Source organism: Alligator mississippiensis, chromosome 11, assembly GCF_030867095.1.
Source record: "Alligator mississippiensis isolate rAllMis1 chromosome 11, rAllMis1, whole genome shotgun sequence".
In the NCBI taxonomy this organism is placed as follows: domain Eukaryota; kingdom Metazoa; phylum Chordata; order Crocodylia; family Alligatoridae; genus Alligator; species Alligator mississippiensis.
The window spans coordinates 55688020-55758030 of record NC_081834.1 but is presented as its reverse complement, the minus strand read 5'-3'; the positions used below and the strand labels follow the sequence as shown (position 1 = coordinate 55758030).

The following is a 70011-nucleotide window of genomic DNA, read 5'->3' as shown; positions in this document are numbered from 1 at the left end:
GATTATTGAAAAAGAAGTTGTTGATCTTCACCAAATTAATCAATGGAATATGAAAGGAATGTGGTCTTGGTTAACCTCCTGGTTCACAAATTTAGGAACCTTGGCAAGAAAATCCTGTATGAAATATTGTTTGTCTTGATAGCTCTGATAATGTTTTATGTCTTAGTGCAACTGATCCTCTGCTACGTAAAAGCCAGCAGGCAAAGCTTTATCAAGGCAAAAAAACACACCGCAGAGTCTAGAATAATGGTGTTACAAAAGGGTGAGCAGATTGAAAGAAAACATGAAAGACTGCAAGATGAAATAGAGGGATTCATAGGAATGGAAGTTTAAGGCTAAAGTGAGACTAAATAGTCTCAAAGCGGGGACTGTGGAATCAGAAAAAATAAATGCCTTAAATTTTGATCATACAAGTTATAAGATGACATAACCGCTTTGTGGGGAGTTGCTGGCTCTGCATATTGGAGCGGATAAGGGAAAGTGTTCTTTGTAACTTCCTTGCAACTGCTTCGCTCACCGCAGCCTAGAAGATAGCAGAAAAAATATGTGCTTGATCTTCCTGAGAAAACAGAGTGCTTGCTAATTATCTTTGACTGTATTCTCTGAGAATTTTTTTTTGGCAATTATGTCCTGTGTAACAGTCTGTTTTTTAAAAGCATATATAAACTTTTGGAGGTGGAGACCTCTCTGTAGTGCAGGTGAATCCATGTACTCTGAGCTCTTTCCCTTGGTACCGTGGATCTGAATAAAGCTTCTCCTAACCTGACCCCAAAGTCTACACGTGTTTTTCCATGACATGCTGCACCGCCATGCTCATCTGTACACGGCCAGCCTGAAAGTCATTCTTTTTTTTTTCTTCACGCTGATCCCCAGGCAGTATAACGTTACATTAAAGTAGCTCTTTCTGCTTTCTGATTTTTTTTTTGGATTTTTTTTTACACAAGAGGCAAAGAAACAAACAAGAAACCCTGAACCTAAGAATTCATCTCTCTGACCCAGCTGCCCTTGAATGGGTCTTTACACTGAGGCGCTGCTCTGTAACTGCTGTGCCACACGTGGATGGAAGCGGACCTGATGGGGAACTGAACCAGCCCGATGCTTGGGAATGGGGCGGGTGCTCAAGCAGCTCTCATTGGCTGTTTGATAAACCAATCGGATTGCATGGACTCCCTCCTGCCCAGTGCACAGGCTAAGACCCGCGCGCCGAAGAACTAGGATGAAAGGACAGACTGGAGCTCCCAGGGGGGCAGGAAGACACTGCCTGGGTTTTATCCTAATTCAGTCAGAGCCCCCGAGCCCCGGGCACCTCCTTCCTCTGGAGCTGGCAGCAGGATCCACCCCCGTGCCTATGACGGCCCCACTTCAACTCCCATTTCCTCAGTCTTTCCCTGACACAACGCCCACCACGGGCATTGCCCTAGCAATAGGATTACATGTCAAATGCAGGGTGCCTGTTCCGCTTTCAGGCCCCAGAGGGTTGGCGATGAGAGCTTACAAAGCAATGACAAGTTATATATGCACAGGAGTGTATTTGATCAACCATATGCCTATGCCACTACTAGACGTGGCTGGGGGTCTTTTTCGGGATTCACCTAAAACCAATTCAGTGCAAGTCGTGACCTCGGCTTGCAAGATTTCAGCTCAAGGCAACCCAATCATTAACTACACAGGATGAAAGCGTGTTTGTCCTGTGTCTTCCTTGCTGTCACGAAGAGTAGGATTACTCTGTCATAGACACTGGCCATGCATAGGGAGCATAGCCCCTGAGCATGGCCATGCACCCCCTGCTAAAAGGTGCTGTCGACATTGCCAGTGGCACCTGTGGGCAACTGGCGCTTGCCACCCCCCACCTCGCTGCCGACACCGCCAGCAGTATCTGTGGGCGGTCCATGATCACTGCTGGCTACCGCTGACACTGCCAGAGCTGTCTGCGGGTGGTTGCCAACCGCTAGCCACCCCCTACCGCCGGCAGTGCCGTGGCCACCTGCGGGAGCTCACTGCTCACCACCGCCATGCTGCCACTGCTGACAGTGCTGTTGCCGCCTGCGGGAGCTCGCCGTGCCCCCCCAGCCTCCAGGGGCACACAGCATTCATGGTCGTAGGAAATGCAGGGGGCTTGTAAGAGTTGCTGGGTGTCCCTAAGGTAGGAAGATCCCGTCTCCTTGAAATACTGTGCTACAAACAACACAGCATCAGGAGGGAAAGGCCTGGTAAGAGGACAGGGTGTTTTAACCAATTGTTTCCTGGCTGGCAACCCGGCTTGGTCAAGATCCCCACAATATTTTCTAGCAGTTTACTCTGTCGCTGGTTGGAGACATTGTTGAGCCCCAGCTCAAGTCTAGGTTCGTGCCCGGTATGCAAAGGCCAATAAAGATACCAGGGGTGAAAGTATAAAGAAGATTTATTGCTAGCAATAAAAGGTGCAAGTGGAATAATTTCACAGAACAAGCACGCTCGATTTCAATTCTAAGCCACTTTTATACAGGGGTTTGGACCTTCATAAGCATCCTTGTTTGCTAATTGGCTATAAAGGAGTGATGCAAGGAGTTCTTTACTGAGCATGTCTCTATACCTGTGTTTTAGCTATGTATCTCATTAACATACATGTTTGTTTCATTAGCATACCTTTTGCCCACCTAGGGGCGTGATTTTTAGTATTTTAATGAGCTCTTTGACCCAGTACTCTGATTCTGCTTTTGTTTTCAAGCCTCCTTTATCTAAGACTGTCTGCTCCTTATCATCGCAGATGGGCATTCGTCACATAACATTCACTTTTGCTTAGGCTTTGCATAGTAGTTTCTAGGTCACTCCTTACATTCCCTCCTCTGGAGCATTTTTAATTATTATTATTAATTATGATTGCTCCATTCAATTTGACTTAACACAAATCTAGTATTCTCAGCTTTCTTTGTTTCCAAAATCATTTGATTTCCCTTAGGCCTGAAGATAGATGTGATGAAAACAGGTGTACATTGGATACAGAAACAAACCATAATCCCTATAAAACAAAACAGAACAACCATACTAAATAACTGTTTCAACCATCCAAAATTGGGAAGCCAGGAAGTTAACCAGGAAAAGTCTAAGCCAGATGATTCTTTCAACGTCTGTGCCAATCGTTGTAAAGCACCAGTTTTGTCTTCAATTAGCACAGAATTATCAGTGAGGTTGAAGCAGCACATTCCTTTTAAAGTTTCACACCCAAGATTGTGTCGTAACAAGAGATAATCAATAGCGGCTGTATTCTCTAAGACAGCGTCCCTTAATTGTTTTTGTTCAGCATTCAGGGCTGAGAGCGCTTAGGATGTAGCATTTAGTCCTTTTGCTAAAACACAGGCCACTGCATTAAGATTTCTGCTATTACTTACAGCAAGACCCGGAACCTCCACCATAGATGCAGCTAATGCTATGTATTCTGCCTTAGATAATAGTCCAGGGGAATCATTCTCGTCACATTTAGCAGTGAGAGTAGTGTATACTCGTTTAAACCTCCCAACAAGAGGGGTTTGTTCAGTGTGCATTAGGTCAGATTTCCTTGGAAGAGCTGCAGTTACCCGGGCAATGGTGCATGGTCCCCCAGTAGCTTTCGCTGGAAGGTATGAATATATCATTCTCCTGCAGGCCAGAAACCATCCTCGAGGAAGGATGGTATGTGTGTATACATAGGATATTTGACTGGTCTTATTACAGAGGATTTTTCTACCTTGGTTCAATTTAAAGCAATTATTAGTACAATTAACTATTAGGAAACATTCAGAAGCATTAGCTGTTGCCTGAACCCGTACAGAAAACATGTCTCTGCTTTTCTCTTTTACAATAGTCCCCCACTTATATATATCCTGATATGTACTTTTCTTCTCTACATCTTTCAGTACAGTATAATTTTGTAAAATTTTCAAAGGGGTAGGTACTGCAATTAAGCATGAGGTAAAAACCAGGTGAGCATTGATCCATCCCGCTAAGCAGAAGTCCGTTTTATTTAAAATTTCCTGGGCCAGATAAATCCAGACATTTTCCTGAGGGTCAAATTTTTGTTGTAAAAGGTTTTCCCCTCCTATGAGGAGTGGACAGATCAGGGCACCCCACAGTAAAACCTTGAACAATTTCATAATAAGGCTTGTAAAACTTGATCAAAGATTGACAAATTATTTAAAGTTCCTTTCTCTTGAATAGGAATTTTAAGTCTCTTATTGGCTCCACCTTCCACTGTTCTCTGCCTCCGGTCCCAGAGTCTGCAGGGGTTTCTTCTTGTTCCGGTCCAGCCACCGGCTTTAGGCGGCTGGAATGTATCCAAGTCTTGATTCCTTCGAGCTTTGCTGCTGTCGGGGTCATTAAAAGTACCCTATATGGGCCCTTCCATCTGGCTCGAAGTGGTTCCTCGTTCCAATCTTTCACAAGGGTGTAACTCCCAGGTAATAAGCAATTTTCCGGGGAAGGAGACTGGTCCTGTGTCTGCAGCACGTCCCGTACCTGCTGATGGATGGAAGACAAAACAGAAACCAAGGACCATACATATACTCTAATCATTCCCTCCCCTAAAACATGTAACTGTTGTTCAGTACCCATGGGCAGACTCAGAGGGTAAGGCTTACCATACATTATCTCAAATGGGCTTAATCCCAATTTAGAATGTGGTGCAACCCTTACTCATAACAGGGGCAAGGGTAGGGCCTCTGGCCATTTGAGTCGAGCTTCTTGGCAAATCTTTGCAAGGTGTCTTTTTAAGGTCTGATTCATACGTTCCACTTTTCCACTGGACTGGGGTCTCCAAGGGGTGTGTAAATGCCAGCTGATTCCCAGGAACTCAGAAACCTTCTGAGTAATTTGTGCAATGAAATGTGGGCCATTGTCTGACCCTATTCCTTTTGGAAGTCCGAAGCGAGGTATGATTTCTCGTAGGAGTGCCTTGACCACCTCTCGGGCTTGGGCAGTCCGACATGGGAAGCATTCAACCCAATTAGAGAAAGTGTCCACAAAGACAAGGAGATATCTCATCCCCTGTTGCTGGGGCAACTCAGTTATATCCACCTGCCATTCTTCTCCTGGCCCATTGCCTATTCTCTGATGTCCTGAAGTTTCTTTTCTCCCTCCTTTTGGGTTATTTCTCTGGCAGACCTCACACGTCTCTGATACCTTCTTGGCAGCCTCTCTTAATCCCACTCCAGTTACATAGTGACTGATCCACCTTATCAGGGCCCTGGGTCCATAGTGGGTGCCATGATGAGCGCTCTTCACTACCACATGAACCCAGGCAGCTGGGATGATAATGCGGCCATCCTTTGCTACTAGCCACCCATGCTCCCCCTTCTTTGCTTGAAACTCTCTTATCAATTGTTTGTCTTTTTCCCCATACTGTGGTGTCACAGGCTGGTATAAGTCTGGGAGGAGAGGTAACAGATTACTTACTTCGGGCAGCAAGTCTGTCTGAGGTCTTTTAGCTGCTTTCTTTGCTGTAGCGTCAGCAAATTGATTACCTTTTGTGGAGGGGTCTTTCCCTCTCTGATGTGCTTTACAATGCATTACCGCTACCTCCTTTGGTTCCCAGACTGCCTTGAGAAGAGGTTTTATTTGCTTGCTATGCTTAATGCCTGCTCCTTTAGCATCAAGTAGACCCCGTTCTTTCCATAGCATTCCGTGAGCATGTAAAACAAGGAAAACATATTTAGAGTCAGTATAAATATTGACAGTTTTGTTGGCCGCCAATTGCAAAGCCCAAGTCATATCAATGAGTTCAGCCTTTTGAGCTGAAACAGATGGGTTCAAAGCAGATATGAATCTATGTCGGAGGAGCCAGATGCAGGGAGGCGCCTGCCCTGAGTGAAACTCTTGCAGCTCGGAGAAGACCCAGACCTGGGGCCCTTTGCTGCACAAAAAAACCCAGCTCAAGCACAGACCAGCCCAGCAGCTTCCCACAGGCAGTGCCAGGCCGGGCTCAGGCTCCAGCCCAGGCAGCCCCCCACCCCCACCTCCAGGCCCAGCCCCAGCAGGGCTCTGGGCAAAGGGCACACAGAGGCACTTGGCCCTGAGCCCCAGCCCTGGGCTGCTGGCACTGCAGGGGGTGGTGGCCATAAAGCCGGCGGCATCCCCAAAGGTCTGTTCTGGTGCCCGCCCTTGACTCCTCCAGGGCCACCGAGTGCCGGGACAGAATGGCTTGGTGCTGCTTGCTGCCAACGGGACGGGCTTGTCGGTGCAGACGGCACCTTGCACCTGGGCAGCTCCCCGGGGCAGAGCGGAGGGGACGGGGGCAGGTTGAGGGGCCTCCTCCAGGGTCCTAGAGGCTAAGGGCCCCCAGCAGCACTTGACCCTAAGCCCCAGCACTGGTGTTAGCAAATAAAAACCTAGGATTGTGGAGAAGCTCAGGGATTGACACGACACCTCATTCGATGAGTGACAGAAAGGCTTTATTTACTACAAGTATTTAAAATCAAGTCAACTGAGTCCAAGCCAAAGTAAAGTCCAGTAATTAGCCATAAGGTGATGATTTCTTACCCAACAGGTGATGAAGCGGCAGTCTGTTTGTCTTTAAATTCTGGAGTAAGTCAGGCGCGTCAGCAACTGGTGTCAGAGAGATTTCTCACTGTTGAAGCGCGCGCTGTTTGCTGTTTTACTGCCTTTTGCTCCCCTTAGTTTAGCATCTTCAAACATTATTTTAGTTGTGTAAATCAAGAGAGTCCCAAACAATAATTGATGGGAAAAACCTGCTCATCACTGGTTATCAGAAGTTTCTAATTTAAATGAGTTACCTTCTTCGGTAACAAGAGGTGATCCGGTTTGAAACATCTCAAGAAACTGATTCACAGCCAGGAAAACCACCCTGAATCAGGAGGAGACATCTATCACATACGGCGAATATCTCTTCCTGCACATAAACACGAGCTAATTGCAAAAGAAATATTTACCATACTAATTAATCAAGAATAGACATTTCATATGGTTACACACCAGGCATTAGGAGTCTGCCTGAAATCATCCTAAATAGAGCAAGATGAGCCGAGGAAATACTTCATTATCCCTTCTCGGATGGCCTCGCCATGACCTCGCGTCCTCTTGCAACATGCAGTTAGCATCCGTATTCTGTATTTTCACTTTTGTGAGCAGGCACAAGCTTAGCACGGGTTTCAGAGTCATCGCTGGGGCGGCGTCCTCAAGGGTCCGTGCTGGTGGCCACGCTCGGCTCCCCCAGGACCACCGAGTGCAGGGACTGATCGGTCGGTGCAACGGGACAGGCTTGTCGGCGCAGACGGCATCTTTCACTTGGGCAGATCCCAGGGCAGAGAGGAGGGGACGGGGCTGGTAGAGGGGACTCCTCGAGGGTCACAGAGAATAGGAAGCCAGAGCAGCCCATTTCCCCGCGTGGGGGGTCCGTTCCCCGGCTGTTCCCCATCACTCAATGGCACAGTCTCAGCTCGGACCCAGGCCTCCTCTCCCAGAGCGAGAACCAGGGCCGGATTCTGTCCCCAGCGAAGGAGGCCGGCGGGAAGGTGAAGATCGGGGCCTCGGTGTCAGCATCGAGAAACGACACCTGCCCCCCCGCACAGTCCAGACAGACCCGCACCCTCCTGGGCGCCCGGTGCAGGGACAGGGGGGTGCGAGCAGGGGCCGTGAGAGCCCGGACGTGATCCCCACAGCGCTCCACTGCCCAGATCCCCTCCTCGGGGCTAAATATGATCCGTTCCTTCCTCCTCACAGACTCTTTGGCGACCCCCACGGCCCAGTCCCTCTGCCCCACCTCCGCCTCCCAGCAGTGTCTCCCGGAGGTGAATCCCTCCCGGCCCAGCACACACTGGTTCACATCAAATCTCTCAGGATTGTCGGGCACAGGCTGCCGTTTGTCTGCCCATCTCACACTTCTCCGATCTGCAGACAGGACGAGCCAGGGATTTGCTGTGTCTGGATCCAGAGTCACCGTCGCTGGCAGAGAGAATGGCAGCGTCAGGGCAGAGCTCAGCCCGGGGCAGACGGGCCGCTCCTCCCCCTCCCCACCAGCCCCGTCCTGCCTCCGACCGTCCTGGGCCCCCGGAGCTACCTCTGCCCTGGGCCCGGGGGCTGAGCACCGACGGCCCCGCAGCCCCTCAGCCTGGCACGGGGGAGAGCCCTGCCCCGGGGGAAAGGGAGCAGGTAGCTGCAAATCCATAGGCAAGAATAGGAAAATCCCAGCCCAGCGCCCCAGGTCCCAGCGCGGGGGGTTTGGTGCTGGGCTGGGAGAGGGTTTGACTCTTGTCCAGGGGTGGCCGTGGGCTCTGCTGGATCATTGTGTTAATGCCGGGACCAGCTCCCCAGCGCTTACCCTTTGTGTATGATCCCTTTGGTACCCTTTTGCCCTTCTCCAAGGTGGACGGCAGAATCTCTGCAGGGGAAAGGGGCACAGATATCAGACTTGTGTTGTCTGGTTCATGCTCCTGACTTAGACCTGCCTTGGTCCTGAGCCCCTGAGACGGAGCAGAGACCCTGGGGCAGCTCCTGCCCTGCTGCTGGGACTGTGGCTGCGGAAGCTGTCTCCACATCTCCCTGCTCCCCTGCAGCGCGGCCTCCTCTCCCAGGACAGGGCAGGAGGGAGCTGCAGGTGCAGGCAGAGGAGTAGGGGGAGAAATGTAACACCGCGGATCCAGGGGAGCTCAGTGCCCAGCCCATCCTGCCCCCTTAGACACTGGCGTGAGGGACTCAGTGACAGAAAGGGACAAGCAGCAGGGGTGGAGGGGGAGCCTGTGGGAAGGGGATGAGCTTCACAGCTCTCTTGTTCACTGGCGGAGGGGACAGGCAAGGGCTGGCGCTAGCTGGGGAAGTCCAGGGGTCCAGACAGAGTGGCCCTCTGCTCCAGCGGCCCCTGTCGGGGTGCAGGATACCAGAGGTGCAGCTTCACCCGGGCTGCCCCCACCTGCCTGCTCTGCTCCCTCCCAGCTCCTCTCCTGGCCCTTGGGAGCACCCTCTCCCCCCACTCTGCCCCTGGAGTTAAGCCAGCAGGATCCAAACCTGACAGCCTGTCTCATGCTTAATTTGGTGGCCTGACATGAGGCACTGGGGGGAGCTCTGAGTGGGGCAGGGCCCCGCAGCTCCCACCACCCCAGCTGCAGGTGCCCTTGCTGAGCAGCGCTGGAGCAGCAGGGGCCCTGCGGCTCTGCACCCGGGACAAAGGGGTGCCCAGAGGAGCCCTGGTTCATCAGCGATTCACACAAAGGCAGAGAGAAGCCCTTGCCTCGTGTCTTCATTCCTGTTACCTGTGATATCAGTCCAGCACATTTAGTTTATCTCCCAATTAAAAAACATGCTGGCTCCAAATTCAAACCAACTGCTTGTCTCTTCTTCCTCAACAAGGACACCTCCCTCTTCCCTTTCGCAGCCCCCTTCTCAGTACCTTGAAACTTTGTCAAAGTCTCCTGTAGAGCTAGCGTTTGTCCAGACAAGATGCTGAGTCTTGTTTCCAGCTCTGAGCAAATCCCCTCTGGCAGCTGGAACTGCTCCTTCCTGCACCTGGGAAAAACGAGTCTGTGTTATTTGATTTTCTTTTTGCAGCGCAGCTACATGGTAGAAACATTGGGTGGATGGAGAGACCTAAAGACTGACTCTGGCCATGTGCCTCAGCCGCAGGGGCAGGGGCAGCACAGACAGTGCCAGTCACAGGCGATGCACAGGAGGAGCACGGTGGGGGGGGAACATGCCCCCCATGACAGGGCCAGCGGTGCTGAGAGAGCCGACGCCACCCACTGAACTCGGGAGGCACCAGTTGCCCACGGTGGCAGTGACAGCTCCCCCAGAAGGGACCGATCCCCAGCAGGGATGTTTTCTCCAGCTCCAAAATGTGCAGGACATTTCCTGGGATCAGAAAGGAGAAGAGACTTCACGGGTAGATGGCTCAAGCTCTGCTGGCCAGGGCTATTCCCCGGGGACAAGACGGGGAACGCCCAGATTACACCTTACAGTCTGCAGGCAGCCGGTGCCCAAAGCCATCACTTCCCTGAGGAGAAGAGGGGGACGTTCATGCTTCCCATCTCAGGGACAGTCCCAGTGCTTGCTGTGCTGTGGTGCCCTGCAGAGATGTGCCCATTGTATTGTCTCCAGGACCCTTCCCTCTCTGGGGAGTCAGGTGGAGCCACGTACCTGCTCAGCGTGCTCCTCATGTCCTAAGGGGAGAGACAAAGATGAAAGAGTGAGCTCACTGCAATGCCCCACACCGGGGACCCCCTGCCCGAGGGGACACACTTTGTCCTCAGGCTCCGAGTGACGCACACAGAGGATCTGGGGAAAGTTCAGCCCCTTTACAAGCCCTGATTTAGTGATCCCCAAGAGGTGTAATAGGGCAGCCATGCACCTTGGGCAGTGGGCATGCACAGGGCAGCAGCAGCTGGGGCTGATATTCTGCATCTCCCATCACTGCCACCACGTGCCTGTCAGGGGACATTGCCCTTGTCGCCCCTCCTCAGTTATGCACCTGGTCCTGGCAGACCCAAGGTTTAGCCCTTTCCCTCCCCTGCACTGGGCCTGGAGACATTTCATGTGCCTCACCTGCAGGAGGTCACTGGCGGCCTGCTGGCACTTCCCCTCCAGCTCCCTGATCAGGTTGGTGAGATGGGAAATCTCCTTGGAGAGTTGGGTGACAGTCTCCCCCTGACTCTTCTCAATCCCGCTCTCCACCTCTCCCAGCTCGGCCAGCACGAGTCGCTCTTGTTCCTCCAGAAACCGGCGCAGTCGCTCAAACGCAGCCACAATCGTCTGCCTCTCGGCTGCTGCCTTTTGCTGCCATGAACAGAGAGAAACCACGTCAGGGAGGGCAGCCGCTTTGGGGAGAGTCAGGGCATGGTTTGTAAGGCCCCGTGGTCCTGACTGTCTCCACGGCTGGGACCCCCGACCTCCCACCGTCTGGAGCAGAGCTGGGGGTAGCTCAGGTCTGGGGCCCTGCCTGGGATCTCTTCATTCTGTTAATTTTGCAAAGGGTTTTTCTGTTTCCTTGAGAGCCAGGACCATAAGGAGGGGAGAAGTCCATGGCTGTCAGCAAGGAAAGCTTTCCTCTTATAATCAGTAATCCTGGTTTTGTCTGTTTAACAATGCAGACTTCTCTGATATAAACCCCAAATGCACATTTTTCAACAATTAAAGTGAAACACTGCTATATATATAGCTATCAGCTGACACAATTTTTTTGTTTGCAAGGCCTGGCTCCATGCACCTGCCACAACACCCTGCAACACGCGGTCACAAAATGCCACAGTCACTGTCCCACCAAACATGCAGAGCAGGACACGTCCCTTCCTTCCTCCCCAACGTCAGCCGGACCCCAGCAGCACTCACCTGGTATTCCTGGTGTTTCTGGCTTTCACTCCCTCGCAGTGCTTCAAGCCTCTCCCTCTCCCCCCTTAGCAGCTGCAGCTGAGTCTGAATTTGTTCCTGCGGGAAGCAAAACTCTTTGGGTCAGTTCTCCTTGGAGGGGAGAAGCTGGAGTCTCTTCCCCGCACCAGAACCGAGAGGGCTGCTCGAGGGTGTGCTGTGAGCGCGACACCAGGAAAGCCCATGTGCTCACGCTGGACCAGCAGCTCCCAGTACAGTGCACCCTTGCCTGGACGTAGCACCGAATAGTGTGCGCTGAACACAGCTGGAGCGGCAAGCAGCCCGTTTCCAGCTGGATTGTGGAGCCAGCTCCTGCCCAGCAGGAAGAGCACATAGAAAAATGGAGCCGGTCCTAGGGAGGTGCCACAAGGCAACACTGCAAGCAGTGGGAAGTGCAGACTGTCAGGGACATGCACTGAACAGAAAATAACAGGGCCTTGAATCCACCGCGGTCGACCGTGCAGAGTGCCAGCCAGTCTCAGGCAGCTGGGCCGGACAAGACACAGATCTGGTCTCTGGGCACTGAAATGTAGAAACTCAGAAGTGAGACACCAGTCCTGAAGTATCACAGCCCAGCAGTACAGCTACAGCTACAGCTACAGCTACAGCTACAGCGAGATGCCTTAGAAAGAGCAGCATTAATCCAGGACCAGCGCGGGATGGCATTTGTTAGCCAGGCCTGGACAGAGACAGGGAAGGAGGTGCTCAGATACAAAAGGAGGTCCTGCCCGTGCTCCCTGGACTGGGGCTGTGGCACCATGTCCCCTCTGGACCCAGCATTAGCCCTGAAGCCCCCGGCACCAATGCAATGCGCATTACTGAGACTTGTGCAACTCGCCGGGAGCATCGGCTGGGGGAAGCGGCTGCTCGTGGCAGATCCCGTGAGCAGGGCCTGCCCGCCAGAGCATGCCACGTGGGCTCTGTCCGAAGGGAACAGAGTCTGTCCACGTGCTACAATCCCCCCATCCCCAAGGAGTCCCCAGGCAGCTCCCAGGGAGGGTTGTAACAACTGAAGGGAAACCGGTGCCGGACACCCCCTGTTTCAAGACACAGCCCCGCACACAACCGTGGGTCGGTGACACTGGAGGAGGTTCACTGCTCTGCGTGTCCAGGGCCAGGGGACCTGCGTTCCTGCTTCGTCTGGTTTCAAAGGCAAGATTTGATGACAAGGGTGTAGTAATTGGGCCATTATAGGGTCAAAGTGCCAGTCTTTATTATTATGGGATGGAGCTGGAGACCAGCCCTCCCCGCTCTGTTGTCCCAGAGTTACTGTCATTTTCCAGGCAGGTGGTGTTTGTCCCCGAATCAAACAGCCGGGGTTTCGGGGTGGAGAAGAGCACGTCTCCGTTGTCTTTGCTGAGTCAGGAACGTAACAAAGGGCATTTGGGTCCTTCTCGCCTCCCCCCAGCAGGATGGCTTGCACAGAGGCTACCACAAACCAGCCTCCGTGTGCAGCCACACCGTTGTGCCGTGGCCGCGGGGCAGAAAGACCCAGCGCCGCAGGGAGGTGTACGTCCCCCCAGCTGCAGAGCCGGACCGGGCCTACGCGCCTGTACCTTGCACTGCTGTGCAGCCTCCTGGATGGGAGCCGCGGGGTGAGCTCGGTGCGCCCGGGACTCCCGGCAGATCACGCACATCAGGACCTGGTCTGTCTCGCAGAAGAGCTTCAGAGCCTCCCCGTGCTGCTCGCACACCATCCTGCCCCCGGCTCCCTCCGCTGACCCCACGCTCAGGCCCTTGACCACTTCGACTACATTCGCCAGCTGCCTGTTTGGGCCCAGGAGCCTCTGGGCAAAGGTCTGTCTGCACTGGGGGCAGGTGACGTCCGTCTCGGCCCCCTCCCAGCACTGGGCGATGCAGGCTCGGCAGAAGTTGTGCCCGCAGCCCACGATCATCACCGGGTCCGTGAACAGCTCCAGGCAGACGGAGCAGGTCGCCTCGTCCCGGAGGCTTTGTACAGCGCTCGCCGCGGCCATGGCTGTGAGACGGGAGGGCACGGGGTACTTTCACTTTCCTGAGCTCAGGGCTGGGCTCACCCTGGGCCGTTTCCTTCCTGTGAAATAACTACAGTGATGCTGAGCTGGGAGGAGCCGGGGTCAAGATCCAGCCCTGGGATCGCAGGGGATCTGGTAACCCTTCGTGGAGCAGCAGCTTGGCACATTTCCAGTGAAAATAGCAGAAAAAGGGGTTGAAGCCACTACACAACAGTTCAACACACCCAGCATTTCTCACTGCACCTGCTGTCAGCCAAGAGCTTTTCAGAGCTGTCAGGCTCCTCCCACCGAGGAGCAGTCGCTGCACTCCGGTTTCCCGGGGCCGGTCCGTGCACATGTCCTTGTGCCCGCCGAGTGCTGCAGATGGAGCGGGGCCGGGGAAGGTCTGGACAGCCCCCGCTTGCCCCTACCCCCACCCTCTACTACAAGAGAGGAGCTGGGATGAGGGCAGGAAGCAGCATCGTCCTCGTGCGGTGCCGGCCCCAGCACAGGGAGCTCCGTGTGCACGGAGCGTGGCTTGGCTGATTTCGGGTGACAAGGAAGGGGTCAGTCATGAACGGCCCAGACGCGGACTTGTTTGCTGGCCAGGCCCACTTCAGACAGTGCGACCCCAGCAGCGACCTGCCCAGGCCCGGGGCTGCCTGCCAGGGCGAGCAGAGCTGTCCCTGGAGTTTATCAGGACCGTGCCCCGGGGGACATGGCGAGAAGGAGACATTCACAGACCCTGTGGGTACGTGGCCTGGTGTGTGGGCTTGTTCACTGCTGCTGCTCTGCACTGCCAAGTCTTGCAAACTGTCCTCTTGCTCCCTCGCTTCTTGGAGTGGTTTTCTAATGAGTGACGTTCCCTGGGTCTGCATGTTCCCGCACCCCGTGTGCCCTTGCTGCCTCTTGCAGTCCAGTTGGCGGGGTCTTTCCTTCCTGCTTTTCTCCTAGTTCTTATCAGTTTCTGCTCCCCCTCCTTCAGCCCGAAGTACCGGAGTTACATCTTCGAGCAATGAGCCCCTGAAACCGTTCTGTAGCCATAACACAATAACCGTTCATGCCTGCAGAGTGCTTTTGAAATGGCTGATCAAGCAAAAATTTAATCCACATCTGCTGTAGTATCAGACAGGAGTGCTTTAGGGCCCAGCAAGGGTTGCTTTCGGTTCCTTGCAAGCATTAATTTTGGGTCATTCTGCCCACATCCCATGCTGCTTCGTGGGGCTGGGCTGGTGCTCCTATGGGGAAGCATCAGCACAGCCCCACCCCAGGGACTCATAGAGAAGGGACAGAAAACCTCTATCTTCTCCTTGCGCGGTTGTGGGAAGCCCCCCACCATGCATGCCCCCCACCCCAAGTGCCCGTGTGGGGTGCTGGGGGCAGGTGGGCTGGGGGACTCCGTCTATTACTGCCCCACTCAAGACTCTTGCCAATGGCAGGGGGACTGGAGCCCCTCTGCTGTGTGGGCCAGGCCCAGCTCCCCAAAACCCTGGTGGGGTGGGTGGGGGCATTGTGAGGGCAGGGCTTCCCTCCCCCTCCGCTGCTGCTGACAGCAGCCCTCTGGATCTGTCCGGAGGAGGATGTTTGCTGAGGCCAGGAGTGTGAGGGCATGGGCCATGTGAGTGGTTGTTGCAGACATGAAACTATTGCCATCAGCTTTCTGATGTCGGCAGCTGATAGCCCCGTCCATCCCTCCCCTGTGCCCTGACCTGTCTGAACGGTCCAAAATCCTTGCAGCAAAGGGCAGAGGAGTCGTTGGGTCCTCAGGAACCCCAAGAGACCAGGCTTAGGACTCTCTGGCTGCAGCATCTTGGCATCTCTGACAATTTTAGTCTGCTGGGAGGCCATGTCCTGTTTCAAATATGGGGAAACTGAGGCAGGGGCTGTGGGAAGGACTGCCCCAAAGCCACCCAGGGAGTGAATGGCAGAGCCAGGGATGGAGCCTGCGAGCTTTCCCCGCAATCCTGTGCTTGGAGCATGCGGCCTTGTATCAGTGCCTCAGAGCTAATGGTGCCCAGCCTCCCCTTGCAGTGACAGGCTGCATTCAGGAGGGCTTGGTGTGATCCCTCCCGGGCAGCACCGGGCACAGTTCGAGTTGTCTGCCTTGTCTCTGGGACTCAGGGGGCTGCTGTGTGGAGGATGGCAGGGGGTCTCCAGCACCTTGGGACCCCAAAGCGGGATGAAGAAGCACCCTCCATCCAACTGCCCCATCCCTGTGCTCAGGACCCTGTGCTGTGCTCCCTTGCAGGATATCACTGTTTTTGCCAAGTGTGGCCGAAAGCCACCTTTGTTTCTCCCCCAAAAACTCTGCTATGTGACAGTGGTGATTAGGATGGGCCCAGCAGAGGATACATACCTTTGGGTAACCTGAGCTGGATACATTCCTGAGGGAGGGGGGAAACCTGCTCCCTCTGCCTACATGACAGGCATCACATACCTGGATGAGGGGCTTCCTAGTGGGCTAGAGTCTGCCCGGCAATAGTGATGTATTGCAAATTGGTTGGCCGACAGCTCTCTCTCTCAAAACTCATGATCAAGCAACCGTCTGCCTCCAGAGGGATTCTCCAACTGCCTCTGGATGATGCTTGTGACTAACCTACCTGAGACCCAACTAGATCTATAGCTTGCAGTAACTCAGATGCGAGATCAAAGGCTACCCCAGCCACAGGAGTTTGCTCTATGGGATGTCTCTGATATTGCTCTCCCCTGGACCCTATTCTAACCCTGCCCTCTGTAACCAATGAAGTTCTCCTTTGTGACTGATGTAGGAGACTTATTGAGGGGTGGGGTTAATTATGCCTACGAGGCCCCTTGGGTCTGCAGACTAAGGGAGACTATCATTGTTTGGCCCCCGACTTGGGGTAGTGCCCCAAGTTCTTGTATTGGGTCGAGTACCCATAGGACTATTAGGCCTGTGTTTCCCCGAGGACACAGGCCCCAGACAGTCCCTTCTTGGGCTGGTGGCAGCACACGTTACCCCCAGACTCTGCGGTGGGGCTCGAAAGGGGGCCTGCCAGGGCTTAGGTGCCCCTGGAGAGACACGTGGAGTCCGGAAGGTGGATGGGTGTAGTGAGGTGGGAGGCTCAACGCAGGACCGCCCCCTACTGGCACGCCACACGAAGTACCAGTGACTCTGCAATGACTGTAAAGTAGTCTTGCAGAAAAGTTGTGCCCTAACAAAACATCTGTAAGAGCAGGGGACCACCCTGTTTGAGCTGGAGCTGTGTCTGAGTCCTGCAACAGCTCCAGAAAGTGATGACGATGGTAGGACCATGGCCTTGCCCAGCCCTCGTTGGGGTGGGTGGGTACGAGGGCCTGCTGAGGGGTGGGAAATGGGATCTTGGCCTGGCAGGGTGTTACTATGTGTGTGAGGCCGTTTGTCTCTTGGGCAAGTTACATTTGTAGAAGTATAAGGTTGGGGGCTTGGCCTGCACTTGTGTGTGTGTGTGCATGTGTGTCCTGAGGACATGGGTAGAGGATGCTTGCTGGAAGTAGTACCATACATAGTATTTGGAATGATTGAGTTTCTGCCTCCTCAATAGATATGGTTTTTGGAATGATTGAGTTCTGCTCAGTCAATATTATTTGGAACTGATTTTTCTAATTTGAACTGAAATACGAAATGTATTTATTTAAAAAAAAAGAGTGTGCAGCTGTTAGCATGTGAGCTAGTAGCATGTCACTAGTAGCATGTGAGCACTAGTGACAAGAGCATGCATGGATATGTGGTGGTGGCGGTGAGTGAATGCGTGATCCTGTGATGGTGGTTGGTGTGTATGTGCACACACACGTACACTGTGGACAGGAATGTGTCTGTTCCTGTATCAGAGACAACATGCATGGTACAGCCTCAGGTTCTGAGTAGGACCCAACTGGATGTGCATGTAAGGCCCAGTAACTTGAACACGTGCTCCCCTGTGTCACAGTTGCTACCAAGTTGATTTTCTCTGTGCCCACACAGGCAGCATTGGAGGAAGTGAGCTGTTGCTTACAGACACTCCTGCATCTCTGAAGTAATTAGTCTATAAGGTGCCTTATGATTCTGATAGGCGGTCACCCCTGCTCCTGCCAATGCAGCAAAGCAAAATCTCAAACTCAGCTCCTGTATTACATGCAAACATGCCACGCTAGGTCTTGTGGGAACTGTTGTTCTACCTGTTGGCCATATAGAAAATGGACCAGAGAGGAAATCCCGGACATTCAATTTGCATTTAAAAAACCCATCCAGATGCAGCAGAGGGATGGGGCTGTTGCACTGTGTCAGGCAGCCTGGCCACAGCCCCCTTCCCCCTCCTTCCACCCAGGCGGTGTCTCCTGGCCGCTCAGCCCCAGAGAGCACTGGCACTGGCCCTGTGCTGCCCAGCTGGCCATGGAGTTCCCCACTGCGCTGAGAGGCAACACTTGCCCCCCTGCCTTGTAGCAGCCCCAACCTCCTCCCCTGCCCCTGCCCCCCTGCCCTGCCCAGATGTCAGGGATCTTGCTTTACTCAGCTGGTGGGAGCAGGGGGAGGGTGATCCAAGCTAGACTGGTATTTGGCTCCCCTGCTGGAATTACACACAGGACTTAATTCGTTCAAAAGCCCCTGCCGTGTAAACACAAATGAGTGTGTTAAGGAACAGCAGGGTGCAGATGGGCCCAGTGCAGGCCCTTCCAATGGTCAGCCTGGCCCCAAGCTCATCTTACCCACAAGGGCTGGGCGTGTGCATGGATGCGAGGAGTGGGGCACACTAGGTATCCCTGCAGAGCCTGCTGTATGTGTCAGCCTCTGGGCCATGCCACAGAGATGACCTGGGTCATCAAAGCCCCTACAAGACCCTCCTATATATAGGCCTGCCTCTCCCATGGAGGCCAGGAATGGACTGGTTGCTGGTTTGCACCATCATGGACAGGGAGCAACAGGGAGCCTGTCTGGAACCTGCCACCTGGGTGCGTGTCTGTTGGTGCCTGGAGGGGCTGGCGCCTGGCTGGTGTCTGCGCTCTCTGGAATATCCCAGGCCTGGCTGGGGCTGCTGCTGCCCTCCCTGCGGCCTCAGGGATGGAGCCATGAAGTCGCTTCCTGGAGGGAGGGAGTTGAAGTGACAGAAGCCATGGCCCAAAGACAAGGTAGTGCACAGGTCTGAGCAAGAGCTGCCACACACAGGCGAAAGAAACAGCTGGGCACAAACTGGGCTGCAGCTGAGGGAGGGGATGCACATCAAAGAGAGACCCCAGAGGTGCCAGGAGAAAGCAACAGGAAGGAAGACACACTGGCTGCGTGGTGGGAGAAGCAGCTCAGGCGCAGCACATCCTGGGGGCTGAGTGTGGCTGGAAACGGGAAGCACAGAACAGCCTCCTGCTGCCTCATCCAGCTGTGCTCAGGACCCCGTGGACAGGACAGAGCCAAGGGAATCCCCGCGGTAGCTCTGGGCTCACTTGCGGATGCTTTATTAGCAATAATGCAGACCTTCCCAACCCACCCCTGCAGCCTGCATGGGACATGGTGGGTGTTGGCTTCACCTTGGTCTAGGCTGGGGTGAAGGTGGTATTTCAGTGCGCTCCCTCATACCTGTCCAGGCCTAACTTTGGTCTGGGGCAGAGGTAGTGTGATGCCTTGGGCCTCAGAGTGGACAGAGGATCATCGGCCATCCCTTGCCTTTCCAGTGTCTCTACATCAGAAGCCCCTCGAGATTGTCTCCTACTCTGTGTCTGCACAGCTGTGAGCACAGGAGGGCCTGATCTCAGCTGGGATCTCCTGGCACTGCTGGAAGAAACAGCTAGACACTGAGAGCCAGATCCTGCCATAGGCACTGATGCTGAGCAGCACTTTGCTCCTCACATTAGGTGGAGTCACGGTGCCAGCACCTGGCAGGATTATGACATGGCAGTGCAGGGACTCTGTGCTGCCGCGATGCCCCGTGCGCTGCAGGCGGTCACAGGGCGTTGTGCTGCCCCTGCACTGTTGCCTTCTCCAGGACAGAGGCACCTGGCAGCTGAGCCTGGGGTGGCAGGGCTCTGGGTCCTGGGGCCTTACAGTTCTGGTGGGTGAGGTTTGCACACCCTGTTCCTCACTCTAGCAACCCGAGGGCATGCAGCTCCCCCGTTTTCCATCCAGTACCTGCCACTGAGTCACACACAGAGGGAGCAGCGAATCCAGCAGACACAGCCAGGGCTGGGGTCAGCATGGACCAGCTCAGCACCACACTAGCAGGAGGCAGTAGAGCTGTCCGGGAGGGCAGCTGCAGCAGACTGATGGTCTCCATGTTTCCCAGAGCAGGGCCCCTGGTCTGAATGGTCTGTCTCCTTGCACTTGTGACCCTGCCAGGCAGCACCCCTGGGAGTCAGGAGGCAGGGTGGGGAGCTAACACACCTGAGGAGAGGGGCCAGGAGGACTTGAGTAAATGTGGCTTCACTCACCTGCATGTCTTTGTGCTCTGGCAGGTCCTGGAAAAGGCAGAAACCAGAGTTCAGACAAACAGGCACAAACCCCATGGGACACAGATCAGTGAGCAAGACATTGCAGAGACCAAAACCAGCACTTACCCAGCTCTGGTGGAGAGTCCTGGGGAAGAACAGAGGGAGAGAAAATGAAAACAGATCAGCCAGTAGCTGTGATTCTTACTGACAAAGCGGCCTCTGCTCTACACACAATCAGTGCTGGCTTCAACAGGAATGCTGCCTGGGAGCAGATGGCAGGACTGGGTCCCCAGTCCACACTTAGGGCCTCTGACCTATAGCACTTGTCCTGTGATGCCCTCCCACTACCAGCCCTACAAGCAAGTGGGGCTGTCCCTGTGGGTGTCACTCACGGGTGCAAGGGAGGCAGAACCGGACAAAGAGCAGACCCTCCTCCTGCTCCAGCCCATTTGTGCAGAGATGGGGCAGACAGGCTGGTCCTTACTGCACATGTGAGCAGTGCTTGGGTGCAAATAGGGCTCAGCCTGCACGGGGCAGTGTAACCAGCACCTGTGCAAGCTGCCACCCGGTATTGTGGTGTGGATGTCAGGACAGGGGCTGTGTTGGGGTAGATCAGGGTACTCTCCCCTCCCCAGGGACCACAGTCAACTGGGGTTGGGCATAGCAGTCTCAGCCGCTGTCTGAGGGCACTGGGACTCAGGGGTACGGCCCGCAGCATCTTGAGAGTGAGGCCCCATTCCTGCTCAACCATTCTGTTACAAGGCCTCTCTGTTGATGGGAAAGGAGCAGTTTGATTTTCAGGGTGCTTGCAATGAAGTCTGTGTCAGTAAAGCCAGAAAAGGGCATTTACCTCCCACTGTCTTGTACCTTGCTGCAAAGTGAGGAAAAAAAAAAAAAGAAAATGAATGTGGATCCCCACAGACTCTCTGTCCCCAACACAGACAAGGGCAGCAGCCCCTGTCAGACACAGCTTCCCCGTATGGAAGCTGGGAGCAAATTGACATCCAGAGGTTAAAGGCAGAAGTAAGCAAGCAGCAAGTATTTTTGGGGGGTAGGGTGATATCTTTTATTGGATGAACTGTACAGCTGGGATAAAGGAGACCTGGAAAAATAATGTCTTGTGTTCAAAAGCTTACCAAACTTCATCCCAGCTATGCAGTTGGCCCAATAAAAGGTATGAAAACCAAAATTTCCCACCTCTCACATAATGCCTGAACCATCACAGGTAGAGCATCACTCCAGCACCTCCCAGGACAGAAGTTGACACAACAGTAGACAATGTGTGTAAGGGTCCTCTGTGCAAGGCCTGTCTGTGTGCACATGTCTTCTTGTGGTCCCATGGCCCTGAAAGAGTACAGGGCTCCGCACAAGACTGACACCTTTGTGGGCCCCAGGGAAAGGCCGTGCTTAAGCCTTGAGGGGCAGAGTCTGAGGGGCCTGTCCTGCTCCCAGGCAGGAGGCAGCACGATGTCAGGTCCAGCACTGAGAAGAGGATGCTACACACAGAACCTGCACCCCATGCAGATACCTAAATCCCCTGAGCTGGAGTCAATGACTGGAGGCCAACAGGGCAGTCAGGTGAGCAGGACGGTTCTGGGGGAAGCGAGGAGGGCATTTCTCTTGTTTCCAGACTATGCGATCCCTGGTCTCTATGAGCAACAATGACCCAACTCTTAGTGGTACAGGGAGGGCCCCAGACCTTGGCCTCTGCCCCAGGCCCCACAGCTCTGACACTGGCTCTGCTGGGGAGGCTCCAGCAGGGGATTTACCAGCCCCAGCACAGCACATGGGTCTGACCCTGCTCCTGCTGTGTGGGGAAGGCAGCAGCAGTCACACTGCCCAGGACTGCCCCCAACAGGCACTGCCAACATGGGTGGGGCCTTGGAGCATCCTCACGATTGAGCCCATTCATATACAACTGTCCTTGTTCGGAGGCCTCTCTGGAGATGGGGAGGGATGTGTGGTTGGTTTTCCAGTTGTATTCAATGAGGGCAGGGGGTCAGTGAAGCCAGTCAAGGGCACTTACCCTCTATTGCCCTGTGACTCCGTGTAAAGGGAAAAATACCATGAATTGATGTGGAGCCCAACTAATTCCCTGGTCCCATCCCACACAAGGGCAGCATTTCCCTGCCTGCACTACAGGACCTGGCAGCAAGTTGCCATCCGGGGCAGAAGTACATATGGGACGGTGAATTTTTGTGGTTGGGTTGATATTTTTTACTGGATGAACTGCACAGCTGAGATAAAGGAGACCTGAGGAAGAAAGTGTTGTGTTCAAAGGTTTGTCTAACTTGATCCCAGCCATGTTGTCCATCCAATAAAAGATATCACCCCACAATTCCCTGCCTCTCACGTCATTCCTGGACCATCGTGGCTACAACATCACTTTGACTCCACCCAGGACAGAAGTCAGCAAGGAAGAAGAAGGGAGCATTCAGGTGTGTATTCAGGTCCTCTGTGCAAGGCCAGTCTGCGAGCACCCATGATCTTCCTGTCCCCTTGGTCTGAAGAAGGACAGGGCTCCTGAGAAGGTTGCCACATTGCCGGGCACCAGGGAAAGGCTCGTATAAAGCCTTGAGGGGCAGAGCCTGAGGGGTCCATCCTGGTCCCAGGCATGAGGCAGTAGTGTGCGGTCCCAGGACGCTGCAGAGGATGCGAAACAGAATCTGCACCCCACGCAGGTGCCTCGAGCCCCTAAGGTGGAGGTAACGACTGGGGACAGCATGGCAGTGAGGTGAGCGGGACCGTTGTAGGGGGAAGTGAGTCTGTTTCCAGACTGTGGAGCCCCTGGTCTACATCGTTAACAGTCACCCAATGTATGGTGGCAGAGGATGGGTCCCACACCTTGGCCTTTGCCCAGGTCCCACAGCTCTACCCCTGGCTCTGCTGGGAGAGTGCAGCAGGAACTTTCCCAGCCCCATGACAGCACATGGGTCTGACCCTGCTTGTGCTGTGGGAAAGGCAACAGGGGTCACAGTGCCCAGCACTGCCCCAAGCAGACACTGCAAACATGGGTCCGGTCATGGACTTCACGCAGGTTTGGGCCCATTCACACACAACTGTCCCTGCTAGGAGGCCTCTCTGGCGGTGGGGAGGGATGTGTGGTTGGTTTTCTGGGAGTTTCAATGAGGGCAGGCGATCAGTGAAGCCAGTTACCTGTCATTGCCTTGTAGCTCCCTGTAAAGGGAGAAAGAATAAGCCTTAATGCAGAGCTCAGCGAATTCCTGGTCCCATCTAAGACGGGGCAGCGTCTCCCTGTCTGCCAATACACAAGATGGGAGTGAGTTGCTGCCTGGGTAAGAAAAATGTGAGCAGCAAGGATTTTTGTGGAGTAGAGTAAACCTGAAGACAAATGCCTTGTATACAAAAGCTTTCTAACTAGATCCCAGTTCACAGTACACCTAATAAAAGCTATCACCCCCAAATTTCCTTATGTCTCGCATAACTCCTAAACCATCATAGCTACAATATCACTCTAACACCATCAAGGACAGAAGTCGCCACAGAAGTAGACAATGCGTGTTCACGTTGTCTATGCAAGGCTGTTTTGTGCACACCTGTGCTCTCCCTGTCCCGTGCCCCGAAGGAGTACAGTGCTCCCCAGAAAGCTGCCACCTTAGGGAGCCCTGAGGAAAGGCTGTGCTTACACCTTGAGCGGCATAGTTGGAAGAGTCTCTCCTGGTCTCAGGGGAGAGGCAGGTGGAGCGTGAGGTCCCAGCGCTCAGGAGTGGATGCTGGACACAGGATCTGCAACTCGTGAGAGCCAGAGGCAGCGCCCGGACTCTTTGCAGACTCCAGGAGTTGAAAGCACAGGCGCCCCAGGGCAGTGGGAGCCAACAAAATAGTCGGGTGAGCCAGGTGGTTGAAGAGGTCGTGAGGAGGACAGTTACCCATGACTCGCAGCTGGGGTTTCTGGGCTACATCGGTGACAGTGATGCACCTTGTTATGGCATAGGGAGGGCGCACACCCTGACCTCTGTCCAGGAGCCACAGGTCTAACGCTGGCTCTGGTGGGGATTGTCCACCTGGGGCCAAGCAGCCCTGTGACAAAACCCCAGGCTTTGTGCAGATCCCCTGGGCACAGGGAAGGGCTCCCTGGCTGCAGGACACACTCCAGCTCCTTCTCAGCCTGATCCCTGTAGCTCCCTCCCTCCCTCCCTCTCTTCAGGGACTGGAGCCAGGGGTCCATGTGGGCCCTTTCAGTCCCATGTCACCTTGTCCTGCTCCTTTTCCTGCTCATCCTCTGAGCTGACCCAGCTCCCCCTGGCTTCTGGCTTTGGGCCGAGGAAGGTGAAGTGTGCCCCACAAGAGAGCCATCAGCATCCCTGGGTCTTACAGCTGCACCTCCAGAAATGTAATATACCTCATCCAATGCACCAAATCCCCTGGTGGAAAATATGTAGGAGAGACCAAACAAGAACTGCGCACCAGAATGAACGCACACCGGAAATCCATCAGAGACAGAAATACCCAATTACCGGCGGGGGCACATTTCTCACAAGAAAACCACTCTCTCTCCAATCTCTCAGTCCTGATCCTCAAAGGAAGCTGACACAACACGTCCCAGAGACGAGCCTATGAACTCCACTTCATCAACCTCCTGGATACTAAAAATCATGGACTAAATATAGACACTGGATTTCTGACACATTATAATCTACCTGCAACCGACTCCCCAGCCCAGCCCCTGGCTTCTTTACTTTTCATCCCATCCAGGAAGAGCACAAACCTCCTTAGCCTGACGAAGCGTTTTTGAACCCGGAAGCTTGCTTAATAACTATTCTCCAACTATTTGGGTTAGTCTAATAAAAGACATCATATTCACCCAAGGAACCTTGTCAGTTGAGTGAGGCATTGAGCTGGGCTGGACACAGGGGGGGGGGGGGGGGGGGGGGCTCCACCCTAGGCCAAGCCCTGGCTTTGTGGCTAGTCCCTGACCCTAGTTGTGAAGAAGATGAGGAGAACCTGCCGCTTGGACCAATGTGGAGGAGACGTGTCCATGAAGGGATGGGGGAAAGGGCCTTTGTCCAGGACATGATCATCTCAGTGTGGGCTTAGTGAGGGAGGTGGGATGGGCCTGTGCTGCTCCACTTGGAGCTGGTCACCCTGGGGTGCCTGCCCTGTCATACATTTCTGCAGGACATGGAGGCATTGTCACCTCTGACAGTCACTGCTGAGCACAGCTGGGGCGAGAGCAGCTGAGACCTCATATCAGCCATGTCTGAGAACGGCCCGGGGTCCTGTGTGTGATTTCTGTGTTACAACAGCTGCAGACACTCGGTCCTGCTGCAGTCGGCGGCAGCTCTAGGATCCCACCCCACCCACAGGCAGATCCCTGCTGGCTGACTGCCACCTGCGGAGGCCAGGGAACAAACCAGCAGGGAGCACCCACAGTGCACGAGATGCATTAAAGCACCAGCACACAGTACGGCCCTGCTCCTGGGGCAGGATCTCAGACTGCGCAGCCCTAGCACTGATGAGGGAACTGCTGCGTCTCCTCAGCACCTCTTTGCCCACCAAACAGCCCCAGAGGACAGGATTTAGCCCCAAGTACCCCCTTAGGGTATATATCCAGGAATAAACTGGACCCAGCAGCACAACCCCTGGGTGCAGAAACCTCTGTCATCCTGCAGGAAGAGATATAGAGGTCTCCCCTTCCTCAGAGCGTCATGGGAAGTGGCTGCCTCCTGCAGCAGGTCACCAAAGACAAACACTGACCCTGCAGTCACAGGCTGACAGCTGAGCTCCGTGTCAGTGCGAGGGTGTCCTGAATCTCAGGGCGACCCACTCATGCCAGGCAGCGCAGGCTGCACCCAGGGCGCAGTCAGGTACTGAAGTGCTTGAGTGCCAGTCATGGAGCCACAGACACTTTCCCTGCAGAGCTGCCAGTGTTAGGCCCCAGCTCAAGTCTGGGTTCATGCCTGGTATGCAAAGGCCAATAAAGATACCAGGGGTGAAAGTATAAAAAAGATTTATTGCTAGCAATAAAAGGTGCAAGCGGAATAATTTCACAAAACAAGCACAGCAGATATGCAATACTAAGCCCCTTATATACAAGAGATTGAATCTTCATAAGCATCCTTGTTTGCTAATTGGTTATAAAGGAGTGACGCAAGGAGTTCTTTACTGAGCATGTCTCTATACCTGTGTTTTAGCTATGTATCTCATTAACATACATATATGTTTCATTAGCATATATCTTCCCCGCCTAGGGGTGTGATTTTTAGTATTTTAATGAGCTCTTTGTTCCAGTACCTCTGATTCTGCTTTTGTTTTCAAGCTTCCTCTATCTAAGACTGTCTGCTCCTTATCATTGCAGATGGGCATTCGTCACATAACATTCACTTTTGCTTAGGCTTTGCATAGTAGTTTCTAGGTCGAACCTTACATTTCCCTCCTCTGGAGCATTCATAATTATTATTAATTATTATTAATTATGATTGCTCCATTCAATTTGACTTAACACAAATCTAGTATTCTCAGCTTTCTTTGTTTGCAAAATCATTTGATTTACCTTAGGCTGAAGATAGATGCGATACAAGCCGGTATACATTGGATACAGAAACAAACCATAATCCCTATAAAACAAAACAGAACAACCATACAAAATAACTGTTTCAACCATCCAAAATTGGGAAGCCAGGAAGTTAACCAGGAAAAGTCTAAGCCAGATGATTCTTTCAAAGTCTGTGTCAATCGTTGTAAGGCACCAATTTTGTCTTCAATTAGCACAGAATTATCAGTGAGGTTGAAGCAGCACGTTCCTTTTAAGGTCTGACACCCCAGATTGTGTCGCAACAAGAGATAATCAATAGTGGCTCTGTTGTCTAAGACAGCGTCCCTTAGTTGTTTTTGTTCAGCATTCAAGGCTGAGAGCGCTCGAGATGTAGTATTTAGTCCTTTTGCTAAAACACAGGCCACTGCATTAAGATTTCTGCTATTACTTACAGCAAGACCCGGAACCTCCACCATAGATGCAGCTAATGCTATGTATTCTGCCTTAGATAATAGTCCAGGGGAATCATTCTCGTCACAATCAGCAGTGAGAGTAGTGTATGCTTGTTTAAACCTCCCACCAAGAGGGGTTTGTTCAGTGTGCATTAGGTCAGATTTCCTTGGAAGAGCTGCAGTTACCCGGGCAATGGTGCATGGTCCCCCAGTAGCTTTCGCTGGAAGGTATGAATATATCATTCTCCCGCAGGCCAGAAACCATCCTCGAGGAAGGATGGTATGTGTGTATACATAGGATATTTGACTGGTCTTATTACAGAAGATTTTTCTACCTTGGTTCAATTCAAAGCAATTACTGGTACAATTCACTATTAAGAAACATTCAGAAGCATTAGCTGTTGCCTGAACCCGTACAGAAAACATGTCTCTGCTTTTCTCTTTTACAATAGTCCCCCACTTATATATATCCTGATATGCATTTTCCTTCTCTACATCTTTCAGCATAGTATAAGTCTGTAAAATTTTCAAAGGGGTAGGTACTGCAATTAAGCATGAGGTAAAAACCAGATGAGCATTGATCCCTCCTGTCAAGCAGAAGTCTGTTCTATTTAATATTTCCCGGGCCAGATAAATTCAGACATTTTCCTGAGGGTCAAATTCTTGTGGTAAAAGATTTTCCCCTCCTATAAGTAGGAGTGGACAGATCAGGGTGCCCCACACTAAAACCTTGAACAATTTCATAATAAGGCTTGTAAAACTTGATCAAAGATTGACAAATTAATCAAAGTTCCTTTCTTTTGAATAGGAATTTTAAGTCCCTTATTGGCTCCACCTTCCACTGTTCTCTGCCTCCGGTCCTGGAGTTTGCAGGAGTTTCTTCTTGTTCTGGTTCAGCCACCGGCTTTAGGCGACTGGAATGTATCCAAGTCTTGATTCCTTCGAGCTTTGCTGCCGTCGGGGTTGTTAAAAGTACTCTATATGGGCCCTTCCATCTGGCTCGAAGTGGTTCCTCGTTCCAATCTTTCACAAGAGCGTAACTTCCAGGTAATAATCGATTTTCCGGGGTAGGAGACTGGTCCTGTGTCTGCAGCACGTCCCGTACCTGCTGATGGATGGAAGACAAAACAGAAACCAAAGACCATACATCTTCTCTAATCATTCCCTCTCCTAAAACATGTAATTGTTGTTCAGTACCCATGGGCAGACTCAGAGGGTAAGGCTTACCATACATTATCTCAAATGGGCTTAATCCCAATTTAGAATGTGGTGCGACCCTTACTCGCAACAGGGCCAAGGGTAGGGCCTCTGGCCATTTGAGTCGAGCTTCTTGGCAAATCTTTGCAAGGTGTCTTTTTAAGGTCTGATTCATACGTTCCACTTTTCCACTGGACTGGGGTCTCCAAGGGGTGTGTAAATGCCAGCTGATTCCCAGGAACTCAGAAACCTTCTGAGTAATTTGTGCAATGAAATGTGGGCCATTGTCTGACCCTATTCCTTTTGGAAGTCCGAAGCGAGGTATGATTTCTCGTAGGAGTGCCTTGACCACCTCTCGGGCTTGGGCAGTCCGACATGGGAAGCATTCAACCCAATTAGAGAAAGTGTCCACAAAGACAAGGAGATATCTCATCCCCTGTTGCTGGGGCAACTCAGTTATATCCACCTGCCATTCTTCTCCTGGCCCATTGCCTATTCTCTGATGTCCTGAAGTTTCTTTTCTCCCTCCTTTTGGGTTATTTCTCTGGCAGACCTCACATGTCTCTGATACCTTCTTGGCAGCCTCTCTTAATCCCACTCCAGTTACATAGTGACTGATCCACCTTATCAGGGCCCTGGGTCCATAGTGGGTGCTATGATGAGCTCTCTTCACTACCATATGAACCCAGGCAGCTGGGATGATAATGCGGCCATCCTTTGCTACTAGCCACCCGTGCTCCCCCTTCTTTGCTTGAAACTCTCTTATCAATTGTTTGTCTCTTTCCCCGTACTGTGGTGTCACAGGCTGGTATAAGTCTGGGAGGAGAGGTAACAGATTACTTACTTCGGGCAGCAAGTCTGTCTGAGGGTTTTTAGCTGCTTTCTTTGCTGTAGCGTCAGCAAATCGATTACCTTTTGTGGAGGGATCATCATTTTTTTTTGATGTGCTTTGCAATGCATTACCGCTACCTCTTTTGGTTCCCAGACTGCCTTGAGGAGGGCTTTTATCTGCTTGCTATGCTTAATGCCTGTTCCTTTTGAATCAAGTAGACCTCGCTCTCTCCATAGCGCTCCGTGAGCATGTAAAACAAGGAAAACATATTTAGAGTCAGTATAAATATTGACAGATTTGTTGGCCGCCAATTGCAAAGCTCGAGTCATAGCAATGAGTTCAGCCTTTTGAGCTGAAACAGATGGGTTTGAAGGTCCTGCTTCTATCACATTCTGTGTAGTCATGATAGCGTATCCGGATTTTCGAATTCCATTCTCCATACTCGAGCTGCCATCAGTGTAGAACTCCAGGTCAGCTTTTTCAAGAGGTCTGTCTCTCAAATTTGGTCTTGAAGAATAAACAGCTTCCAATGTTTGCAGGCAATCATGCACAAGATCTGGTGTGTCGGCCATAGATGACAACAGTGTTGCTGGATTTACAGTGCGAGAAATGGCCAATTTTATTTCAGGCTTGTCTAGAAGGATGGCCTGATATCGAGCCATTCGTCCCGGGGTTAACCAGTTCCCTCCTTTCTGCTCCGGGACTGTAAGCACTGCGTGAGGCACATATACAGTCATTTCATGGCCTAGGGTTAACTTTTCAGCTTCTTGTATTAGCAGACAGGTAGCAGCAACAGCCCGGAGACAAGCAGGCCATCCGCATGACACAAAGTCTAATTTTTTAGAAAGATATGCCACTGGTTGTTGCCAGCTACCCAATTTCTGTGTTAAAACTCCCACGGCTACCCCCCCTCGGTCATGCACAAAAAGGGAAAAAGGCTTACTCATGTCCGGTAGTCCTAAGGCGGGTGCTTCAATGAGAGCCTGCTTTAATTGGCAGAATGCTTGCTCACGCTCTTCAGTCCATTCGAGCACCTTTTCATCACCTTGTGTAGCTCTATACAGAGGTTTTGCAATAACCCCAAAATTTGGAATCCAAATCCTGCAAAAACCTACTGTACCTGAGAATCCTCGCAGTTGTTTCTTTGTTATTGGGGGTGCTAGCCGGCATATAGCTTCCTTTCTTTCAGGCAACAGGGCTCTCTGACCAGGCTGTAATTCAAATCCCAAGTATGTTACCTTCTGGGACATGGGCTGCATTTTACTTCTGGATACCCGGTATCCTTCTTGGCCCAGAAAATTAAGGAGGCAAATTGTTCCTTCCAGGCAGCTTGCTTCAGTGGTGGCTGTTAAAAGCAAGTCATCCACATATTGCAAAAGAGCACAGGACAGTGGCAGTTTTAGCCTACGTAAATCCTTGCTTAATGCAGTGCCGAATAGGGTTGGGTTGTTTTTAAACCCTTGGGGTAAGACAGTCCAGGAAAACTGAGTCTTAATGCTAGTATCTGGGTCTTCCCATTCAAATGCAAATATTTCCTGAGATCCCCTCTCTACCGGTATACAGAAGAAAGCATCTTTTAAATCAATAACCGTAAACCAGTTATGATCTGGGTTCAAAGAAGATAGCAAAGTGTACGGATTAGGCACTACCGGGTATATACTTACAACCACTTTATTTACAGCTCTCAAGTCTTGGACGAAACGATATTCATTACTCTTAGGCTTCTTCACAGGCAAGATGGGTGTGTTAAAAGCTGATGTACATTCACGGAGAAGGCCATACTCCAGGAACCGTTCAACTAACAGCTTCAGTCCTTTCCTGGCTTCCATCCGCATTGGATATTGTTTCACACATGGAGGCTGGGCCCCTGGCAAAAGTTGAATCTTCACAGGGCCAGCATTTTTAGCCTTCCCGGGTCGGTGACCTGCCCATACCCATGGAACAACAGCATCGAGCAGGGTTTGAGGAATATCTGGTGTACTTTCCTCTCGGAGAAGGCCGAGAAGGCAAGCCTGCAAATGCCACCCCTTTTCAGGAGGCACTGTTAAAAACATTTGCCCATCCTGGAACGACGACGTAGCTTGCAGTTTACAGAGGAGGTCTCTCCCTAAAAGGGGAACGGGGCAGTCTGGCATGTACAAGAATTGATGGGTAACTTCGGCCTGCCCAAGATTACAGGTCATTGGCTGTAGGAAGGGTCGTGTTACTGCCTTCCCTGTAACCCCTACCACTGGCACAGTCTTTTTACTTAAAGATTTCAGTTTTTGAGTTAAGACAGAATGGGCAGCACCTGTATCGACGAGAAAATCTACCAATTCATCTCTATCCCCTAGTTGCATTTTAACCAGAGGCTCATCAGGGGACACTGGGATCTGGGTTATCTTTCCCTCCCGGGCCTCCGGTCCCCTTCAATCTGAATCTCTTCCAAAAGCGAACAATCCACTGCTCTCCTTTTTTTTCTTTTCACCTTCCCCAACTTTCCGATAAGGGCATTCCCGATTCCAATGTCCTTTTTGTTTGCAATAGGCACACTGATCTTTCTCTAATGGACCCCGTCTCTGAGGCAATCTCCGGGATCCCTCATCTCTAGGTTTTCCCGTGATTGCAGCTGCCACTAGGGCTGCCTGCATTTTCATCTTTCTCTCCTCTTTCTTGTTCTGTTGCTTTTCCTGAACACTTTCTCGGTTAGTAAATACTTGGTAAGCAATGTCTACTAGTTGGGAAATAGGCATACCTGTTGCTCCATCTGTCTTCTGCAATTTCTTTCTAATGTCTGGTGCACTCTGACCTATAAAGATCATATTTACCATGCGAGCGTTCGATGCATCCTCCGGGTCCTCACGAGTGTATTGCCTGAAAGTAGTGTAGATTCTTTCCAAGAAGGCACTCGGGGTCTCATTAGTCTCCTGTCGAACCTCATACACCTTACTGAGATTCTGAGGTTTTTTCACAGCATCTCTCAATCCTCGGAGGATATATTCTCGATAGGCACGGATGGAGGTCATATCTTGGTCTGGTTTCCAATCTGGCTCCTGGATGGGGACATGATCGTCTCTATTTCCTTGCAGGTTCCCTGCAGTAATTTCTTTTTCCACGTACTCACGAGCTTTGTTCACTACCATTCTCCTTTCCTCTGGTGTCAACAGGATATCTAAAAGAGACTGAATATCTGCCCAGGTTGGGTTATGGGTTTTGAAAATCGTTTTAAACAGGTTTCGTACCTTTTCAGGATTCTCTCTCAAGCTGGGGTTATTGTTCTGCCAATTATACAAATCTGAGGTAGTGAAAGGAACGTGCACAAAGGTTCAATGGTAGGTTGGCTCACCGTCATCTTCGAGAGGCCCGGGTACCACTTGTTCTCTTAGGGGAAATACCCCATTTCCCTTCCCACGGCCAGGATCAGATTCCCTGTGTTTTCCCTTAACCCCGGAGTCTGCTCCTAACTGTACTCTCCACCCACCTCCCAGGGTTATATCAGGAGAAGTCGGGGATTCTGGAGATTGCCAAGCACCTGACGGCCATGGTTGGCGCTGTTCCAGATCCCTGGGTCGGGGAGTATTCTCAACCTCCGCCTCGGGGGGGGGGGGGGAAGAAGCAGGAAGAGCAGATGCCAACGAGGAATCAGAAGAATCAGGAGGAGGAGGAGGAGGAGGGGGAAGAGGAAGAGAACAAGGTAAAGGCAGCAGAGGTGGGGGAGCCTCCGGCTCCGGACAGTCCAGGACAGGATTTGCAGTTGGTCGAGCCACAGCCATCTCACAGATCCCAAACCCCTCCCCCAATCCACATTCCTCCAAAACTTTTTTATCTCTACAAAGAGACATAAACGCTTGCGCATACAACAATTCCTCCCATTTACCATTCTGCCAGCAGAACAAAATCAATTGTAAGATGGTATTATAATTAACACTTCCCTCCCGAGGCCAATGTTCTTAATCATCTCGCTGATAGCGTGGCCACGCAGTTTCACAGAAGAATTTAGCTTTCTTCTTAGTCATAGGATCCCCACCAAACTCTGCCCAATGTCCCAATACACAAGAGAGGGGGGTACTTTTCGTAACCTTACTGTTATTAGTACCCATCTCAGGGCTGCCTTCCCGGTTCTGACCGTCCGACTTACCTGGGATCCAGGGATCTGTTCTTAGTCCTCGTCCTCACAAGGGAAAAATCACTGGTCTTGGACTCGGGCCAGACAGAATACTTACAGAGATAATCCCAGGCAGGAGTACTGACAGTAGGCCTTATGCCCTTTCTACCCTCTCACCCAGGTGCCTGTTACTGGTATTTTCACTCTGTGGCGTTGCACCGTTAGGCTACTGCCGCCTCAGCGATCCAGCTCCTCCTGAAGCAAAAGTCTCACCGGGAAAAGAGATCCCGGGGCGCGCCTGACATTTGATAAGGAAGAGCAAATCAGCTGGTCGTCAGTTAGTCCGGGCAAAGCTTATCTAAGGCAGTCCCATCTGGGGTGCCAAAAACTGTTGAGCCCCAGCTCAAGTCTGGGTTCGTGCCCGGTATGCAAAGGCCAATAAAGATACCAGGGGTGAAAGTATAAAGAAGATTTATTGCTAGCAATAAAAAGTGCAAGCGGAATAATTTCACAGAACAAGCACACTAGATTTCAAATCTAAGCCACTTTTATACAGGGGTTTGGACCTTCATAAGCATCCTTATTTGCTAATTGGCTATAAAGGAGTGACGCAAGGAGTTCTTTACTGAGCATGTCTCTATACCTGTGTTTTAGCTATGTATCTCATTAACGTACATGTATGTTTCATTAGCATACCTTTTGCCCACCTAGGGGCGTGATTTTTAGTATTTCAATGAGCTCTTTGACCCAGTACTCTGATTCTGCTTCTGTTTTCAAGCCTCCTTTATCTAAGACTGTCTCCTCCTTATCATTGCAGATGGGCATTCGCACATAACATTCACTTTTGCTTAGGCTTTGCATAGTAGTTTCTAGGTCACTCCTTACAACATGATACAGAGACCCATTTGGGACGGGTTTCCTACTTGCCCTCAGAACTGAACTGCTTCAGAAACAGAAGCACATAAAAAATTAAGGACATGAAAGGACCTGGAACCCACCAAAAGAGCATTGCAAACATTGCAGTCCCATCCACAGAGCTCAGGATTCACCTGCAACTTCCCAACCTCCTCGCACCCGCTACCCAAACTACTGGCACCTCCCTTCTCTTCCCTCCCCCCAAACACCCCCCTGCCCCACCCAAATGACTCAGGTTTGGCTGAATAGAGCACTTGTCTCCTCCTGATTGGATAGCTACTCTTGCCCAATGCTAGTGCTAGTGGCTAGCAGCTAGTGGCTAATTGCTAGTGGCAAGGCTAGTGGCTAGCATCTAGTAGCTAGTGGCTAATTGATCCAATGGGAGCGCTCCACCCCTTTTTTAATTCAGTTGCTGGCTTTTCAGACTAACGGGGTGGATGGAGCAAGGTGGCCTGACTTGAACAAGTGCTCAAGGAGAAAGAAGGAAGGTTATTTAATGGACCTGATTTTCTAGAGTATTTCAAAGGGAGCCTGATTTTTTTATACCCCCTTCTAAATAAAACTACTACTAATGTTTAACAGATAGGTTATGTGTCATTTTCATTTTTGTGCCAGCTATGAACTCACTGCCCAGAGGAGTTTTCCATCTATTGACTCCTCTGTGAAATCCTGTGAAATATGAACTTTCATTTCTACTCAGGAGAACTTTTACAGTCTTTTCTCCCATGCCTGATGCCTTAAGGTTGTTTGTGCCTGAAAGCTTGCAATTAAAGATTTTTTTCTTTTTTTGAAACAATCTTGTTGGTCTATTAAAAGATATCATCTCTACTACGAGTCCTGATTTCTGTTTCATTTTTGTAGGTTTTCTTGAAAGATATAAAAGAAACCAATGAGTTTCTATTTCTGCTGAAATATTTTACTTGTCTATGAAAAAAAGGATGTAGAGAGCTAACACAATTCTGCGGTGAAACAAATGATCTGCAAAATTAAGCAGATATGGGGGGAAATCTTAAAAAAAAAAAAAAGGACGTGCTACATAAATGGTTGGCAATTTGATATAACGTGCTGCTTTTAAACATGGTAACAACTGCTGTGAAAGGATCTTGAGTCATGCTTGTTCCAGGTGACAGTATTATTATTATTATACTGTCCAAGGAATTGCATTGACATTCATAACCAGACTAATGAAACAGGAGTAGAACATCCTGCGCTGGTCTCAGCTGTGCTGACTTCTGCTTGTGCACATAGTAATTGTCCTTTTTCTCACAGCCCATATCAGCTTCTGTATTATTATATTCCCCACTCTGCTATTGTTGGACATTGTTCAAGTTCTCAAGCATTGACTCATGCAACAGTCATTTTGTTGAGGGTGCAGGGGGGACAAAGAGCTAACTCTAAATGACACAGTTACTACATTAGAGTAATTAAATTAAAAAGTACGGGCTTTCAGTATCACAACACTGACATAACACAAAATAAAGTTGCAGTATTATGAATATTTTCATGAGTTTCTGTCATTTCACATCACACACTAGGAAGATTTGATGTCCCAACAATAAACACATCCCGGCTGATTCTGGGCAAATTCAACAATATTTTCTGGTTAAGTAAAGACACTTTTTAGCCAAAACATTGTCCAAAATATATAGGCAACTTATAACATAGACATAGGAACCTTGACTACCATAGATCTTTATTTTTTACATTATTATATTTATATTTTGATATTCTGTTGCGAAACATTTATTCCCAGCACAAAGAAACTCGCTTAACAACAGCAGTGTATCTTAACGTTACGGAGAGGACAACATTAAAGGGAACTTTGCATTCCTGTTTGGAGAAACCATCAGCTTCTCCCATCGCCTTAAAAAAAAAGGGTAATAGCCATGTATTCGAGACATCTGAAAGGCTATTTAACAAAATTTTTAAAAAACTAAAAATGTAAAAACAAACAAAGCTACAAAGATGAACCAAGTGCTTCCCTCTACAGCAGCATGGTGACTCCCAAGGAAAGCTGTAGAGAAATCTTTCCTGAGAAGGGTTGTCCTGTGTGCCTCTATGAAGTTTACGCTCTGTCTCCCCGGAGGCATCTCACAAGATGAACGTCGCTGGGCCGCACGGAGGCTCTTTTAGCATGAAGAGCACATTGGTTCCAGTCTTCAAACAGCCGCAGGAGATGAGCTTCAGTGGCTTCCTGCAGAGGCAGGAGAGCTGGCGACTGGAAACGCAAGTTACTCTTCAGATCACAAGCGTCTTTCATTAGTCGTCGGAAGCCAACCGGGGAAATCACCAGGCCGCTGCGTTGCTGATACCAGTGAATTTTTTGGAACATTTTAGCGTCAGGGCGAGACTGGGGACGCAGAGGCTTCTCCACCTCTTCTGCTGCAGAAGCACGGGTTTTTCCAGCAGGCTTTTTCCCAGGTACCTGCTCGGTAGGAGATGTATAGATGGTCTCTGCTACCCTTTTTCGAGCTGTTCTCTTGAGCAGGCCCTCCCGAGGGAGTCCTTCAGTGGCAAGCTTACGACCGAGCTGCTTTACACGAGCCATCAAAAGCTGCTTCCTTCTGCTGGATACAGAAAAGTAAGCTAGAGATACTCCCAAGGCTATTTATGAAGACCTCAGAGAGGAAGGACTGGCTCAGAGCAGAGAGACTGGTTAGTCTGACTGGGGAAAGGGCCCCAGAGGTGTAGCCCAGAGAGCCCCGCCCCCCCCCCCCCTCTGTGCCAGCACCAGCGGACCTGGTTGAAAACAGGCCCCCAAATCAGCAGAGTCCTCAGTGCTATTGACTGTTCCCACCTCCTCCCAAAACAGCTGGAAGAAAACAAAGGAGAGGCATTTGGATGTGAGAATCAGCTGAAAATCTGTATATATATTTAAAGCATCCCATGATGGTATCACCCTTAGTAAGGAAATATACAGGGATTAAAAAAAGGAAATATTAAAAAAAAATGGAAATATAAAAATACTCCGAAAAATCCCCGGTTTTGGAAAGCTGTGAACAAACAGGACACCATCACAGCCCATTAGAGCCTCCTGCAATTAAAACCACCTTCAAGTACCACAAATAGATCCAGTCACCACGTGGTATTAAATATTTGTTTCATGCTACTCTGGAAGGGAGGCTTCAGAGGCATAAAGCAATGATAGATACAGTCATTAACATATTCATTTATGAATAATAAGCCGGATTCACCTCTAAAAAGGAACCGATTCAAGCAGGGAGCAGTATAACTAACTGTCCGGGGCAAACGTAAGTGCAAGGAGCAGCAGCTCCAGGCTGGGAGTTCCCCGCTCCCGGCTCCCGCCTTGTCCCGGCGGGCATGGGAATGCCACCCAATAGGAAGCGGCATTTGTAGTCGCGTTGGACGGCTTGTCCAATAGGAATGAAGCATTCCTATCCGCGCCGCACTGGAGCAGCAGAGCAGTGCGGGGGCTTTCTCGTCTCGCCCGTGCCCGCGTGCCCCGCTCCCGCCCTGGGCCGGCGGGGGCCTGCCGCCGCCCGTGCTCAGCTCGGGCAACGAGAAACGCTGCTTTCCCTGTTGCCTCTTAAATCATTTATTCTCTCTTTGCCGCAAATCAGGGTCGCTTCTTGCCCCTCGCGCTCCAGTTGTCCAAGGCAACCGAATCACCAGTACGAATCAACGGGCATCTCCGGAAGAAATGGCTGCACCATTAACAACGGCTAGGAGTGCCGGTGTCCCTGGTGTATGGATCTGTCAAGCACTAGATAAAATAACAACCTCCCGGCTAGGAAAAGATACGGAGATCGCTTCTCTGCACCTTGAAAAAAAAAAGCCCTTCAAAGCATTCATTATTTTCCGTATTTGCCCTCAGGTTACAACAGAGACAAGCCAAGGATTTCGCTATGAGACTTCAAGCCTCTGACTGATATTAATAATGGAGGCAGGGAAATATTCGCTGGTATCACCGGTCTCCAAACGAGCCCATGACAAGGCGCAGGATGAAAACCCCGGCTCTGCAACTCGGGAGAGCTGCACAGTTCGTGACTGGTCAAGGAAAGGATCTGCTCGAGCAACTACATGGCTCAAGCTCCACTGAGTGCCATAGCAGCAGGAGCTGCAGCGCTCAGGACGGTCCTGCTTTTAACTAATTCACAGCTGAGAAAGGGACCAATACACGCATGGGGTTTGGGGGCGGTTCGGAGGAAAAAGAAAAGCAGCTCGCCAACGCAGAAAGAAGTCTTACTCTTCGGAGGTGTGGAAGAGGTTAAACCCAAGTGTTTCTTTGAAATTTATAAAGGTAATGCAGGGGGGGTTTAGGAATGACCTGCTTAAAGGTAGCTGAAAAAGTATCCTCCCCCCATTTAGGCATACATCCGCACCTAGCTCCAGAAATATCTTAAGACTGCTGGTAGTTTCCTGCTGCCCAGCAGGCTAGTGAAGGACCCTGGGCTTCAAGGTAAGAAAGTTGCTACCAAATGTGCTAGCTCAAAGCACATTTTCTGCACCTGGGTGGAAGGAGAAGGGTTCTTCTGTTAAAAAAGGTCCTTTTAAGAGTTGCTTATTTGTTGTATAAAAGAGCCATCGTAGAGGACCTTTCATATGGCAACTGAATTTATGGCAAATAATTCCAGGTTTTAAAAATCGAATAAAGATATAGTCACACGTTTGGAGCTGGCTAGCAGGGGAAAAAATGTTTCACAGCTGTCACCTGTAACAGTAACTATCCTGTCCTAAACCTAGGCAAATCACTCCCTCAATTAGAACTAAATTGCTGTGGTTTTAAGTTGTATTCAGTGGAGGTGAGTGTGTTCAGTAATAAATCATGGTCCCTGGCTCATTAGCTTCATTCTGGTCGTTTATGTATTAAATGAGTTAATCATTTTAAACGATTTCTAGGGAGCATTGGCATACAGGGGTTGTGCAAATGTGATGCCACTTGCAAAAGCTGTGACACCAGCTAGCTTTGTAAAGTTATGGCTATGGGGAATCTGACAGGAAACACTGTCTTGCTTTACAGATGTTTCAAACAAACTTAGAGAGATGCGACACGTTTTCTTTGCAGAAGTCACCCTTCCATTGCCTTCTCTTCTGTATGGTGGTGATGCCTATTAAGGCTCTTCCTTAATTATAGATCCTATTTACCAGTTTGGGTCTTTCTTCCAGGTAATCGTCAAGGATTTAGAAAGGCTACTGAAAGATTTTAGTGATCTGCAGAATAGGAATTGAATCTGCAAAAAGCGAGCAATGAAATAATTTACTTAACTGCAGAGAGGGAGGGAGCGTGTCTGTCTGAGAGAGATCTCTCCCCCTTTCAGTTATGCTGGATGTCACCTCCTTGGTGTAGTATGCAAACGGAGCACCTCTTTTAGGTGCCTTCCAATAACTGAATATTTTCTTGTTCAAGAAGAAAACTCGAGATCGGAGGGATCTGTCCGGTTGCACTGAAGCCAGACTCATCAGTCATCAATCAAGACAGCTGTACATTTCTCCCAGATGTAAACGGGTGAATAAACTAAAGTACTACGATGCGTCTGCCTTAGCACTTTTCCTATGCCATCATTGTGCTTTTTTCATCAGGAAAATCTGCCTATAGCTAAATCGTTCTAAATAGGGCAAGTCATTCAAAATTAATATTTATGTTTTATTGAAATAATGATGCATCTCGTTCTCATGAGCATTTTTTTAGCCCTTCTCTCTTTCTGATTTAACCAACGACTCCCTTCCCTTGCATGGCAGGGCATTGGCATTGCCCGTGTCGCGCTGCCTCACCTGTGGCAAGTGAAAAGGACCCCTGAGGTCTCTTCCAACCTCGCTCTTGTGTGACTCCCTCAGTGGGAGATTTGCCATTCATTTCTTTCCGAGGTGAGAAAGGAGGATGAGTGTGCAAAGCTACAGCCACCCAGGCAGGTGCTTCCTCAGCCCGAGGAAGGGGTTTTAGCCCCGAAAGCTTGCTGAGGAAGACACTTTCCAGCCAGTTAGCTGGTCTAATAACAGATATCAGATGCACCCCGAGAGCCTTGCCGAGCTACAACCCAGGCGTCCACCTCCTTCCGTTGCCTTTCACTTGAGCGGAGATCTGGGTCTTGCTTTGACTTGGCCGCACTTTTGAAGCCGGAGCAATCCTGGCAGGCTCCCCCTGAGAAGGGCCGGTGTTTGCGGCGCGGCGGGCCGGCCGGCCGGCCGGGGGAAGACGCGGGGCGATTTCTTCGCGCAGGGAGTCTCCGCCCCGCGGTCCTGTCCGCGCAGTCTCCTCCTGCCGCCTGCCCGCGGGGCTTTCCGTCTAGCACCAAACCCACGTGTTATCCGGGCACGGGGGCCGGCGCTTTTCACCGAGGGCACTTGATTCATTTAACCCGGCAAACAGCGGGGATGAACGCGCGGCCGGGCTGGAGCAGGGCCCCGCAAGGCCCGATCCCGGGGGCGGGGTTCTGCGGCGGCGGGCTGTGCTGTGTACAAGGCGCGGCGGCGGCGGCAGTCACCGCCCCCCTCACCAAGGGCTCCGGCAGGGGCAATAAGCGGGGCAATTAAACCCCCAAGCAGCCGGCGGCCGGACCCGGCGGAAAGCCGCGGGCAGGAAGCGGCAGTGAACCCCGTGCCGCGCTCACTTGCAAACACAAAGGCTCTTTTAAGAGCCACCACGTGGTGGGGGGAGGAGCGCATACACTGCGGGGGGCTCCCCGACAGCCGCCTGGCACCCTGGCAGAGCCGCGGGCAGTTGCTCTGCTCCCGGCCCCTCCCGGGCTCCAGCTGTCCCTCCCGCAGCCTGGCCCCCGGCCCCTGCCGCTGGTATCAGCTAGGTCTCATGCCCCCTTCTCGAGGTCAGCAGCCTCTAGCAGGGTCCTGCCCGCAAGAGCTTGGAGCTGCCCCGAGAGCGCCCTCTTCCCCCTGCTCTCGTGTCCGGGCTTCGCGCCGGCCTCTGCAGCGAGGGCAGAGCCGCGGCTTGAGCTCTCCGCCGGGATCGGGACTGCCGCCCAGGACGGCAACCTGGGGTGCAAGCTGCAAAATGTGGCCAACCGTCGCTATAGGGCTGTAGGAAATCTGTCACACGAGTTATGTGGAGAAGCAGCTTTTAAAGGCACTTTTCTGGTGCCTGGTCAGTGATCGCTGCTTGTGATCAAGATCTGAAGAGTAACCCATGCTTAGAGTTATTACATGGAGTTTGTTTGTGCGCCAAGGAAATGGCTCGTCGTAACTTCATTTGACCTGAAAATGGCAGATTTTGCGCTATCCGTGCAGCCGTCCTTGCACCCCCAGAAAGGCCGTCCGAGTGCGTGCAGACGAGTTGCTGTTTTAACCAAATCATTAGAGAAATTGCACCAAAAAAGAACATTGAATCTCAGTCTCCCAAGAAGATGTTCTGTTATTATTTCAAGTGACTTTAAGTACCTGTTTTTAGTTTCTCAGGTCTCGATACGCGAAGGAAAAGGCTAGTTTTGAATGGGAGCTGTTTTAAGTTTCCAGAAAGAAAAGAATTCTTGTGGGTAAGAACTGGGCCTAATGCAGGGTTGGGATAGACAAAGACAGGCATTTGGGTATCACGGTACCTTTCTCCAGGCCTCTGAGAGAGAAGCAGACATAGAAGAGCTAAGAAGCAGAAATATTTCAGCCCAGCCCTTTGTACCAAAAAGCTACACATGAAAGCACATGTTCTGCAGAATTAGCTAGTACCTCGTTCTGCAGAAGTGCTGCCTAGCTGAAGCACCAGCAGAAGTCAGGGTGCCGTGTATTAATAATAGAGGGTGCCCATCTATTATTAATAAAAATGCCATGCATGCAGTTTTAGCTTCTTTTAATATAGTTGAGCAACTGGAACAAAGGGAAGAGTCCAAAGAGACAAACAGGCTGGAGAAAATCTGGAGCTGTGAAGCTCTTTCTTCCACCTCCTCCTCCTCCCTCTGAAGAGTGAGAGTCTAAAGGGCTAAGGCTGACCGCCGATCGGGAAGATGGCTTATCCTGTCCCTTAGGGTGACAATATTACTCGGGAGTTTGTACTCAAGAGTTCAAAGAAAGGTCGGATTGTCTCCCCGGTGAAAGATCCTGGTGGAAAAGTGAAGATCGGGGCTTTGTTACCAGCATCGTAAAACGCCACCAATCCCCTTTCATAGTCCAAATAAATCCGAATCCTTGTGGGAATCCCACGCACGTGCAGGGTGGTTTCAGGAGAAGTGAGAGCCTGGTATTTCTCCCAGTATTTCCGCACAGCCCAGATGCCCTGCTTGGCTGCAGTCCTGCTCCCCCCTTTTTTCTTCACAGATTCCTTTGCTACTCCCAGAACCCAGACTGCCTCTTCCCCAACTTCCACCTCCCAATAGTGTCTCCCCGAAGTGAAGCCTTCGCAGCCCAGCACGCAAGGCGCAGCATCAAATCTCTCAGGGCTGTCAGGCACCTCCTGCTGTGTGACTCCCCAGTTTACACTTGTTCGATCTGGAGACAGATGGAGCCAAGAAAACGCTGTGTCGGGATCCAGAGTCACGCTCACTGGAGACAGGGAAAAACAGAATATAAGAACCAGAGGCAGAGCTTGGCCTGAGGGAGGGACAGGGATTGGGATGATCTGGCACATCATGTCCTTTCTTCATTCAAAATATCCTGTTGCCATCTTGGGGCCATCTGCCCCTTATTGCCTTGTGCATTGGCTCAACGGGTATTTTTAAGTTTTCATCTCACCCATTTCTGGTCCGCCCATCAAATCACAGGGAAAGAAAAACTCCTCACCCTTCATCACTTGAGTACAGACGTTTGCTGACCAGGCTCACCTGGTAACTCATAAAATAGTCCCAACTGATCATCATGGTATCACAGTGCCAGCCCCCTCCCAAATATCAGACTGGCTTAAACAATCATAAAGCATTTTTTTAAATACATCTTAGTTTCTTCCTATTTGCATTTCTTGTGGCTCAGAAAGGAGAAATCCATGGGGACAGGCTTTCTGCTTTTCCACTATAATCACAAGAACAAGGAATTTACTGTCAACTGAAAACAAGATTCTTTCAACTAAGTGTTTTGCCAACCAAAAGGCAGACAAGGTTCTTTGGGTAGATATGGTATCTTTTATAAGACCCACTAAATCCTTGGAGAAAATTGTTATTAGTAAGCTTTTGAGCACAAACACCCTTCTTCAGGCACAAGGAGAGTCTGCTGGTGTTATGTGTGCTCTCCTACCAGAGGGACTCTGCAAGTAGTCACAAGCCTTGCAATAAAATACCAGGAATTGAGACCACTGCAATAGTGAGTAATAACTTCCTTGTCTTTCTATCAAGCATCTCCAGCATAGGTGGGCTACTTTTTTAGCAGTGATTCCCCCAGTTTGATTCCTGTTGCTTTGAGTGGCCCCAAACAACTATTTTCTCCTGCTTCAGGAAACTATGCATTGTATTGTCCACCCTCCCCACAAACCCCCGAATATTTACCTCTGTCCACCTTTGGGTCAGGCAATAAGCACACTAAAAGAAGAAAAAACACACAGCAGAGATCAGATCATGGTGGTTACTCTCAGACTTGAATACCAAGAAAGAAATGAGGGTCTGGACAGGTGAAGCAATGACACTAAAAACCCAGAGATAATCTTAGCAACATAGTGCTCTGCAGTGTATGAATTAGAAAACATTTAGGACTGCTTTCTTCTATCACCTTTGTACTAGAAAGACAGACCCTGGGATCCATTCTCGTTCTATCCCCTAGGCGTGTCTACACGAGATGTTTGCTGTAGAGCTAATTAGGTCCGCAATGAAAATGTCACCATTTACGCACGTGACCTTATTAGGTTGCAGTAGATAATAAATGCCACCGCAGGGTAGTCCACCTAAACACAAGCAGTACCCTGTGGCAGCATTGTTTTGTGTGCTACAGCACATATGTAGGCAGTGATGGGGCTGGCTGGGGGATGAGGGTGCTTCAGCGTAGGGGCTGCCTACTGACCAGCCCCTCTGCAGCACATGGAGCCTGGTCAGACCAGCCCCAGCTGGCAGCCTGACCCCTGGGCCCCCTGCCAGCCTGGGCTGCTCTGGCCCACCTCAACATGCTGTGCATGAATAAACTCCGGAGCAATTAGGTCTGGAGTTTATGCATATGTATTAATCACACATGTACATGTGCCCCCTAAGTGTGAACTAGTTTTAACTCCACAGAAGACACCAGGATGGATTCCCATCATGCCCATCCCAATGTAAATGGAGAGTAATCTCCCTGGACTCTCTGAAGCTGATGCCACTCTCTCTCTCACAGGAATAAATAGATTAAAGGCATGCCTAAGCCTCGTGGCTCACTGGGCTTTTCATGGTTTCCATAGTCAGCAAACACAAGGAAGTGATGTGTGGAGCCTTCTGGGCATTTAACCTTTAACTCCCCAGACCAAAATGCCCGAGTAAACATATACAGCTGGCATTGGCATGGCTCCAATGGACGATTCAAACTCATACTACTGGAGCTGAAGTGAGACACCTTAAACCCTCTGCTGGAGTTCTGCGCCCATCTTGTTTCCCCCTCCCCACTCCCAACACGCGCTTTCTCTCTCAGCCCAGTGTAAATCAAGACTAATTCCAATGGAGTCACCAGAGCTGATTTTCTATTTCACTGGTGCTGGTATAAAAATCAGGAGCAGCTTCCCTAGGGACAATTTCTCACTCATTCACCCTATTGTGAATTAGCATCCAGCTTCAGTGCAATCATCATGAGAACAGCACCTGCACAGACACTCACACTCCTCTTTAAGCTCTCTGTTTCCATATTACCTTGCAGTTTCTCCAGAGCCTCCTGTAGAAAAGTAATATTTTGAGAAAATAACCAAATCCTCCAGTTTGTTTCAGGACAAGAAAGTGCTGGGGGCCAGGCTCTCTCTGTCTCACATCTGGAAAGAGACACAGACTTATCCATCTCTTGACTATTCAACCTAAGGCATCAGCCAAAAAGCTGGGCTGACAGTCAGTTCCCACCCGCAGGTGACTCCCTTCCCCCTCTGGGCGGGCAAGGGGAAATGTCAGAAGTCTCAGGATTGTGGGCATGGGGTGGGACTGGGAGCTTCAGGGAAAGACACTCTCATGCCCGTCCTCCCCAGGCTCCAGGAAGGTGTGTCCTTCGCCTGGTGCCCAAACCCCTTCTCAGCTTCAGGAGTCAGGGCATGAGAAGCCACATACCTGTTCAAGGTGCTTCTGGCATCCTAGATTGGAGAAAGAAAGAAGGAGTTAAGTCATGTGTGGCCTACGCCTGGGACCTTCCTGCTTTGGATGGACTCCATTAGGTCATGCCCCAAAACAGCCCCAGTTCCCTCGGTCACTTCACGTCCTACAGGAGGCTTCAAGACCTAAATCTTTCAGCTCCTGTCAATGACTGGATGAAACCAGGAATAAAGCCTTTGCAGCTGGGTGGGGAAGGAGGGAGTTTTCTCCTATTCAAGTCAGATCAAGAGATTTTTCTTCCCCACAAAGAGCAAATGGCAACGTAGGCATGGAGGTCAGCTGTGGCCAGTGACTGTGCAGGGCTCTGGGGGCTGCTCATGCAGTCTCACCTCCAGAAATCCCATTGCTGGCTCCTCACATTTCTCCTCCAGTTCTCTGAGCAGAGCATCAAGACAGGAAAGCTTCTCTGAGAGCTGTGTGATACTTTCATCCTTCCTGGTCTCTATGTCTCTCTCCAGCTCTTCCAACCAAGCCAGAAAGAGACACTCTTGTTTTTCCAAGAACCGGTGCAGTCGCTCAAATTGAAATTGCATCTTCTCTTTCTCAATCTCTGTTTGCTTCTAGAAGGGACACGGAAGGGCCAGAAACATGGATGAAATCATGGAACGTGTCACTTTAAAGGTAGTTTTCAAAGAAGAAAAATCTGTAAGCTACTATATGTTTTATAAAGAAGACCTAAAACTTTATAATTAGTACATTTTTTTTTCTATTTCTTGACATTAGAAATGTTTTTCTTACCTCTCCTGGAAGACTGTGCACAACTAGATAACCTCATCACTGTCTAACACTGAGTCTAGAAGAGAAGGAGGGGTTTAATTCAAAATGTTCAAAACTTTACCTCCACTGACACCTCATTTAACCTGGCAGATAACAGACAAAAAGTTGTTAAAATTTCTCCTTCCATATCCCTGGCTCCCCCAAATCCTCCCATAAGCCATAGCTGCAGGGAACTGTTTCTGGTACTGTAGGCTGTAGACATGGTCAGTGACATTGGTGACACGTAGCGGGTGCACATGGGTGCACGTGCACCCCCTAAAATTGGCAGTGTACCCCCTGCGATTGGCCATCACCACCGTTGCTTGCTGCCCTCCCCGCCTTGCTGCCAGAGGCGTCTGTGGGCAGTTGTAGAGCGTCACTGGCCACCGCTGACACTGCTGGTGGCATCTGCAGGTAGTTGCCAACCGCTAGTCAGCATGTGCCACCATCCCGCTGTCGCCGACACTGCTGTGGCCACCTGCGGGAGCTCCCCCCTTGCCACCACCACACCACCACCGCCACCTGCGGGTGGTCACCGTGCCCCCCCAGCCTCAGGGGCATGCTTCGTTCATGGTCAGTGACTGACAGAGACTGACTAGTGCGGACTATGGACCTAGCAAAAATCTGAGTTATGAATGATATGCCTCTGGAAGGCTCAGGTCAAGCACAGTGCCTGTTCTTAACCTGGCAGGTGAAATACCACGTATCTGTCCATGAAGGCAGTTTTCCTAAAGTGCACCCGGAGAGAACTGCTCTTCTGGTGTGGTTCAGTACCCGCTGAGGTGCAGCGGCTTTAAGCCCACTTTATGGAAATGAGAGTCTCCGTCCTAGCTTGCTCCGAGGGCCTTATGGCTAAGGGCAAGAAAACTTGGGGGCACCTGAACCCCACACCCCAGGACTTGGGCCGGCAAGTAGGATCCCTGCCAAAGGATTTGGAAACATCTGAAGCCCCAGGAGTGGCTGGAGGACGTTTTCCAGTCATAGGGCCACTTATGGTTCTGGACTGCCTCATGGATTTGGAATTGGATTTGGCTATTTTGGCTTGGAACATGGATAAATTAAAAAAAAATCCTAAATAGTAGCCTGGGAAAGTAGAATAAGAATCTGTTTATCAAGGCATTAATATCAGACTAGGCCAGGAATGAATGCCTGCTTGTTGGAGTTTTGTTCTGCCGTTTGATAGCCATTGATTTGTAAGTAGTCAGCTAGAACCCTATTGCAATAATAATGTGTCTCTGTTAACCCGTTGTGCATTATAACTGGCCTGCTCAGCAAAGTAAAGAGAACATGGTAAGGAGCATTCCCAGATGGTGAAGGAAAGAGATAAGAAGCTGTACTTCCCAGAACTGTACTTTTCACAAGGACACAAGCCCCATTTAACTGGTGTCTTTCAAGTCCACAGGAAAACTGGTTCAATCCAATTTCCAAAGTCTCAGTAAAATAAATCAATCTGAATAATATCAATGAGAATATGACTCAGAGGGTGGTGGTGGATGGGTCATATTCGACCTGGGAGAAGTGGGCAGTGGAGTCCCCCAGGGCTCGGTCCTTGGGCCCGCGCTGTTCAATTTCTTTATTAGCGATTTGGACGACGGGGTAAAAAGCAACCTGTTCAAATTTGCTGATGATACCAAAATTTGGGGTGAGGTGGGCACGCTAGTAGGGAGGGAAAGACTGCAGCAAGACCCGGATAGGTTGCAGGGGTGGGCTAACAAAAACAGGATGCGTTTCAATACTGACAAGTGCAGGGTGCTGCACGTGGGCAGTAGTAACCAGCAGCACACGTATAAGATGGGAAACTCCCTTCTTGAGAGCACGGAGGCAGAAAGGGATCTTGGAGTCATCACTGATCCCAAGATGAACATGGGCTGACAATGCGAGGTCACGGTCGGCAAGGCTAACCGGACGTTATCGTGCATCCACAGGTGCATCTCAAGTAGGTCCAAGGTGATCCTCCCCCACTACGTGACACTGGTCAGGCCACATCTGGAGTGCTGCATCCAGTTCTGGGCACCGCATTTCAAGAGGGATGTGGACAACATGGAGAGGGTCCAGAGGAAGGCCACCCACATGATCCGGGGACAGCAGGGCAGACCCTACAATGAGAGGCTACGGGACCTGAACCTGTTCAGCTTTCACAAGAGAAGGCTGAGGGGGGACGTGGTGACCATCTATAAACTCACTAGGGAGGACCAAAAGGGTTTGGGGGAGACCTTGTTTCCGCTAGCGCCCCCCGGGATAACAAGGAATAATGGCCACAAGTTGTTGGAGAGTAGGTTTAGATTAGACATCCGTAAGAACTACTTCACAGTCAGGGCGGCCAGGATCTGGAACCGACTTCCAAGGGAAGTGGTGCTGGCTCCTACCCTGGGGGTCTTTAAGAAGCGGCTCGATGCCTACCTGGCTGGGGTCATTTGAGCCCAGTTTTCCTCCTGCCCAGGCAGGGGGTCGGACTTGAAGATCTACAAGGTCCCTTCCGACCCGACGTCTATGATTCTATGTATTTAAATAACCCATATATAAGTACTGGGTATAAACAGGGAATTAGGGGAAGACCTCAGCAAAGTCAAAGCAACCTGCTGCCAGCGTGCATCCCACCTTCCTCCTCTCTCCTGTGTCTCTCCTCAGCCAGTATAAGTGAAAATCTGTATTATGCTATTGCAGGTAGCTAGATAGGCATAGAGACAAGTGCTTATTCTAATGTTTTCAGGGTGTTGTCAAGAAAAGATTGGGTTATAGATCTGTCTTGCCTCTTTATGTGACTTGGGGTGCAGAAATAGCTTACCTGCTAAGGGGGAATGGAGGAGCACTGGAAAATGTGATTGTATCTTGACTTGCTATATAGAAAGGGTAATCTGGAAGGGAATTGTAACTGTCTTTGAATTCTATGTCTAAGCCTGCAGAGAATAGACAGGCTGTAGTCTTGTCTCTCAAAAGACCAAACAGTGCAGGGTTTTTTGTAACAGTGCTGTGAGGGATAGGGATCCAGGTGTACCGCAGTGGTATTAGATCATTAGTGTAGGTACTGCATGCAATGGTACTCGAAACCTTATGGCCAGTATGGGCACATTGCACCACTGATGCTATCCTACCTATTCAGTTGTCTAGTTTGAATAAAAGCCATCCCCTCCCACAGCAGGGAATACAACCCAGAAGCCTAACTTCCATGCATAGCTACTTTAACCACTAAATTACAGTCCCATCTCTGAACTGAGAATAAAAATCCAGGAATCTGAATTCCCTTCCCCTCCCCTCTCCCACGCACTCACACCAGGAAACTAGGGAGAGCCCAGGAATATGGACTCCCAGCCTCCTTGCTCTAATACTAGGCCCCACAGTCCTCCCAGAGGCCAGGACACAGCCCAGGAGTCCTGATTCCAAAACCTACTCTAACCAGTAGGCAACTCTCTCCTCCCAGAGCTGGGGAAGGAGTGCTGCCTCCCAGTTCTCCTCTCCCCCGTGTCACCACTTTGACCCCACTCCTGCCAGCTGCAAATTTCTATTACCTCTTGCTGCCAATGGGGAAACTGAAGCACCGTGTCACCTGCCCGACACCACACAGGAAGTCTGTGGCAGAGCTGAGAACTGAATCTAGATCTTGACAATCCAAATTTAATATCCGAACTAGTGAATCATCCTTCCTCTTACTGCAGCATACCTGCCCTCAGTGGATCAGGCCTAGAACCAGACCCATGGCACTTACCAGCAGTTCCTGGCTTTGCTCATCCTCTTGGGCTATAAGAGCTAGAATCTCTTCTTTTTCCTCCTCCAAAACACCCAGGTGCCTCCAGATTTGCTCCTGAAAGAATTGGAAGATAAATGTCCATGGGGCTTTGCTTCTCCTCCCCTTTGCCCCCCCCAACCCAGATGTGCCCTCCAGCTTGGGTCTGAAGTGCATTGTTTAAACACAGCAGGAAAACATCACACACATCACTCGGGTCTCAAGTGCCAATTTCCCTGGAAAATGCTCTCCTCGCCAGTAGGAAACAAGCAGCTTCTGGGCAGTTGTTGGTCCTAAACACCACAAAATGGGGAATCAAAAGGATCTTTTCTTCTGCTTGTAGCAAGCAACCCTGAAACCCACCACTTTAATCCAGGGTTTGGCAAAATGCGGCCTGCGAGCCAAATGCAGCCCACCAGACCATTTTATCCGGCTCTCAGGGCCCTTAAAAAATTTAGAAAATTAATATATATTTGTCCCTGGCTGCCTGTCATGTGGCTTTCGATGGCTTGCCAAAACTCAGTAAGCGGCCCTCCACCCAAAATAATTGCCCGCCCCTGCAATCCCTTGCTCTGGTCAAATCCTCTCCTACCTTGTATTCCTGGGCAGCCTCCTCCATAGGCACCACAGAGTGATCCTCATGTGCAGATCCAACACAAACCAGACACATGAGGGTTTGGTCATCTTCACAGAAGAGCTTCAGAGGCTCCTGGTGCTTTTGGCAAACCTTGTCTGCTCCCTGCTCCGGCTCTATCTCTCCCCTGAAGTTTTGGAGCAACTCCAGGAGATTTCCCAGCTGTCTGTTCGGTCTGAAATTCTTCTGGGGAAAGGTCTCTCTGCATTGAGGGCAGGAAACGTCTGCATCAAACCCCTCCCAGCACTGGATGATGCAGGCTCTGCAGAAATTGTCCCCACAGTCCAGAGTAACTGGATCCTCAAAATAGTTCAGGCAGACAGAGCAAGAAGCTTCATCCTCAAAAGCCTGTGCTGGATCGGCAGCAGCCATGGAGCCTTCTGAGTAGCAGCTCAGCTGAGCAGTTGAGTAACAAGTTTCATTTCCTATTCCCAGAAATACACTAAAGCTTTTTGTAAACTACTGGGTGTTTCCTGCATGTTTGCTGGACTATTTTTTTTCTCCCTTTTAATCTGCATTGGCTCTATGAGCATTGCTGCCGCTGGTGCCTCTTGGGAGACAGGGCAGAGGAACTGGGTGGCAGCAGCACGAAAGACTCCTTCCCTGATCTGTGCTGAAGGCCAGGTTTTTCAAGGGTAACTTATTTAGGGCACTTAAAGGTTTAGATTTCCATGGTACTTAGGTGTTTATCCCACTACTAGCTGAGGCATCACTAGACCCCTATATGCATTTTTAATCCCCTAAATACCTTTTGGAAAAAAAGTGTCACCTCTCTTTTTCCCTCTGATGGCCAGTAGAGAGAACATAGTTCTCCTTTTCATAGCAGGCCAAGTACCCTGAACTGTTTTTTTCCTATGGGGTCCCCAGAAAGGAGTCACAAGGCAATGGACCACAGACCCGCTCTTGCTGGGTCCTGAACTCAGCACTGTTGGAGCAGGACTGAAGCAGATTCGATTCCTATAGATACATCTCAGTGGTGTAAGGGACTACAAGGACAAGGTTCAATAAGCCAGTTCCTCCACTGCAGTAATCCCTTAGGATCACTGATTTCCTCTCAGTCTCTCTTTAGCCTCCTGCCCTCTCAGGTCCTTAGGCTACCCACCAGTTTCTGACATTTCTTTTGATCCGGGGCTTGTCTATTCAGGCCCTGCCTTACCCGGGTGTCAGTCAGGAGTGGCACTATAAGGGCCAGGGGACCGAATCCTGCTTTGTTCACACCAAACTTTGGGGCAAAGCATCCACACCAGAAGACAGGCGGGTGATCCAGGCTGACCTGGACAGGCTCCGCAAGTGGGCGGACGAGAATCTGATGGTGTTCAACGCCGATAAATGCAAGGTTCTCCACCTTGGGAAGAAAAACCCGCAGCATCCTTATAGGCTCGGCAGTGCTATGTTGGCTAGCACTATGGAAGAAAGAGACTTGGGGGTCATCATTGACCACAAGATGAACACGAGCCTGCAGTGCGATGCTGCGGCTAGTAAAGCAACCAAAACGCTGGCTTGCATCCATAGATGCTTCTCAAGCAAATCCCAGGACGTCATTCTCCCCTTGTACTCGGCCTTGGTGAGGCTGCAGCTGGAGTACTGCGTCCAGTTTTGGGCTCCACAATTCAAAAAGGATGTGGAGAAGCTTGAGAGAGTCCAGAGAAGAGCCACGTGCATGATCAGAGGTCAGGGAAGCAGACCCTACGATGACAGGCTGAGAGCCCTGGGGCTCTTTAGCCTGGAAAAGCGCAGGCTCAGGGGTGATCTGATGGCCACCTATAAGTTTATCAGGGGTGACCACCAGTATCTGGGGGAACGTTTGTTCACCAGAGCGCCCCCAGGGATGACGACTAGGTCGAACGGTCATAAACTACTGCAAGACCATTTCAGGCTGGACATAAGGAAGAATTTCTTTACTGTCCGAGCCCCCAAGGTCTGGAACAGCCTGACACCAGAGGTGGTTCAAGCGCCTTCATTGAACACCTTCAAGAGCAAACTGGATGCTTATCTTGCTGGGATCCTGTGACCCCAGCTGACTTCCTGCCCTTTGGGCAGGGGGCTGGACTTGATGATCTTCCAAGGTCCCTTCCAGCCCTAATGTCTATGAAATCTATGAAGTCTATGAAATTGTAAATCAGAAGTGACCTCATCTAACTGGTCCATGGCTCTGGGATGGGCTCTTTCTGCCAGAGGAGGGGCGGGGGAAGGGAGCTGTACTGTTGCAATGGACCTGGGGCTGGGGCTGGGACCAGGCTTAGTCACCCAGTGCAAGGAAATGCCAACACACCCTCAGTGCTGGGAGGACAAAAAAGGGAGAGTCCAGGCAGCCAAGACGAGGAGGAGGGGGGGAGCAGACACTCAGGAAAAGAACTAATTTATGTTCCTGGGTTGAGCAACCAGAGCCCCCCTACCTTGGGGGTCTTTAAGAGAAGGCTGGATAGGCATCTGGCTGGGGGCATCTGACCCCTGCACTCTTTCCTGCCCAGGCAGGGGGTCGGACTCGATGATCTGTTGCAGTCCCTTCCGACCCTAGCATCTATGAATCTATAAGTAGAGGCAATGCCTCCACAGTCATGAATATTCAACACGTCCAAGCCCAAGCAGGACAGAGGGAAAAGGGGGCAGTGTGCAAGGTGAGTGCTGCACTGCTCTGCGGGCAGGAACCTGTGGGCGTCTGGGGGTTGGGGGAGGGGAATGGGTTGTTTGGGCAGGGACCCCTGTGTATGAGACAGTGGTTTTCAACTTGTGGTCCATGGACCCCTGGGGGTCTGCAGACTACATCTAAGGGGTCTGCAAAAGATTACTGTGATCAATCAAAAGTATATGAATATCCATACTTACAATTCAAAGGGGTCTGCACCTCCATTCAACATTTTTAGGGGTCCACAAATGAAAAAAAAGCTTGAAAGCCACTGGTGCCAAGGATTTTTCTGTGTCTTGAGGTGTGGGTCAGGACCTTGTGTGTGTCTTGGGCAGGCGTGCGATCCTGTGGGTATGGGAACCCTGCGGATGTCTGTTCAGCACTGCTTATGTGCCAGAGTTGCTGTGTCAGTCATGGGGCCAGGGGGGTGGAGGAGCATCCTGCTGACATAGAGGAGGGTCCCCTGCCTACACCCCCTGCTGCTCTGCTGCGGCTTCCACCTCCTGGCTCCGCACACCCGAATTCAGAGCCTAGGAGGCTACCGTGTTAGTGTTGCTGATCTGATTTCTAGCCTGGCAGAGCTTACTTGCCTGTGATTATTCATTGTCAGCTTTTCATTAGCCCAAGCCATGTTTTCTGATGGGGGGGAGGGTGCAGAGTGTATTTTATTTCTGCAGGTGGTTTATTTAGGATTAACTAACACCAGCCAGCCAGAGCTAGAGGCACCAGAGGGTTCAGTCACCTAAGACTCAGTGCAGGTGCCTCAGTAAAAACCTGCAATCCTGAGCAAGCAGCAGCTTGAGCTCTGTGCATGCTTTGCTTTTCAATCCAGGATCTCTTGGGGGACTCAAACTGCTCCCGTCCACATGCCCAGGACTGGCCCAGGCTCAACTGGGTTGAGCAACCAGAGCCTGATCCTGATGGGGATCTGTGCACAGGGCATTCCCCTGCTCACATCCCCCAGGGGCCCCATGAGGGAAGGGGTCTCAGACTTTTTTAAGGAAAAATGTTCATGGTCCAAGCCAAATCAGCCAATCAATTCCAAATCCATGAGTCAGTCAAGAACCATAAGTGACCCTAATACCAGCAAACATCCTCCACCCCCACCTGGGGCTTCAGATGTTTCCAGATCACATCAGGAATCCTACGTGCAGGCCCAAGCCCGGCGGCTTGGCATTTGTATGCCCCTGAGTTTTGCTTGCCTGTTCTCAGACCTTAGCTGATGCACTGCACACATGCAGAGCCAGGCTCCTCACAAACACCAGTGAGAGCTGCCTCTTCCTTTAAACCAGGACTGTCAAAGTTCCTGCAAGCGGAGCCACATCTTCCAGCCTGCAGAGCTCCCCACGCAGCTGGAAATTTGGCAACAAGGCAAGCAGTTGCAGTGTTAATTGCCTTGAATGCAGCCACTGCAACTTGTGCCACTGAGCGACTTCCAACCGTCCAGGTCAGATGACTTGTCTCTACTCCAGAGTGAGCCACAGCAGTGCTAATTCCCATGGAGCCATGCCTATGAACGCTGTTGTTGCTTACTCTGCCACCAGATTTCCAGGCCTACAGGCCTAAATCTGGAGCAGAGCCATGTTGTCTGGTTTATGAGGCCAGAGATCTGGCGGTGGGCACGTGGCACCTGCCACAGCTCTGTGCACGTGCCTTTTTCCCTCTCCAGTGAGGGACCTCTTCTGCGTTGATGTTTTCTCAAGATGCCTGCATCCTTTCCCACCACTAAGGTATTCCATCCCAGAGTAGTTTCCCACTTGCCTCTCTGAGCTGCACTGATTGCATTTACACACATAATCAGCCTGGCTGAATAAACTCCAGCACACTTTATGCTGGAGTTTATTGCTCCTAGGCACAAGGTTGACACATGTTCCCAGGGCAACAGCACATTGAGTTGGGTTGGAGCAGCCCTGGCTGGCAGGAGGCCTGAGGGGTCAGCCTGCCATCCTGGGGCTGATCTGCCCCAGCTCGACATGCTGCGGAGGGGAGGGGCTGCGTGGGGTACTAGCGTGCTAAAGTGCAGGGCTAGCCCGCAGGCAGCCCCCACACTGTAGCACCCTCAGGACACAGGCAGCCCCGGTCACTGTCTACATGTGCATTGCAGCAGAGTAAATAACTCCACCCTAGGATAGTACTTGTGTCAGGCAGTACTATCCTATGGCAGAGTGAATTAGTTTACTCCAGCCTAACAGTGCTGCATATATGATGATGATGATGCTTTACTGCAGAGCTAATTAGTCAACTGTAAGTGTAGTGTAAAGCGTATGTGTAGATACCCTTACTGACTCTCTCAGGTATTTTCTTGCTCAAGGCTTTGGGAAAATCCCATGCAGTTCCATTCACTCAGAATTAGCCATCTGTGGACTGTCCTCATTCTCATTCACTGGCTCATCACCTGCTGGGATGGAGAGAGAGAATACAGATATAAGTTGTCCCCTGTGCCTGGCAGAAAGGAAAGGAGGGGGAACAGCAAAGTGGGAAAAACAACAGGATGGTTGAGGACACTCAGAAATAGGAGTCTTCCTCTTCATGTCACACACTCCCGAGGAAATAAAGTGAGGGAGGCTGCTCCTGCCAACTGTCCATCACAATAGGTGGGGAGCTCTGAATGATTTTAAGCATGGCACCCTGTGCCAGATTCGAAGTATGCCTAGGATGTCCAAGTACCTTAATGCACCTGAGTTTCTAGTCCACACTGCTCAAGTCCTAAAAATCCATGAATATGCCTACCTTTGTAGCATAAGACTGAGTAGGTTTGGACCTTGGTGTAGCTGCAATGATCCAGGAAATAAGCAAGAAGCAAGGCTTTCCTGGGTTTTTTTTGTTGGTTGGTTGGTTTTTGTAGTGTTATTTTTTATTGGATCAAGTGTACTGATGGGAGAGGACACTTCTACGTGTGCTATCAGTGCACAGTAAGGTTACTGCATGTTAAAAAAGGAGCCGTAAATTGCTGTCCCAGAAAGGGTCTACACATGTGCTGACTTGGCAGAAAATTTGCTCTCAATGGAGGCAGGTGAGACCAGGGACGTTCCTGCCCTACTGACCTGTTTTGCCCCGTTGCAGTAGCCAGGGGGAGCTCCAGGCTCCCCTGGGTGCCATCCCACATCTGGCAAGGGGCAGCGTGCTGGTCCCAATCCCCACATGGTGTGGGGAGAGCTGTCCCAGCAGCTGACACTGCTGCATCCCAGACACATGGGGATTAGACCCAATCCCCATGTGGCTGGGAAAGGTGTCCCCGTGGGGATGCTGCCTGGCAGCCATATGGGGATTGGGAGGGTCCCAATCCCCAAGTGGCCAGGAGAGGTGTCCCTGCCCAGCAACAACTCTGTCTGGCAGCCACATGAGGATTGTGACTCTCCTCATTCCCATATGGCTGCCCCCACCAGGCGGGAGTGCTCCTCCCAGCCACGTGGGGATCAGGACCCAAACTGGTTTCAGCCAGCATCTACATGTACACTACTGTGCAGTAGCTAATGTGCAGTTAATCTACTATCATTAGCCTCTTTTATTGCACAATAGCCTAGTGCAGGGTTAAATAGTGATGCTTTACTGTGCACTAGATGACACAGGGCCAGCCCACAATTTTTTGGGGCCCCCTGCAAAAGATGGTTTTGGGGCCCCCTGACACGAACAAACTGTTGGTGGAGGGGGAGGGGAAGGCTTGGCCTCAATTAGCACCAGCCCTGCTCGGGGTGCCTCCGTGTCTCCCCAAACCTGCCCCTTCCACCTGCTGGGGACCCTGGGCATTAACCAGAACAACCCTGATGCCAACACTGGCTTTGCTGGCCCTGCTGGCAGCCCCCTTGGGTGAGCGCCTTCTGCCATGGGGAGCAGGGGGATGCAGAAGCAGGGAGGGAGGGTGCATTAGCTAACATGGTGTGCATTTCTCCATTAGCTGTCCTGTCCCAGGGCACGCTGAAGGAGTCCGGCCCAGGGGTTGTGAAGCCCACAGAGACTCTCAGCGTGATCTTTGCTGTGTCTGCTTTCTCTCTCACTACCCAGGATATGCACTGGGTGCGCCAGGCGGCAGGGGAAGAGCTGGAGTGGCTTGGAGGTATCTGGAGTGATGGATGCACTGCTCATAACAGCACTCTCAAACGCTTCCTCCACATCAGCACAGACACCTCCAGCAGCCAAGTCACCCACACCTGACCGGGCTCCGGCCTGCAGACATGGTCCGGTATTGTTGTGCCAGACACACGGGGAATGAAAACCACGAGAGCGGCACAAAAACCAGCCCCACAGCACCCGCCTGCATGTGCGAGCAGGAGAGGCAGCAGGTGCCAGCACCATGCTCTGCCTGCTGGGGCTGACACATCAGGCCTTTTAGATCACTGAAACCAGCCTGGGATTAAATTTCATACTCACACACGCGTGCGCGCACACACACACACACACTTCTGCTCTGTATCATTAATGTGTAAAACACACACACAGCCTGCTGCTCTATATCATTTTTCTATAACACACAAATGTGGTGAGCATGTTTGTTATTACCCTGAAATAGAATAGTTTTCTGATAGCATACTGTTAGGTTAACAATAATTTAGATTATTAAGAAGTATTAGCTTTGCAGCTGAATACAAGGCATGACCTGTGGCCTAGTAATGCCGCTGACCACAAGGCAGAATGATAGCTAAGCCTTTGCTTGTGTCAAGTAATCATTTTAACTGTGTTAAGCATTTTCTGAGTAAAATGCAGCAAGTGAATCTGCGTCTGTGTGCTGTAAAATCAGCTACAGCAAGGAACAAGATAAGACAAAGAAGCCATTGTTCTAAGTACAGTGATCGTGTCCTTAAGAAGTATCTACCACTGCAAGTTCTTGCTAACCTATCATAATGTTACTGTTACTTAACTTTTAGCTTTTAAAAAGTACTAATTCAGCTTAATAGAAATATGCTGTTATAAAGATCTATGAAGCACCGCCCAAGTATTACTTTTGTTAACCCTGTAGTCTTGCCTTGTTGTAAAAAGTATAAAAGATCACCCCACCTGTTGTCCCCAAAGGACAGTGAGTTCGTGCCCGGTGCACTTGTGTCAATAAACACACAGGGGTGAAGGATCCAACTTAATCTTTATTTCTGCGCAGAAAGTGGTGCTTGGCAATCGTTCGCAAAGCAAGCACCCACACCCCAGTGGGCGTCTGCCTTATATAGCTACGTAACAGGTTAAACTTGCTGATGTGATGAAAGGTATAGCAAGCCCAGCAAGTAACCCCCCTTCCAGCTCCCCCCCAAGTAACCCCCTTCCAGCTCCGGAACTTTGCTGATACAGCTTTCCTTCTAGTGAGGCCAGCAATCAGCAACTACGCAACAAGCAATCTCCCCCAGCCTAAACAACCTACTCTATGCCCTTGGTTAGATAAAATACTTTTTCAAAACATATAAAGCTGTTCCCTGGTTAAAATTAAGTGAAAGTCCAGGGGTGCTTCATCACACCCTTTAGGGGGGCCATTTTACCTCTTTGCTAGCTTAATGGTCATTGCTCGAGCAAATGTACTGCAGTAAACTTTACCCGTGTTGTCTAATCCCTATGCAGCTAAACAATAAACCCCAGGGAGTTTTCTCCCACCACACAAATACACTTGTGTTCTGTATTATTATTCTGCAGCTCACAGAGACACACATCTGCTTTGTACCATTCTGTAACACACACATGCACACACCCTCATGCTGTGTATCGTTATTCTGCAACACACGCACACAGTTCTGCTTATTATTCTGTAACACAAACACATGCAAACACACGCACTTCTGTTCTGTATCCTTATTGTGTAATATGCATACATTTCTGCTCTGCATCATTGTGTAACACACACACACTTGTGCTCATCATTATTGTGAAACACACACAGAGACACACACTTCGGCTCCTTATCATTATTGTGTAACACACACACACTGCTGCTCTGCATCATTATTCTGCAACACACACACACTCTATAACATTATAACATTTTATTATTCCATCACACACACACAACTACAAACTTCTGCTCTGTATCATTATGCTGCAACACAAAGACACACACGTCTGCTCTATCATTCTGTAGCACATACACAAACACACTTCTGCTCTTTATCATTTCTGTGTAACACACAAACACACTTCTGGTCTCTATCATTTTTCTGCAACACACACTACACACATCTGTTCCATATAACTCTGTAACACACACTTCTAAACTGTATTATTATGCAATGTGCACACACACACGCGCTTCTGCTCTGTATCATTATTGTGTAAGACACACCCTTCTGCTCTATGTCATTACTCGGTAACACACACAGCCATGAACACACACACAATTCTGCTCCTCATCATAATTGTGTAACACACACACAGAGTTCTCTGTATCATTCTTTTGCAACACGTGCGCACACACACACACACTTTGCTCTGTGTCATTAGTGTGTCACATCACACAGCACCACCAGGTATCACTGCCTTGGGCAGCAAAGCGGGAGCAGATTTGCAAGGCGCATCCGGGGTTCCTGCCCTGCACGTTGTCCCTGCTCAGCACGACCCAAGGGCAGGAGCTGAGCCCAGCCCAGGCCTGACCCCCAGGGCCCTGCCGGCCCCCCCAGGGCTGCCCCGCTCCACCCCAGGGAGAGCCCACACTCAGGCCCCATCACCCCGAACCTCCTGGGAAAGGTCTGGTGGGGGAGAGGCCCCGGGAGCAGGGGCAACCTCTGTGCCCTGCTCCCTGCTGCAAGAGACTTTGTGTCTTTCCCAGGACACCCTGGCCTTGCTCTCAGGCTTGGGGAAGCCCTTCAGGTCCAGGCAGGCTGGTCCTGCTGGCACAGGTAGCACGCGTCTGGGCTCCTGCTTGTGTGCATGGCTCTGCCGCCCTCCCTGGGGCTGCTGCTCGCCCGCCTGCCTGGCACGTCGCAGCCGTCAGAGCAGAGAACAACCTGGGCCTCACTTTCTGCTCTTGGCAACTTGGTTTGCTTCTCCCCAGGTGCTCGGTCACCGGACCTTGCTTTCCCTGCACAACTTGTGCTCTGTGCTGATTTGGCTCAGCAGCCTTCAGACCGCAGCAGCAGGAACATTGTTCTCAAAGGTTTCCTTGCTGTGCCCCAAAACTGTTCGCTACAAGAGCTTTTTCCCTAATAGTCAGAGGACTCAGGCATTTCCCCCACTTCTGGACCCTTCACCACACATAAGGGGTGTCTGAATGTGCAACCACATTTTTAGCAAGGTGCTAAACCCTGTAGGTCACAGGTGAGGAATGACTGCAGCCGTTCCCCAGACCTCCTCTGGGAGCTCACCCATTGCACCATGCGTCTAATGCCCATTGCACAGAGAAACTTCTGCCCCAGGGAGCAAGGGCATGGGATAAAAACCCAGATTTCCCCCACAACCTACAGGAGCAGCCACCTTACCCTCCAGCTTGTTGCATTGCTCTGGGCCTATGTACCACCCCTGTCCTGATTGCGGGAGGGTCCACTTCTAGTGGGGCTTGAGGCTGGAAAGCGGCCACATGATCCCTGCCCTGTGATCTGATGGGTCAAGTTGGTTGTTGGAAAGCAAGAAGTGCAAGTGCAAAGTCCCCCTGCATGATATGGGCTTGGCCCCTTGCACCATGGAGAAAGGACATGGGATAAAAACCCAGATTCCCCCACAACCCACAGGAGCAGCCACCTTACCCTCCAGCTTGTTGCCTTGTTACCTGCATGATACGGGCTTCATCCCTTCCTCACTGACCTTGGGCTTTAACCACCAGTGGCTTGAAATATGGCAAGACATTCTCCTGCAGGATCCATCATTATATTGTTTGGCTTCATGGAGATTTGGGCTTGCACATATGTATCGAAGCAAGTATCTGTTGCTGCTGGAAGGAGCAAACCTCTGGACTGAGCCTGGCCTTTGGATTATCTCAGGGGCCTAAATCAGGGATGGAGCGTCTGGGCAGCCGCCACTCCTGCAAAAACTCCTGCCCAGGCTTAGCACTGCAGGTCTGGGTGACAGCATGCAAACACCACAATCTAGAAGGAGCAGTGGTTGCTGAACATATGTTGTTGCAAGCCTGTCGCTATAGCTGCATGGCTGCATACGTGCCATTTAGGTGGATGAAGTGAAAGGGGATCCAGATCCCCATGTCTCTGCATGTCAGCTTCCTGCTGGTGTGCTTTAGCAAGCGTTCCTGCAATGCAGTTGTGTGGGGAGGATCTCTCCATACCTGTTCTTCCTACTGGGTCAAATGTCTTCAGGGCCTTTCTCAGATTTGAGTGTACCAGTTAGGGAAATGTCCCTGTCCTGCAGCCTCCATCTGATCCAGTCACCTTAGTGGGACATCTTCTCCCTTGAACACTTGAACGTGAGAACGGCAGCTTTTTTGGCCATCACTACAGGCAAGAGCATCAGTGACAGAGGAGTCCCCAGGGGTCCCTAGCCCACATCCCCTCTCCCCACCCAATGGGCAAGGTTCCCTTTGGGCCCATTTGCAGCCTAAAGGCTATCTCCGGTTCTGTCTTTGCTCCATCCCTGCAGGCGCTGGTGTGACCAGCCCAGAGCCCCACACTAAGCCATGAAGGCATTAGATTGCACTTTTGTCTGACCTCAGCACAAACATCTCTCTAGTATGGGTAGGTGGAAAAGGACATACATAATGCCCATCTTTAAGCGGGGGAGGAGGGAGGATCCAGGGAACTGTGGACCAGTCGACCTCACCTCAGTCCCTGGAAAAATCACTAAGCGGATCCTCAAGGAATCCATTTCTAAGCACTTAGAGGAGGAGAAGGTGATTAGGAACAGTCAGCATGGATTCACCAAGGGAAGATGATGCCTGACCAGCCTGGTTGCCTTCTACGATGAGGTGACTGGCTCTGTGGATGTGGGAAGATTGATGGATGTGGTATCCCTTGACTTTAACAAGACTTTTGATACAGTCTCCCACAGCATTCTTGCAGGCAAGCTAAGGAAATACAAGTTGGATGAGTGGACTGTAAGGTGGATGGAAAACTGGCTGGAGCATTGGGCTCAGAGGGTAGTAGTCAATGGCTCGATGTCTAGTTGGCAGCTGGTATTAAGTGGATTGGGGTTGGTCCTGCGGCCAGTTTTGTTCAATGTCTTCATCAACGACCTGAAAGACGGCATAGAGTGCGTGCCCAACAAGTCTGCAGCTGACACCAAGCTGGGGGGAGTGGTAAATATGCTGGAGGGTAGGGTTCGGGTTCAGAGGCCTGGAGGAATTGGAGGATTGGATTAAAAGAAATCTCATGAGGTTCAATAGGGACGGGTGCAGGGTCCTGCACTTGGGACGGAAGAATCGCGTGCACCGGTGCTGGGTAGCAGCTCTGCAGAAAAGGACTTGGGGGTTACAGTGGGAAGTGATCTAATATGAGCCAACATGGTGCTCTTGTTGCCAAGAAGGCTAATGGCATACTGGGCTGCACTGGTAGGAGTGTTGCCAGCAGGTCAGGGGAGGTGGTTATTCCTCTCTGTTCGGCGCTGGTGGGGCCGCATCTGGAGCGCCGTGTTCAGTTTTGGGCCCCGCCACGGCAGAAAGGATGTGGAAAGATTGGAGAGAGTCCAGTGAATGGCTAGATAATCACCTAGCCAGGGTCGTTTGACCCCAGCATCCTTTCCTCCCATGGCAGGGGGTCGGACTTGATGATCTGCTCAGTCCTTTCTGACTCTACCAACTATTAAACTATGAAACTATGAAACTATTTGCAAAGACATATCTGGGTCCATATGTTGTAAGAGAGACAATGTCTGCAGAGCTTCCCAACTACCTCCGGGCTCCTCCAGGCCTTGTCTGAACTCAGGCATCAGGGCGAGGGCAATTCTCACAGCTTCCTTGTCTCAGGGCTCAGGTCCTAAGAGGAGCAACAGTTATCTTGTCATGTTCACGCTGACTTATTCCTCTGCAAGCTTTCAGATCAGGGGTCCAGGTCAAGACAGCATCTGGGAAGCCCATGCTTCCTGCCCTCTGGGGCCCGCTTGCCACATGCTCCTTGCAGAACAGGTGGTCAGAGATGGGGGGATCATGGGTCCTCCTTTGAGAGGCACAATCACGCTAGGGTGAGAGCAGAGCTGGACCCTGACCCTGCTAATAGAATAAGACAACTTGACCCAAAATCAACCTGGATGGCCACAAGTTTATATCAGGGAGGACACAGGTCTCATCCTGGGCTGTATGCACAGGACCGTCACGTGTTTGTCAAGGGAAATGACTCTTCCCCTCTATTCAGCACTGGGGAGGCCTCACCAGGGACTTTCTGACCATGAGAAAGGCCAGACATTGGATTAGGCTGCCTAGAGGAGTGGTGGCATCTCCGTGATGGGAAACTATTTAACATGGATGGAATGCTTTTCCCACATGGTTTGTCCTTATTTTAATTATCGCTTGAAGTTAGAGTTTCATGAGTATTAAATTGAATACCAAAGCGAGGCCCAGCCCCTTCCATGTACCCAGCCCTGCAGTCTGCTGTTAAAATAGCTCCTGATAGACTGTCAGGGCCACCTGCCTCTAACATTTAATCAGCATCTCCCCTCATGCTCCTCTCCTCGTATCACCTCCACCCATCACAAGGCAGCTCCTGCCTACTCTAGAGATGCTCCTGTCCTGTGCTGCAGACTGTCCCACCTGCTTGCTGGTCACCAGTAAGGGGCAGTCAGGCCCTCCCCTAGCCCTCTGCTATTGGCAGACAACGCACCTCTTCAGCAATGGCAGGTGTAGCATGGTGTCAACTTCTCTTGTGGTCTCTGGCCTGCTCTGTCTTCCTGGATCTGGTCCTGGGGAAGACTTCAAGCAAGGTATCCTAGAGGGGACCCTGCCGGAGTGGTGAGTTGGGATGAACTGGGACCCTGATTTCTTGCCATGAATCCCAGTGACTCCAGTGCTAGAAGGAAAAGATGGCTGGATATAGCAGTGCCCTGCAGAACAGGGCTCGTGACCAGCCATGGCCTCTCCAGGGGAAATTGAAGCCGTGGTATCTCATGTGGACATGCTCTGGTGAGATGCTCACAGCAGGACTGATCCTGAGCACCAAAAGAGCAAGGAGAGGATAACCCGGACATTTCCCAGGTGACATTTATATCTCACGGTGACAAGAGGTGGGAAGAGGACAGGCTTGGATGCCACAAGTTGCCACAGCACTGAGGGACCCCATGTCCTCACTTTTACTGGGATCTCTGCATGTGTCAGGCCAGGGAGTTGGACCTCAGAGGTGAAAGGTCCCAAATGGACAGTACCTGCATAGAAATCCTGATGTAATCTGCCACCTGAAACCTGGCCCTGTTCCAGCCAGAGGAAGGGATTAGACTCCTCTGGCAAGTAGAGGGGAAAAAACCCTAAGGGCAAATGGAAAGCAATGACAAGGGAACGTGCAGAATGATGTGCTAAACCAAACCGAGGCACCTTCTCTTCAGAGCAGCCCTTATGTGAGCCCAGGGAAGGCTTAATAAGGATTTGCAGCACTGGCATAATAAATTGTCCCATCTTTCTATTACATGTTACACATTAAACACTTATTCAGTGGAGCCTTTTTCTAACACACACAAAAGGGAAAAACCATTCTTCACTTGTGTGTGCAAAACTGTCCATTTGGAAGGGGCCATTGAATGAATGATCTGTACTGAAGATCACTGATGCAGGCACTTCTATTTAAAGTTGATGTTGTTGTGTCTTGTGTCTATTTGAAAGACATACATTTGAAGGCTGTCATTCTCATTGAACCAGTCCTGATGTTTGTTTGTCGGGGAGCCTTGGATCAATGGCATGCCTCATGGATGCCTTTCTTGAAGCTCTTGCTCTTTCCTGAGTGATCAGTGGTGTCAAGAGCATCAGGGCACTTGGCACGTTTCTCCCTCAGGCACTGTTGGGGGTGATGTCTTTTAGCAGGTTTCGAAGCACTTGACATTGAACCTCTTCTTTGGTTGCTTCTTTTGCTGACATCATTCTGTGGCCAAGCGGATGGGCATGGGGGGACATATCAAACAAGGATCTATCCAGCAGCCGTTGGGGCTGGTTGTCTTCTCCTCCACTTCTCGTGTCCTGCCTGAGACAGTCGATGACAGGGATTCAGCAGAACCTGCAGATTGTCAGGAACTGACCGTGCCGTGACGTAAGCACTTCTGCTACGTCTGTTATAGCAGCTGGGTTCCTGCACTGCTCAGATTGTAGCCGTGCTGAGGTGGACTTTGCCATGCACTATGATAGAGTCAAATAGGAGCCAGGGTTGTGAGCAGAGGTCTTACACAACGGCTTTCTTTCATTTCATTTTTTGCTTTGAATCCTATGGAGTACAGCATACGAATAACAGAACAAGCTCTAAGCATCCTATCAGCAATGGCACTGAGGGATAAGGCGAGAGTGGCAGTATCAAGTATGATACTCATGAAGAGGCAACATCAGCAGCCTGGTGCAGGTCTTCAATTCAATCATGACAAAGACAGATAGGACAGTCCTCTCTGATATGTGATACAGTTTGGATTTTGTCCCACTCATACTTGGGGGTTTTAATACAATTCCACTTAAAAAACAGGTAGTTTTCCAATATGAACCTTGTTCAATGTAGTCCAGCTCTGCCTTAGGAAAAGGGAACAAGGTGGTTTAGATGTGGGGTCCATGATAAGAAAATTATTAATGATATCAATTATCTTCCATTGCTGGATCCATTTTCCTTGATATCAAAATGGCCTTCTTCATATAAGCCTTGGTCTCTGGGGGTCATTAATAAGCTAAAAATCAGTAGTGAATTCATTATAAGCAGTTGTTTGTAGACTCTTAACCTAGCCTATTTATGTCAAAGCTGAGGAGGGATATGCGGAGGAGGGGTATAATTGCAACTGCCTAATTACACACCTGTCTCAATTCAAAGTACAAATCATCGTCATCTATCATTGGCTCTGTATGTGCAGGTCCGTGACTAAAGGAAGGTCCGTGACCAGGGGCTTGTGGTAATCATACATGTCTGCGCCCATCGCCATTCACCCATCACTGTGGGACTTGCTTTTGAAGCAAGAGGCCTATGCATGTCTTCTTGTAACATGGGAATTACCTTGTGCATCAGGAACCACACACTGCTTCACAGGAAGGAAACCTTGTGAGGATGGCTTGAGAGGACAGGCTTCTGCCTGTGAGAGAGAAAAAGAAAGCAGAACAAAAAACCTGTATGAGTTAAATCAATCCCCTGTTATTTCCACACCAAGAAAATGAAGACCCTTTGGTAAGGCACTTGGACAGGCTAGTTCTGTTGTACCCACTGGTAGTAGCCAGCGTATTGCAGACATGCGCACAGACACTTTGCCTATAACTCTAATCTTTGGGAAAGGATCACGTGGGGTTGGTGCTGGGGGGAGGAGAGGGAAGAACTGGAGCAGGATACTCAGCAAAAGAGAAAAACACAAGCTCGTCTCCCACTCCAGCCAGAGCCTTTCAAATATAAGCTCAAATGGTGTCCCTGTGTCCCTCCCCAACCCACTCAAGGGATGAATGCCTGCCTGTTTGCAGAGAGGGAATGGGAGCTGCAGGGCTAGTTGCCAGGGCCAAAGCTTTGGGGCATGAGTTGCAGCGCTCCACTGAGATTGGGACTTCCACAACTTCATGGTGCAGCAAAGTGTGTATTCGGAGAGAGCAAAACTGAGAGAGGATCAGTTTAGTCCTGCTGTGCTCCTTCGAGCTCTCCAGGATCCTCCTGGGCAATATTCTCTCGCTCCCAGCAGATCCTCTCCTGCAGGATCAGGGGCTTGTTAATATGTCAGCCTAGAAAGTTTTGTCTTTTTCAAAATACAACAGACCCCTTTTTTGAAAAATAACCCACTGCTGGAAATCCCATTACCCATTAACCAGACCTTATCATGCATCCACAGGTGCATCTCAAGCAGGTCCAAGGAGGTGATCCTCCCCCTCTACGCGACACTGGTCAGGCCACAGCTGGAGTACTGTGTCCAGTTCTGGGCACTCCACTTCAAGAGGCATGTGGACAACATTGAGAGGGTCCAGAGGAGGACCACCCGCATGATCTGGGGACAGCAGGGCAGACCCTACAATGAGAGGCTACAGGACCTGAACCTGTTCAGCCTTCACAAGACAAGGGTGAGGGGGGACCTGGTGACTGTCTATAAACTCACTAGGGGGGACCAGAAGAGTTTGGGGGAGACCTTGTTTCCCCTAGTGCCCCCTGGGATAACAAGGAATAATGGTCACAAGTTGTTGGAGAGTAGGTTTAGATTAGACATCCATAGGAACTACTTCACAGTCAGGGCGGCTAGGATCTGGAACCGACTTCCAACGGAAGTGGTGCTGGCTCCTACCCTGGGGGTCTTCAAGAAGCTGCTTGATGCCTACCTGGCTGGGGTCAGTTGAGCCCAGTTTTCCTCCTGCGCAGGCAGGGGTTCAGAATTGAAGACCTACAAGGTCCCTTCCGACCCGACTTCTATGAGTCTGTGATTCTATGATCTGTCAATGATATGATTCTATGATGAGGGCACTCCATTTAAAGCCAAAAAGCTGAACAGGTGGAACATCAGAGCAATGCAGCAGTGGCTCATACCATGCCACTTGCTTTGCTGTTTACAATTGTGCATCTTCCTTGCCTTATAGCTCAGGTGTACTTGCAGCCTGCCTGGCTTATGGGCATGTTCAAAGGCTTCTTATAGCCTGAAGAAGCCCTAAGGCCATGGCGGCCCCTCAGTTGAAGTGTGCAGGCTTAAGACAACGAGACAAAAGAAGAGGCTGTGGAAACCTAGAAGGAACAGGAAACCACTTACGTGCTCAGAGAGGCAGAATCACCAACACTGGCATTCTGTGGGCCCATCCCGGATCAGGCAGGGTAGGATGGAGGGAGGGGAGGACAAGTGGGCAGAAAACAACAGGATGCAGTTCAACAAGAAGAAATGCAAAGTGCTGCACCTAGGGAGGAATAATGTCCAGTGCACCTACTGCCTAGGAAATGACCTGCTGGGTGGCACGGAAGTGGAGAGGGATCTTGGAGTCCTAGCGGACTCCAAGATGAACATGAGCCGGCAGTGTGACGAAGCCATCAGAAAAGCCAATGGCACTTTATTATGCATCAGCAGATGCATGACGAATAGATCTAAGGAGGTGATACTGCCCCTCTATCGGGCGCTGGTCAGACCGCGTTGGAGTACTGTGTGCAATTCTGGGAGCCACACTTCTAGAGGGATGCGGATAACCTGGAGAGGGTCCAGAGAAGGGCCACTCGTATGGTTAAGGCCTGGGAGGCCAAGCCCTACGAGGAGAGACTAGAGAACCTGGACCTCTTCAGCCTCCTGGATTTCTCTGCTCAGCCAAGGAAGCCTCCTGGCCCCTTTCCCTCTTTTTCCTCGCATCAGGATTGTCTTGCTTTGTGCCTGAAGGATCACCTCCTTAAGGCACAGCCACCCTTCTTGGGCTCCCATCATTTCAAAACTCCTACTCTGCAGTGCGTCCTTGACTAATCGTCTGAGTTCATTGAGATCAGCTTTCCTAAAGTCTAGCACTTTCACCTTACTAGTTACCTTACCCACTCAACGTCTTATGTTGAATTCTATTATTAGGTGATTACTGTCTCCCAAATGGCTACCGATCTGGAGGTCCCTTATCATGTCATCCCCCGTTGCCAATACCAGATCCAGTAAGGCATTCCCCCTAGTGGGACAGTGTACCTCCTGTGTCAGGTGGAGGTCCTGTACACAGGTTAGAAACCTGCGTGAACGGTGGGACTTTGCCGTCTGCATCTCCCAGCAGATGTCCGGGTAGTTTAGGTCCCCCATGACTACCGCCTCTTTAGCTTTTATGGTCGCTGAGAGCTGCCTCAGGAGCCTCAAATCTAGTTCTTCCCTAGAGTCCTGGTTCCAGCCCTTCCTCCACTCCTCACACAGATTCCCACACTCACAAGCTAACACTAGAACAAGCTTCATACCTTTCCCCCATCTTCTCCATTGTGGACCATGATGCCCCTGGGTCTGGGTGCTCACCTCCAATGTGGGCCCTGGGCCAGCCTGGCACCCCACCTCAGCCAGGCAGAGGGCACCGGTCTGCATGGAAGTGTCTGCATGCCAGGGTCCCTCTGCCTGGGTGCTGGCCTCTCTGGTGAGGGGGAGGCTGGCCTGGGTCCCTGGGTCCATCCTTTGGGAGGGGAATCTGCTCCTGATTGCACAAGAAGTAACTGGTTAGAGATGGATCATCGACAGAAGAGGATGCAGTTTCATAAAGTCAAGTGCCAAGTGCTGCAGCTAGGGAGAAAGTGTCACCGTCACACTTACAACCTGGGAGATGACTTTCTAAGCAGCACAGCAGCAGAACAGGATCTTGGTCGACTCCAAGATGAACTTGAGTCATCAGTGTGACAAAGTGCTAAGTAAAGCTAACCACAGTCTATCATGCATTAGCAGGTGCATCACAAACAGCTCTTGGGAGGTGATACTTCCCTTCTAGGCGGCATTGGTAAGGGCACAGCTGGAAAACTACATCCAGTTGTGGGCACCGCACTTCAAGGGGGACATGGGTAAACTTGAGAGGGTCCAGAGGAGGGCCACTCATATGGTTTATGGCCTGAAGGTAAGGTCCTGGGAAGAGAGATTGAGGGACCTGGATGTCTTCAGCCTCCACAGGACAAGGCTGAGAAGTGACCTGCAGGCATCTACAAATTCATCAGGAGGTGGAGGGGGGCAGAAAGAAATAGGAGATACCCTATTTACCAGGGTGCCCCTCATGATAAGTAGAAGTAATGACTACAAAGTGACAGAGAGCAGGTTTACATTAGACATAAGGAAGAGCTTCTTTATGGTAAGGGTAAGAAGCTCTCCCACCCGTCTCTTGGGGCTTCATACAGCCCAGGGCCAATCCGCTCCCAAGATGTGGCCCCACGCTGCCTGAGCACAGCATCCAGGGGCAGACATGATGTGGGATTGACACACAGGACGGCTGCTTGGTTCAAGGCACTGGCACCCTGAGGGACGGGTATCACGGGTCATCCTGACCTGCCTGGAGGCAGAAGAGGCCCTGATCATCACCCAGGTCCCACGCAGCTCTGATTCTAGGCTCACAACCAGCACTACAAAAGGCAACATGCCTCTCTGCCTGTCCTGGTCATTTTTGATGTTGGTAAACCATTGTCTGGGTGCTTGCATCCATCATGGGCAGGGGTTCGGTCTGGCACCCCATCTCAGTCTGGCAGAGGGCCCTGGTCTGGGTGCCAGCGTGTTCATGCCCTGGGCCCTCTGCCTGGGTGCTGGCCTCTACATTCAGGGGCAGGTTGGTCTGGGTCCCCTTGTCCTCAATGGAACCCATCTCCATTTCCTGGCGGGGGCTAATGCTCCTGGTTGCACAAAGAGGAACTGGCCCATGCAGCACCGGAGAAGGAAGGACTCGCCTATCTGCAAACAGCACCACTTGCAACACCCCATAGCCTGGCCCAGACCCCACAAGCTACCCAGGACAGCCCCGCACCTCACCCTCCCTTCCTTGTCCCCCACTTACCCCCTCCAGGGTGGCCAGCACTCCTCCGCCATCCCCTCCAT

At 50.9% G+C, this 70011-nt stretch overlaps 2 protein-coding genes and 3 long non-coding RNA genes across 5 annotated transcripts; 2 read left to right on the top strand and 3 right to left on the bottom strand.

Annotated features, from left to right (window-relative positions):
• Positions 1-6384: 6384 nt before the first annotated feature.
• LOC109280978 (zinc finger protein RFP-like) lies at positions 6385-13425 on the bottom strand. Its single transcript, XM_059715129.1, has 7 exons — positions 12876-13425; positions 11284-11379; positions 10501-10731; positions 10096-10118; positions 9353-9468; positions 8288-8347; positions 6385-7911 (listed from the first exon to the last, which is right to left on the bottom strand). The coding sequence occupies exons 1-7, from the start codon at positions 13293-13295 to the stop codon at positions 7388-7390; spliced, it is 1470 nt and encodes a 489-aa protein (XP_059571112.1). The 5' UTR covers positions 13296-13425; the 3' UTR covers positions 6385-7387.
• Positions 13426-35333: 21908 nt separating this feature from the next.
• Positions 35334-40479, bottom strand: LOC132244130 (uncharacterized). The gene is made up of 2 exons (XR_009455728.1): positions 39395-40479; positions 35334-36228 (listed from the first exon to the last, which is right to left on the bottom strand). It is a non-coding gene; the product is annotated as an uncharacterized LOC132244130 (long non-coding RNA).
• LOC132244125 (uncharacterized) lies at positions 37993-39279 on the top strand. Its single transcript, XR_009455723.1, has 2 exons — positions 37993-38081; positions 38789-39279. It is a non-coding gene; the product is annotated as an uncharacterized LOC132244125 (long non-coding RNA).
• Positions 40480-41397: 918 nt separating the features above from the next.
• LOC132244120 (zinc finger protein RFP-like) lies at positions 41398-50282 on the bottom strand. The gene is made up of 7 exons (XM_059715131.1): positions 49869-50282; positions 49259-49354; positions 45129-45359; positions 44758-44780; positions 44356-44471; positions 43036-43068; positions 41398-42103 (listed from the first exon to the last, which is right to left on the bottom strand). Exons 1-7 carry the CDS (start codon positions 50280-50282, stop codon positions 41586-41588), a joined length of 1431 nt encoding a protein of 476 aa, XP_059571114.1. The 3' UTR covers positions 41398-41585.
• On the top strand, positions 50224-58115 carry LOC132244126 (uncharacterized). Its single transcript, XR_009455724.1, has 2 exons — positions 50224-50313; positions 56539-58115. It is a non-coding gene; the product is annotated as an uncharacterized LOC132244126 (long non-coding RNA).
• The last annotated feature ends 11896 nt before the right edge of the window (positions 58116-70011 follow it).

Coding starts and splice junctions, on each gene's coding strand:
- LOC132244120 (XM_059715131.1), bottom strand. CDS start 50,282: ATGGCTGCTGCCGATCCAGCACAGGCTTTTGAGGATGAAGCTTCTTGC. Junction 49,355..49,868: donor AGGCTGCCCAGGAATACAAG/GTAGGAGAGGAT, acceptor CAATTCTTTCAG/GAGCAAATCTGGAGGCACCT. Junction 43,069..44,355: donor GGCTCTGGAGAAACTGCAAG/GTAATATGGAAA, acceptor TTCTTCTTTTAG/TGTGCTTATTGCCTGACCCA.
- LOC109280978 (XM_059715129.1), bottom strand. CDS start 13,295: ATGGCCGCGGCGAGCGCTGTACAAAGCCTCCGGGACGAGGCGACCTGC. Junction 10,732..11,283: donor AGAAACACCAGGAATACCAG/GTGAGTGCTGCT, acceptor TGTTCATGGCAG/CAAAAGGCAGCAGCCGAGAG. Junction 8,348..9,352: donor GACTTTGACAAAGTTTCAAG/GTACTGAGAAGG, acceptor TTTCCCCTGCAG/AGATTCTGCCGTCCACCTTG.